The sequence below is a fragment of the Apodemus sylvaticus genome, chromosome 4 (genome assembly GCF_947179515.1).
Source record: "Apodemus sylvaticus chromosome 4, mApoSyl1.1, whole genome shotgun sequence".
Taxonomy (NCBI): Eukaryota; Metazoa; Chordata; class Mammalia; order Rodentia; family Muridae; genus Apodemus; species Apodemus sylvaticus.
In genome coordinates, this window is record NC_067475.1 from 84,524,938 (window position 1) to 84,595,957 (window position 71,020).

A 71,020-nucleotide genomic window follows, 5' to 3' on the forward strand; every position below is an offset into this window, starting at 1 on the left:
CCAGCCTGCTGTGGGTGGTGTCATGTCTAGGATGGCAGTCCTGAACACTGGCTGAGAACGCTGTGAGGAACCCGCCCATAGGCAGCACTCCTCCATGGCCTCTGATTCAGCTTCCACCTCCAGGTTCCTGCTGTGAAATGGGCACTGAGATGGAGGTGCAAGCAAATAAACCCCTTCCTCCCAAGGGGTTGTCTTTTTTTTTTTTGTCATGATGTTTCATCACAGCATTGGAACCCTAACACAGAGACTAGGTATCACCTGTTTTTGCTTTCTTCTGTGAAGATATGTTCATCTCTCCAGGATACTGTTTTTCTTCCTAGTATTGGTTTGTAATACATGGGTAAAAAAGTTGAAAGTAGAAATGCATAAAGCAAACTAAACATTCTCACATAATTCTACTACCTCAGCTCACAAATTCACTGTTATCAACGTAACTTCACTGAGTAAACATTCATTTACAAAGCTGCTTGTACACTTTTACATAAGCAGTATTTGGTAACCTTGCCCTGATAATCCCATGTTTCCTTTCAGAGAGTACTAGGAAATGTTGACATGTCACAATCCACTAAACAAACGAGTCCTGCATGGATAGGACATGAGTTAGCTTTAAGGATTAGAGAGTAAATGTGCTGTGCACTGGCTGAGTGTGTGTCAGGTTATTCCCAGAAAACAGTTTCCTAGAAATGTAACAGGAGGAAGGATTCTGTTTCAATCAGCTGGAGACAACTGTTCTTTGAAAGGCTGTAAGGATTACACCCCAAATGCAGCATGCAGGATGGGACTCGATCTTAATGCGGCTTAACTGGGAATCACCTCCTGACCAGTGGTGAACCCTGGAGTCTTGACTGGTGGGGAGCTGGGATCTAAAACTCATCTGCCAAGAGGCATAGGCATCAGAACCCTTTTCTAGAGAATCCTCCCAAACCTGCAGACTTTGCTACAAATCCCAACAGCACTAATCCCACCAGTTGCCTTCCCCTTCCCCTCCCCCAGACTATCACAGACCACAAACCAAACAACACTCGACCTTCCGACACAGCAGCCTCTGCTAGAGATTCCTGGGAAACCCATCACCCGTGTTCGCACACATGGAGTCCTCCGGTCTCAGAAAGCACCTTGCTAGGGACTTGCAGAGCCTTGGCTCAGCTCTTGAGACCCTGGTTTGATCTGCACTATGGCAAACCAACCAACCTAACCAAATTTAAGGTCAGCTCAAATGCTTCTTGCTAGAAAACATCCTCAAGCCTCCCAAGAATTAGAAACAATCATGACTCTGAGCTACCCCAGAACCACTGACCTGGTGACAGCATTCCCACAGCAAGCTAAGACTGCAAGTCTCAGTGGATGCATATTTCTATCCTTTCTGAGCCAGAACACATTGCAACACTTGGCAGAAGAGGAAAACCTGCCTTTGGAATAAATCAGATTAAAAGCTCAGTCACCACCACTACCACCAGCAACAGAGTCTAGGTAGCCCAGGCTAACCTGGAACTCACTACAAAGACGAGGCTATCTAGAACTAACTGAGAACCACCTGCTTCTGCTTCATTAGCACTGGGATTAAAAGCATGCACCTATCACCATGCCCAGAAAGAACTTCAATCTTTTAATTGTCAGCCACTGTCTTAAATCTTCAAAGTACCGTTTAAAAAACTTCCTCTCAAAACATCCATTAGGGCTTTTCTAACAAAACAGAGGTTTCAAAAATGGTAAAGGGTATTGGCTGCTCTTCCAGAGGACCCAGGTTCCATTCCCAGCACCTATGTGGTGGCTCACAATAATCTATAACTGCATTTTCAGGGGTCTGACACCTTCTGGTTTTCATGGGCACCAGGCACATGTGGTGTATAGAAATGTACATCTAGGCAAAACACCTACACACATAAAACAAAAAACCCTGTCAGAATAGTGTTAGGAATGGCCATGCTCAATAAGCCTGAATTCTCTATATTTACATTTTACTTCTAAAACTATACAAGCTGTTTATTTCAGAAATAAAACACAGGTGTGGGACACTGGGAGCAGTTTATTGTAAAGTACAAAGCAGCAATGTTCTCTGCAGTGAGCTCTCGAGAATGACCAGATAACCTCAGCAACACCGCGCATGAGCAGGCCAACTGTGAAGAAACTAGAATCTCTTTCTCTTGATAATCTCTGGTTTCCAGCTGACTGGGTGAGTTTCTTCTGTCTAAAAACAGAACAGTAAACAAAGTTATTTTACTAGTTTGTTTGCTTTCAAAGAAAAGACCAGTCTTTTCTTCTGGCATTATCCAAGTTTAACAAGGAATAAATGGGTTTACCCCACGTTTGGATTTTCACCTAACATAGAATTTAAATATTACAGCAACACCAGCACTGTAACTCTACATTTCCTTTCCACAGCAGTCTACTGTTTGTCGGATCAGTGTAACTGTACTGAGAAGAACTGGATTTAAAAAGTAATGATTCTTTGTTGATGTTTCTGCATCAATGAAATCACACAAAAGCCCCAAGCAGTCAGATCGCTATCCAGACGACGAATCCCACAGTACTACAGTGAGTCTGTTTCTTTTTGTGATCAGACGAGCAGTCCTGGCCAAATTGGCATGTAGTTCTTTTACTTTACGATGCATGTCAGAGCTGGGCATCATGGCTCACGCCCATAATCTCAGCATCTGGGAGGCAGAGGCAGGAAAACTGATTCAAGTTTAAAGTCAACTTAAACTACAAAGTGGGTTCCAGGACAGCCATAGATAGATACCATGTGATACCTTGTTCCAAATATAAAATATAAAATTAAACTAAAAAGGAAGGAAGATAGGAAGTTAGGTAGACAGACAGACAGACCGGGAAACTAAGAACTTACCGCGGTCTCATCCTCTCTGTAAACTTTAATGGTTTTATCAGCTTCAGCTGTTAGTAACCGACTTTCTGACCGATCAAAAGCACAAGCGAATATTCCTGATTCACTGTCCAAAGACCCAGGTTGTACAGCTGCATGAACACGCTGAAAATTATATCCAGTTCTCCAGTCCCAAAGGTGCATAGTGCCATTGTCAGCTGTGAAGGAAACATGTCACTCTATTTCTATCCCTTCAACAGCTCAGATGATCCAGGAGCTAAACATCACATCAGTAACACAAAGATGTAGAACACACACACACACACACACTCAAATTCCTTAATATGGTTTTGTCTACTTTCATTTGTGTCTAATTCAGAATTATAGACCTTAAAGGCACCATAACATTTAAAACAACCAACCATCAGGCAGTTTACTAGCATAAATCCCTACCTTTATCACATGGGAACGCAAAGATGTCTAAACTATGCAACAGGCTACATGGATTATCAACAAGTAAGACAGCACATGACAGACAGGCACAGACAGCCTAGTCAGGAGTACCACTAGAACATAGTGTGATGCTGTAAAACTACACTCACTCAGGTCAACAGAAGGGCAAACTAGACACACCGTAAGAAGCTTGTGTTACCTCCAGATACAAGTACTCCATCAGTATTGACGGCCAGCGTGTTAATAATTGCGTTGTGACCAGAGAGATTCTGAATGAAGCCTCCGTCAGGGAATTTCCACTGCTTTATATTATCTGGAGAACCAGACGCAAATGTGTAACTGGAACAAAGATTGACAGGAATTAATGCATAAAAGAAACTCGCAGCTTTGAAAAAGCCCTTTGTGCTCTTTGGTCCCCGACAGCCTCAATAAAATGTTACTGTTCATCACGGTGCAAAATCATCGTATCTTTATACCAAGTTCCACCAGCTTGTCCAACTGCTGAAATACATTTTAAATCCCAGAGCAACATTTTTATTTCTTCAGTGTACTACACTAAATTAGCACAACAAATGTACACATATACTGGACCAAAAAATCTTGAAGAAAGGGAAAGAAGGAAAGAGAGGGATGATGAGAGAAAGAGAAAAGGAAGGACCAGAAGGAAAGAGGATGAGAAAGGGAGGGAACAGGGAGCGGCAGGGAGAGCTGAGCCGCAGGAGCGGCCCGGCCTCCTCTGGGCATCGACGTGCTGCTGGCTCTTCTTCCATTTCCTGCACATTAACTTCTTCCTTAGGAATCTAACTCTTCTCTGTCTGTCTCTGACAGGACAACATATGTGAAACAATCTATGACAGGTCAAAGGAGGTCCAATACCCTGTATGTCCAGACACTATTACCACCTATTCTGACAGGCAACCTGCACCACGATTTGGCCTTATCTGTCACTTTGTAGATTTGTCATTCCATACAAAACTTGAGGCAAAAGGGCAACAGGTGGGAACTGAAAGGCTGCCCACAGCAGCACGGGCTGCAGGTGTAAAGGCAATCCCTCCTGATTAGAGTTTGACTAAGACAAAGAAAAGCTAATCAGCAAAGCACACTTACAGTAGTGGGTGTAAGACCACAGCCCTCACTGATTTCTTATGATTTGTCAATGTCACTCTTGTCTTTCCAGCCACCAGATCCCATAACCGTATTGTGGTATCATGACTTCCTGTAATGAAAAGACAGAGACCAGACAGAATTCACAAGTTAAAACACAATAAAACACAAAGTAATCATCTAAATACATGTATATACTAAATGAAAGTCCTAGCACTGTGAATGATTTCCTTAAAAGTTCTAAACTGTAGTTATTTTATATTTAGCTCTTAACTTTTTGCCTGAGGCAGGAGAGAGTGGCTAGGAGCCCTGCCTTCTCTCCCTGCAGACCTAGGTTCCATTCCAGCACCCACAGTGAGGCACAACCATCTGTAACTCCAGCTCCAGGGCATCTGACCCTTCTGTCTGACCTCTGTAGGCTCCAGGTACAGATACACAGACATATATGCAAGCGAAACACACAAATAAAAAGAAAATACTAGAAACTGCAAATAAAAACAAGTATGTAATTTTAAACATTAGTGGCAGGGAAGGGAAAACAATGAATCTTTTTATCTTAATATCTGTAGTTAACAAAACAAGCCAAGTGAAATAATTAACTTCCAGTCACAGTAAAGATCCATTGTCATTCACCTAAGATTCATACTAGAAAGACAGTCACGAGATTCTAGAATGACACTTGACTGTATTTTTATAGCAGTTTTCTGAACAATGCTTAACACATTCTATGATATATAAAAAGCACAACATAAAAATATAAACAACAAAAAAAACCCTAGAAAACATCTTGCAATGCTAAATTTCAAATGCCCATGATTAAAATACAAAGAGAAGCTAGAACACAGGTGGGGGTGGGGGAGCTCACGGCGGCTGCAGAATGGCGACGCTGCTGGGATGGCGGGAGGTGGAGAAGCAGATCGTACCAGTAATAATCTGGGGCTCTGCAGCCTGGCACCTCACAGTAGCAACTGCATTTGTGTGTCCGGACAAAGTGTGTGCACTGGCTTTAGTTCTCACATCCCAGATCTAAAAAAGTAAAATTAACATGATATGAACAAGGACGGCTATTAGTATCTCGAAGTTGTAAATTTGCCAAACCAACTTGTGTGAACATCGTGAAGGGAATGCGCCAATGGAGGACAATGACCCATGTGCAATGGGGAGACAGTGGCCAAGGAAGAAACTTTAAAGATCAGGACAATGATCTGTCAGCTTGACATGATGGGACTAGAGAATTAAACAGCCTATGGGCAACCACTGTGACAGGCCAGACCAGTGGTTCTCAGCCTTCTAATACTACAATCCTTTAATACAGTTCCTCAGGGTGTAGAGACCCAACCACAACGTTATTTTCATTGATACTTCATACTGCAATTGTGCTACTGTTATGAATCATAACATATATATCTGTGTTTTCTGATGGTCTTAGGCAACCCCTGAAAGGGTTGTTCTATCCCCAAAGGGGTCACGCCCCTCAGGGTGAGAACCACTGGCTGAGAAGCTGTCATTATGTCAACATGATTTAGGACATTAACAACAGCAAACACAGAACTGAAGAGTGACAGCAAACACAGAAATCTCGAATCCTGAGGGTTCAGGTTAATGACAGATCTGTTCTGCTATATGAAAAAGACAACCCCCACTAATACCAAGTTTGCATATGAGAAGAAACAGAATGCCAAAAAGACCACACAGTCACATTTCATTTACCCGAGCAGTGGAATCTCGACTACAAGTCACCAGGACATCAATTGTTGGATGCAAATCCAGACCATACACTGCACTTAGATGGCCATGATAGTGCCGTATAACCTAAAGATAAAAGCAGAAAGGTTACACTTTCTAACATCAGAAAGATCCACAGTGGGGCCTGGGGATGAAGCTCCCAGTCAGAGAGAGCTAGTATTTTCCGCAAACGGGCCAGCAGTGAGTTAAACAAGCAAAGACCGTGGGTGGCTCAGCTGGGCTCACTGGCTCCACGCTTACCTTGTTATATTCAAGATCCCAGCACTTCACTTGTTTGTCTTCTCCACAAGAGAACAAGTAAGGGCTCCTTGAGCTCACGATCACACCACGCACTGTACTGATGTGGCCAGTCAATGACAGCTTTAATTTGCCACTAGCCAAGTCCCAAATCTGTAATCAAGTAATTGTTCGCTTTATCCTGTTTACTTGTTCCACCAAAACTATTTTAGAACACTGACATAACAATAAATGTACACACAGGGGAAATCTAAGACTCCTTAAAATGATTCCTCTCCATATAAAAGCAGGGGGAAAGGCACATGGAAGCTGGGTAAGTATTTGCAGACAAGGTTAATGTTCCAAACTCATAAAAGGATTTACGATGATGAAAATACCAAGAGCACACCATTAACTGTACCAGAGAGAGTGGCAACTTAATACAGAAAAGTACCAAGGATGAAAACATCCAGCCTCATTGCGTGTCTGCATGTCTGTTTACAATCAGACATCTATCTCTTTCCAGTGGTCACATCCCTGCACTTATCTCAAAAGCTACATGGTCAGCACAATGAACCCAGCATAGCTCGCTAATGTTGGAAAGAAGGCTGCGTTTTCTGTACCAGCTCAAAGACTTTTGTCCTAACACTTGTAGTTATGAGGATCTATCAAAACAAACTACAATACACAAAAAGCCATCTGTGTAAAACCTATGCAGGCTGCCACAATGAAAAAACATCAAACTAAAAACTTTAATGTTGAACAATAAGGAAACAAGTTATAGAATTATCTGCACATTCTACTCATGTAAAATACTGACGTTTTCATACTACATGATGCTATGTGAAAAAAACAAGATTCAAAATAAAAACTAGGGATTTCTCCCAGGCATGGTGGTACACAACGCCTTTAGTCCCGGCATTCCAGAGGCAGGTGGGTCTCTGTGATTTTAGAACTAGCCTGGTCTATAGAGCAAGTTCAGTCCAGCTACTGGTACAGTGAGACCTTGTCTCTTTTGAAGTTACTAGAGATGTAGCTCAGTAGAGGAACACCTGCAGGCATGTGGAAAGCAATTTAAAAGCTGACTCTTAAATAATACATCCCTGTACACAGAGAAGGATTAGCAGTAGATACACTGGCACATCCACACAGACCTTCTAAACCAAAACGGAGTCCAGTGAAGCTCTAACTGCAGTGGGACTGTGCACCAGTCTAGCTCTTAGACAACTTTCTACTTCGCCTCTACAGAGAACTATACTTCTATCCTGCAACCACAGAATGAAAACTTCCTTCAGTAAGTTACACAGAACAGTAGGCAATTAACGCAGTTACAGGTTTGAATGCCACTTTTCAAACAGGCACTGTTACTACTTTCGATGGTAAATTTTGCTGCATCAACAATACCTCCCTAGGGAGTAACTTAGGGAAGACACCCAACATTCTCCTTATTACCTTTATGGTTCTGTCAGCCGATCCAGTAACAAACCACTGATTGCCAGGTTCCACAGCGATGCATCGAACCCAGCCAAGATGCCCACTGATAACCTGTTCAACAAAAAGTGAGGTGACTAGATTGATCCATGCATTATTTAACATGCACTCAATTCTAACCACAACCCAGATTTGAGCCGTATCATCTTTAAAACCAGTTGTAGTTTCACAATTATATTTTAGAGTGAGAAACATTAGCTTATCTTCAATGAGTGAATGAATACTGAAAGTGAGGTACATCTATATAATGGACTACTACTAACCAAGAAAAAGGAATGCACTTTATCTCAAAATCAGTAAGTGAAGGCCACCACTCTCAAGAAACATCTACTATCCACTCTGCATGTCATGGCAAAGTGAAGACAGAAAACATGCAAGTATCCTAACGGAACTCAGATGAGCGGCTGCCAGGAGGGAAGAGAGCACCACTAAAGTAGCCCAGGGATGAAATCACATCATGATCACACAGCGGGTGATTAAAACCCATCAGCCCCACAGAGCAGGTATAGTCGGCACAGGGTCTTACTGTACTATCACATGGAAAACAATTATGCAGGCTCTCCATTTCCTATTAATTTTTAATCTGATGTATTTTGACTTGTCTTATAATTTATTACAGCTGGAAGGATCACAGACTAAAGAAACATCTAAGAAATGCTTTCCTTCACCACCATGACGAAGAACTTTCTTAGTTACCTGCTCTCCATATGCACGCCTTCCACTGTGTCCTGCATTTTATTTAAAGCCAAGACGCCATGCAGCTGCACTTGGAAAGCTCTCCTGACACCCACCCCAGCACAGCGCTGAGCCCACTCACCTCAGGTCACCCCTAAGTTCTCAACCCCACCCCTGGCTGACAGGAAGCCATCATGCACCTCGAGGCAGAAGGAAACACAGATCCACTCACCCTGTAGAGTTTCCATGGTGGGTGCCACTGGGGTTTGGGCATTGTAGGGGCTTTTTTAGCCATTAACGCGGAATTCTTGGTATTGCCAGTCTCCATAATCATCTAGACACGGGAGAGATAAACAACCATTACAGCTATCATATTGAAGGATCCAAGCCATTAATTAAAAAATACAAATTGAAAGAGGATTTATGAAAGCTTTCCCCCCCCCATTAACTAAAGAGGACAGCTGAAATACCTTTTAACTTAAAAAAAAAAAAGTAATGCTTCATGAGAACTCTATGTTCTTAGAGAATTCCCAACAGAGGAATCTCAAAGGGCTGCGAAGCACTTAAAAGAAATGTTCAACATCCTTAGTCATCAGGGAAATGCAAATTAAAATGACCCTGAGATTCCACCTTACACCAGTCAGAATGACTAAGATCAAAACCTCAGGTGACAGCACAGGCTGGAGAGGATGTGGGGAAAGAGGAGCGCTCCTCCATGTTGGTGGGATTGCAAACTGGTACAACCACTCTGGAGATCAATTGGAGGTTGTGCAGAAAAATGGAAATAGTTCTACCTGAAAACCTAGCTATACCCAACTCCTGGGAATATATCCAAAAGATGCTCCACCATACCACAAGGACACATGCTCCACTATGTGCATAGCATATGTTCATAGCAGCTTTATTTGTAAGAGCCAGAAGCTGGAAAGAACCCAGGCGTTCCCTCAACCAAAGAATGGATACAGAAAATATGGCTCATTACACAATGGAATACCATTCAGCTATTAAAAACGAGGACATCCTGAGTTTTACAGGCAAATGGATGGAACTAGAAAATATCATCCTAATGTGAGGTAACCCAGACCCAAACGGACATGCAAGGTATGTACTCATGATTAGTGGATATTAGCCAAAATGTTCAGAGTACTCATGAAACAACTCACAAGACACAGGAAGCTTAATAAGAAGGAGGGCCCCAGTGAGGATACCTTAAACCCACTTAGAAGGGGAACAAAGTAATCATGAGGGAAGGAGAGGGACCTGGGTGGGAAAGGGAAGAGGAAGGAGAGAAGGGAAGTCAGGATCAGGTGTGGGGGGAGACAGAAGAGAAGCCCAGAGGGCCAGGAGAATGAATTGAAACACGTGGGAAGAACCATGCAAGAGGCTACCAGGACCCAATGGGGATGAGATGGCTGAAACGTCCAGGAGGGGGAGATGGAGCTAAGGAGACCACCACTAGCAGAGAGACGTGGCCCTCAGTGAAGGCAGTGGGCCACGCACCCATCTTCAAATTGTTAACCCAGAATTGTCCCTGTCTAAAAAAAAATGCAGGGACAAAAATGGAGCAGAGACTGAAAGAAAGGCTACCCAGAGACTGGTCCAACTTGGGTTCTATCCCATGAATGTACCCTAAATCCTGACACTATTGTTGCGGCCATGTTGTTCTTGCAGACAGGAGCCTGGCATGGCTCTCCTCTGGGAGGCTGTCCTGGCAGCTGACTGAGGCAGATACAGGTACTCACAGCTAACCACTGGACTGAGGCTGGGGACCCATATGGAGTAGTAGAGGAAGGACTGAAGGGTCTGAAGGAGAGGGCAACCCCATAGAAGAACAACAGTATCAACTAACATGGACCCCCTCAAAGCTCCAACACTAGGTCAGAACCCAAGGAGCACAAGGAGCATACGGGGGCTATCTGTGGCGCCAGGCACATGGAGGCCTGGTTTGGCCTCAGTGGGAGAGGATGCACTTAATCCTGTGGAAACGTGATGCCCCAGGGAGGAGGGATGCTGGTGGAGGAGAGCACCTGCTCAGAAGTGTGAGGGAGGGGAGGAGGGGTGAAGAACTTGGGGGGGGGGGCGGGAAAAGGGACAACTTTTGGAATGTAAATAAATGTTATAAAAAAATTAAAAATAAAAAGAAATTCAAAAACCCCGAGGCAGAGAGGGTACTGCACTCTGAGCAGATATCACTCAGGAGTTCAAAACCCAACTAAAGCTGGGCGGTGGTGGCGCACGCCAGTAATCCCAGCACTCTGGGAGGCAGAGGCAGGTGGATTTCTGAGTTCAAGGTCTACAGAGTGGGTTCCAGGACAGCCAGGGCTACATAGAGAAACCCTGTCTCGAAAAAACCAAAACACAAAAAAACAAAAAAGAAAACCCCACTGAGCCAACCACTAGCTGACCACCTTTAGGCAACAACTTGGCAACCTCCCTTTCTCTCATTCTTCTAATAAAATAATTAAACACTATTTTTAAAATATCTACTAGCTGATATAGGCTGAGCATCCTTAACCCAAAAATTTAAACTTCTAAATGCTCCAACAGTCAAGCCTAATCTAGATTTCAGACTAATAGTGCACAACAGTGAATATATGAGCTAGTATAATACCTACCAGAACTAGATGTTAAGACCCTATTGCTGAAGACACCACACACCTGGGTTATAAGATACAGAGAAAGAGAGCTGGAAGAGAAATGGAAGCTCTCTGTCTGTTGGCCGCTCTCACAGAGCTGGAGGGTGCTGCACAGGCTCTCGATGGAGAAAGGCATCAGAAGGCCTACCCAGCTCCAACCTCTACGACCTTCATTACCAATCAGTTAGGCAAGATGTGCCCATTTGTACAATAGTGGTATTACTGTCATAGGAGCAATCAACTGCTCTGTGCTTGGATCTGAGGCCTACTCCACAGGAGGGAAGCCATACAGGATACTATGAACCTGGTCAAAAACACATGGCTACAAGTCTTCTAAATATCTATCTTTATACCCATAGACAAATGCTACTCCTGGACTTATTGATGGATTTCTCTTTGGAGATCACAGTCATAAATGCAGAGACCCATGGCTGTCTATGGTGCTGAAAACAAGCAACAGTTGAGTGCTCAGCACAAAATGTTTACAGCAGCTCCTCTAAGGCTCAGTGAGCACAGCAGAAGAGGAAGTGGAAGGAGGAAGGACGGACCGATGCCATTTTTGAGCCTACCACAAGTGTAACCTTGAACCCACAGCTGCTGCAGGAACCTGCACTGGGCCTACACAAGACTAACCCCATCAACTAAGGTGTGGATGGGGGCAAGGGGTATGTGGGGCTGACCTCTACCTGCACAACTACTGACTCCTAAGATTTTTGGAGAGAAGGGGTCATTGTCTTCTGGTGTGTGCTTCTGAGCCCACCAAGCTCGAATGGCTAGTCCTAAACCCACTGTCTATACACAACCTGGTTAAACCAAATGGGCCACTAAACAAAACCAAAAAAGACCTAGAAATGGAAAATAGATGTGTACAAAGGAGGGAAGGTAAGAGTAATCAGAATGCATTTTTTTTACATGTATGAAATGTCAAAGAAGATATGTAATTAATTTAAAAACACATATGTCAATATTCCATGCAAAAAAATCTAATCTAAAACACTTGTAGTCCTAAACACTTTATATAGAATGCTCAACTAAAGAATCTACCACTGACATCATTTCATTAATCCAAAACTATATCAAAACCTATGAAATCCTACCCTTAGTAAGTGCTACATGGGCCAGAGGGCCAGGGCATGGAGCTTAGCTGGTAGAGTGCTTGCCTAGCATTGATGAAGAGCTGGGTTTATCTCCAGCCTGCGATTTAAGCAATCAGGAGGTGGAGGCAGCAGGATCAGAAGTTCAAGGTTAGCTCAGATACAGAGTTCAAGGTTACATGAGAGCCTATCCTGAAGAAACTCGGATTATATCCTAGGGAAGCAGAAAGCCTAAACAGAGAGCTGCTCTGAAATGCGGCGTGGGTACCGAAGGCCAACTGAGCACCATCCCTGTACCCTCCCACTCATCAAGGGGCTGCCAGCACATCGACCAGCACACCAAACCAGCAGCATACTGCAACCATACACCAACCCACAACCCCAGACAACATCAGTACATGTCCAAAATAACATAAACCCACACCCACCCAAGGTAAAATTCCTTGCAATGTGTATGTGTGTATGTGTGTGTGTGTGTGTGTGTGTGTGTGTGTGTCCCACACCCACCCAAGGTAACTAATATTCCTTGCAGTGTGTGTGTGTGTGTGTGTGTGTGTGCACACGCGCATGCGCCTGCTTCTGTGTGTGATGGATGCTATTACTAGTGTAGCATTTTCCTAGTAACTGTAGTAAGGAAAAGTAGCTTAAAGAAATAAACTGATTCACTGACAGCAATAAAAGCAATATAAGAACCTAGGGACAGGTCCTGCTCCAGATGAAAAACTCCTTAGTACTATAAAGATGATTTCCTTAAAATTATTTTGTGTGTGCATCACATTCATGTGGCAAATGCATGTATGTGTGTGTATATGTGAAGGCCAGAAAATGTCAGGTTTTCTGTTCTATCACCACTCTTGATTCTTTGAAAAAGGGACTCTCACTGAACCTGAAGCTAAGGATTGATTTCACTTTCAGGCTAGGCTACCTGGCCACTGAGCTCCAGAGCCCCTCTGCCACCCCTACGTTGACTGGCCCGCCCCATCAAATGCTGTTGTCATACACAGCTTTTCTGAGGTGCTGGGGATTGACCTCTGGTCCTTGTGTTTGCACAGCATGTGCTCTTAACTGAATCAACTATCTCCAGGCCCCATTCCTTGTTCTTCTGAGAGTGAGGAGCAACTATCATGATCACAGTATAGTCATTTATAAACCCACTATGTATATTGTGGGAGTCTTAAAAAAAAAAAAAGCAACTTACCAAAACCATCTGTTTAGGGCTATGAAATGCTAAGGATTAACCCAGGCTGCTATATTTATTAACAGATCCCAGGATAGTATTGACTTCAGTATCCATGTAAGACTTCAAGATAAAAGAGGAATCATGTTTCAAGAGCTAGCTAGAAATCTGCAGCTATCTGGCCCAGTAGACTTACAGGATTCAGTGCTGTGGGCTGGGAACGGTCAGAAGCCCCTGGGTGACGGTACTCACTTCCAGCAGGTGCAGTACGATTTGCATCAACTCTGCAGAATAGAGAGATCAAGAATAATCACTCAGCCCATCCCTAGTTATATATTCTGCACAAACTTTCTTTTACAAATTCTGTGAGCCAGCTGGGAGACAGCTCAGCAGGTAGAGCGCTTGCTGTTCCAAGCATGAGGAGTTCAATTCCAGATGCTTGGTTTAAAAAAAAAAGATGGAAAAAGGAAAAGGGCATGGCGGCACATGCTGGTGATCCTAGTCCTGGAGACAAAACAGCCCATCCCCATGGCCTGCTAGCAGAGCCTACCTGCCGAGTTCCAGGCCAGTAAGAGTCTCTAAGTAGGTAGGAATGTTGAAATGGCACAGTGTGGGTAAAGGTTTTGTCTTAGTTAGGTTAGGGTTTTACTGCTGTGAACAGATACCATGACCAATGCCAGTTTTATAAAAGACAACATTTAATTGGGGCTGGCTTATAGGCTCAGAGGTTCCATTATCATCAAGGCAGGAACATGGCAGCATCCAGGCAGGCGTGGTGCAGGAGGAGCTGAGAGTTCTACATCTTCATCTAAAGGCTGCTAGTGGAAGACTGGCTTCCAGGCAGCAAGGATGGGGGTCTTAAAGCCCACGCCCACAGTGACACACCTACTCCAACAAAACCACACCTCCTACTAGTGCCACTCCTTGGCCCAAGCACATACATACCACCACAGGTATGTGCTATATATTCCTGAGTTCAATCCCTGAACTTATAACAGAATGAGAACCAATTCTCAAAAGCTGTCTTTTTATTTATATGTGAACACTATAAGGTACACACACACAGGTTTTTTTAAGGTGTATAGGTAGCATCTGGATTCCACATTTTACATGTTAACAAGAAAAATATGAAACGAAAACAAAAACAAAAACCTGCGAATGCTGAAAACCGATGTAAGTCGAGTGTCAGTCATACCTGCTCTGAGACGGCAGTGCCACAGCTAAGGACTGCGCAGCTGACTCACTTGGCATTCTTTGGATCTTAGTATCAGCAGTCAGGGCAACACCTGTTTAGAACAGCCTTCGTTACATTCAGCTCAACTTTGCTTTTTAATTCCTTATAATAAAAATAGGCTAATGCACAGATCAAATTTGACTGAACACAAGCTGCTTGGTATTAAGAGTAACCCAAGACAATTAAGTTAATTTCCTATTGATTCAGATGGTACATTCATAAGCAAATAATAATCAAATAATAGCAGAATACTTCAATTAAGTTACTAAAAGAGTACTCAATGCCCATGTGTTCTACAAATATAAGGCTTTTCGTCCTCTGTCTATACACACACACACATGCACATCTCAGTCAGGCATACTCATCTATTTAAATATAGGTACCTGCACAATTGTCTAAGCAAACAGATAATGCATTTGTGTAGACATATTATTTACACATCTATGCAGCCTTACTGTCACCTACCAGGTCCTGGTGGATATGGATGTGTACCTGTCACCAAATATTCAACATCTTGTCCTAAAAAAAAAAGTTCATTGTCAGTGAATTTACTTTTATTCAAGTACTGCCTTTTAAAAGGTATTATAAATATTAACTCAAGTTCTCCTTTCCAACTCTACAGAAGCCTCAGAAAGGCAGGGAGCTGATGGTTCTGCCTATAAGCTGTTAACTAGTCAAGAAAGATTATGTGCTTCTATGGAGCCATGCTGGGAACAGAGGCACCTTCTCACTGACAACCTACTCTACCTGTTCTTCACAGTAAATAGTTTCACATGGAATACCAGATTCTTATTATAATTTCATCTTTCCAAATAAAAACCTCACAGATGGTGTCCCCACAGGATAGGAATCAACTTCAGTTTTTCCCTGTAGACTCCACCGTAATCTTGTCTACCTCCTAAGAATCATACATTCTATTTTCTAGTAAAAGTCACCACCTAAGCATCTTAATTATTACTCTAATGAGATCATCAAAACTTCCACCTAACAGCAACAAATAATCAGTCCCCCCACAGTGAGGCACTAAGGAAATATTTTCTTCCATTTTAAAAATCCACTTGTAACCCTGATAGTTTCACCTTGACTGGCAGGGCATTGCTTCTGAGGGTATGAGTCTGCCGCGGTCTGCGGGCCCTTCTCCTTAAGGTTTTCTTTTGAAGCAGGCATATGCAGCACAGGACCATACTCATTACGAAGCTTGATTGCCATTTTCCGCTTGTGACTATTTAAAAGTCATAAACATGAAATGCATCCTTAAACACACATTCACCAATGAAAATATTCAGTTAGGCAGAAAACAAGTATAGAAACAGATACTGTACTATATCTCACAGATCCAGGATGTTTTCCAAGTTAAACAGTATTTTAACAAATACAAAATTTCAAAATGCATTTCCATACCATACATATTTACTTTATCTCACAATCTATCATACAGTATTCATTTAAACCAAAGTAGGACCTTAGTTTGCAGCCCAACAAACACAAAATCCTTTTTGATGAGACCTCAAGGCTCCAAATGAATTAAATACATATACAAACCAATATATCTTTAAAGAAAAAAAAAATTTTAAATGTTTGAATCTGGGGGCTGGAGAGATGGCTCAGCAGGTTAAGAGCACTGACTGCTCTACCTGAGGTCCTGAGTTCAATTCCCAGCAACCACATGGTGGCTCACAACCATCTGTAATGGGATCTGACGCGCTCTTCTGGTGTGTCTGAAGACAGCTACAGTGTAGAGTATAGATAAAATAAATAAATAAATCTAAAAAAAAAGTCTGAATCTGAATATAGTAAAATTTTTATACACCTTTACTAGTAATCTAAAAAGTCAGACCCAATAAAAGCACTAAATTAGCTCAGCATTTTAAAGAGATCTGTACTTATATTACTTACTTAAAATGAGGGTAATTAAGTAGATTATAAAGAAAACTCAAAGGACAAAGAAGGGCACTGCATACAACACAATCCCACACTGGGGCTGCTGAGAACCAAAAACAGGCCTCTCGAAAGTCTTCACTATACCAAGGCGCAAGGATGGGAGCAGAGCTCCTGGCCGAGGATGGGAAACAAGGATGGGTCCAAGGATGGGAGCAGAGGTGCTGGCCAAGTACAACTTTAGCACAAGAGTCTGAGAGCAGGGAGCTAAAAGCCCGCAAAGTGAGTCACTAGAAATAAGATGACTTAGCAGGGATGCCCCTCATTACTGGAAATAGTTACTGGATTCTAGTTTCTTTTCTATTGCTATGGCAAACACCATCATCGAGGCAACTTAGAAAATAAAGTATTTAATTTGGGAGTCATAGTTCAAGAGGCTAGTCCATCAGAGTAGGAAGCATGAGAGCAGGCAGGCAAGCAGGATGCTGGAGCAGAAGCTGAGAGCTTCCGTCTGATTCACAGCATGATGTGTGTGGGGAGGGGCTGGACCAGAGGGAGGGAGTAAGCAATAGGGGAGCTAACTGGGAATGGTGTAGGCCATTGAAAGCTCGCAGCTTGTCCCCAAGGCCACACCTCCAATTCCTTCCAAAACAGTTCCACCAACCAGAGACCAAACATTTAAATGCATGAGCCTATGGAAACCATTCTCTTTCAAATCATCACACTGGGTATCTGTAAACTATAATTAGCGAATGATGTTTTTACTGCAAAAGACAAGAAAATAGAAAAATTAACTTCAATAGAAAAATGAGTCAATGCTACTTATGATAGAAAGCCACTTGCTATTGCCCAAGTATCCCGTGAGTGTGTGCTTTTAAGACCTTTCAAAGTCCCCTCCTCTCTGCCTCTCTGCACTCTTCTATCAATATTAAATACTTTAGCAACTGAAAAGGAATAAAAGCTTACCTCTCTTCATCCAAAGGCACGGGTTTTCCATTATCAGCCACAAACATGTCATGGGTCCTCTTCAATGACCTGAACACCAGTGTGTGTACAGAATGCTTCTGTACCTCCTAGAAAAAGACAACCAAAATCCCACATCTATCTACAAGAGCCCCACACACCCTAATCAACATTAGATTCATCATGCACTTTACATGCTAAATATGAAGATAAATATATACTCCTCAATAACTATAACAAACTACAGCAGTCAACAACAAAGATGAGAAAGCGCCTGTCTAGCCTGAGCTCTTAGTAAAGTAACTGAATAATGCCTAGGATTTGTTCAATAGGTATTTACTGAGCTAGTACTGTATTCATCATGCAGTGTACTCGAGAGACAACAGACAAAAATAAGCAAAATAATTCCACATTTTGGAGGGTGTGAAAATAGGCAATGACTCAGAGGGGGGAAAAGAATTAGTTGATATAATCAAGAAAGGTTTCTCTTAGGTGATAGTTAAGCAGAGAGAGAGAGAGACAACCTTACACAGAATAGAGGTACAAACAATGCAAGCTGTGAGAAATGCCACTGCAAAGACGTTCAGATAATTCAGAACTGCAGTAGCTGTGAATGATGCAGGAGTGTGGGTTTCGAGGACTTCTGCCACCACTAACATTTTTACTCTACAACACTGGGACAGAAAGCAGCACTGAACTATATCCCTGCAATGTGTTCGTTAATCGTAAGCACTTAAGACCAGCAGGAAGCTTAAATCAGTCCGGGCAAAAAATGTTGGGCTAGATTAGGAGGACTGCAGTGGATCTGGAATGCAGTGGGTAGGGTTAAATAACGTTTGGGATACGCAAGAACAAATACAAACAAAATCAAGAACGGCAAGCTTTACTAGGGTAAAGATGAAATAACAGTGGAACTAACAAGACAGCACGGACCAGCATCCCAGCCACCGTGGGAGCATCAGAAACCCCGCCTCCGAGGAGAACGCCAGATACCAACGACAACACACGGGCTGCAAGATTCCCTCAGGCTTCCCGCCGGCTGAACCTCGGGTTCGGCATGTCATCGGCCTTCCTCCCATCGAGACATCCCGAGACCACCAGCTTGGTTTCAGTTCTTTTTCCCAGATTCCCAGCACTTTCATCCTACACTTCCGTGGGCAAAGCTCCAGAGACAAACGACTCCCGAGTGCCCGAGCGTTACTTTACCTCCACCATGTCGCCGCCGTTTAGTTTACTCCTCCAGCAGGGAAGAAACTCACATAAACGACGCAGAAATCGCCGCCACTATTCTGCAGCTCTTTCCGGAGACTGGGGCCTGTCGCCGGACGTGACGCCAACCGCACATGCGTATTGGCAACCCGACGCGCAGGGGTCGAGGGGCGGAGTCTAGCGGTGGAAGCGGAAGCTAGGCGGAGTTGCGCGGATCCTCTTGGCGGAGAGTGGGATCTCGGCAGCCGCTGGGCGGGACTGGGGCGGGATTTGGGCGGGGATGGACGAAGTTTTCCGTGAGAGGGGCGGGTCTCGGCTGAGCTGGGCGGAGTCCCTTGGCTGGGGGCGGAGCTTCCATCCGGAGCTAAGGGAGCGCGCCAGTCTTAAAGCCCTGTTAAGGGGCGGTACCTGCTTCCAGAGGACCAATGCTCCTTACTTTCAGGAAAGGCTGGGAACTTAAGTTGTTTTTATTTTATTCGGCCTGATGCTGAAGTGTTGACGTTCTGTGCTTTACCCAGGCAAAATCTGTGGCTTATGATCGATCGTTTTCAAATGTTTTCTATACTGATGTAATTGCTCTTTGCGATCTTAATCATTGATAATGCATATTCCCGAACTGTAATTAAGTTCACTGATCCCGCCCTCAGAGAACACTGCGAATACTTTGAGAAGGGTCAAAATGTAGCGCAAATATAGCAATGTGAATCAGTGCTCTCACCCAGTTTATGTCTTAATTCATAAAAACATGAAGGTCGCGTTTTTAACCTGTAAATAATCGTTTCTAGTTTTTCTAGTTTTGAGCCTTAATGCCTGAGCCGTCTTTATAGACCGCAAGTAGGCATTTCTAAATTTAAATGTGAGTTTAGCCAAGGGATCTTATTTTCTGTAAAAGTGGCTAATGTTTGTACACTGAGATAGTGAGTTAGTAATGTTTTACTTTGCAAGAAAATAGTAATAACCATAGAAAAGAACATTTTAAATCACAAAACACTAAGGAAATGTAAGAAAGACTTTAATATATCTATGTTAAGATGACTACTAGACAGCTCTCATTAAACTTGTCAGATACTGCGGGGAGGTGGTGGCACTCGCCTTTAATCCCAGCACTTGGGAGGCAGAGGCAGGCGGATTTCTTGAGTTCAAGGCCAGCCTGATCTACAGAGTGAGTTCCAGGATAGCCAGCGCTACACAGAGAAACCCTGTCTCGAAAAAACAAAACAAAACAAAAAACAAACAAAAACTTGTCAGATACTTAGTCATCCTGAACACAACCTATCTACAAGGCTTATAACAGCAACTATTACTAGTGAGGTAAACCACACTAGGTTTTGCCCTTCTTACAGCTCTTGAATGTCACCCATATGAAAATTACCTTCTTAGATTAATAGAGAGTTTAGGTGACCTTAGTATCTAGTTATGAGATCTGTAAATCACATATATCATAGGCAGATTTCTTGTTCATATGAAACCTGGGTTTTTCTGTTTGCTATGGCCTTCCTTCTAGTTTCTTGTTTTTGAAGGAATCCGGGATCTTTGGCTGGTTACGAATCCCAGTCCAGAGGTGTTGGCACATGCCTTTAATCCCAGTACTGGGGAGCAGAGGCAGTCGGATCTCTGAGTTCCAGGATAGCCAGGGCCATAGAGTAAAAACTCAGAATAAGATGTCCATTCCTTAAAAAATAAATGAAAACCTGCTCTGGCGAACATTGCGAGCTGCCTTACATGGACAGTAGATGTCGCTATGGCTCTTTATAAGTATGAAGAGTATTTTTTTTTCTTTAAGCAAAAGACAAATTATTAATAGAAATATGAATGCTGCATTTGTATGTGTGAAAAGAATCGTGCAGATTTTAGGGAAAGCCTTTCTTCATCAACCAAGCTGCTTTCTTCATTCAGCAATACAAATCTGTTCAGTCTCCTTCAGTTAGTGTACCCTTTCCTGTTGAGCACTGACAGGTGACGCCGTGTGGGGCAGGTACCACTAGGACAAGCAGAGAGCCTGGCTGTTTTACCTGAAAGAATCAAAAGTCTAAGCAGAGAAATATGATTGCTGCCGAACTGTAGCAGCTGAGTCTTCTCTCTGCGATGCTGCTGTGACCTGATTCTCTATTTACTTCCTTTACAGATTCTAACCGGCCAAAGAGACTCTGAGAGGGCTAGAATGAAGTAGGGCTAGCATGGGGTAGGGTTAGCATGGGGTAGGGGTAGCATACCCACTCTTGGTCACCTGTAGTGTCCAGCATACTGACAGGACCACCGTAATCCCACTCCTGAACCCCCAAAGACGGTCCCTAAACCTTTGTGGGTTTTAGCCTCAAGAGAAGCTGAGAAGCAGCGTGTCCTGCTGTTGCTCCTATGGTCTGTATCTAGTGAGATAAGAGAAAGCCCTCTTCTCCCTGCTCCCCAGGCTCCTTATCAGCTACACAGAAAGATCAACAGGGGGGGTCAACAAAGGAAGCTGTCAGCAGAGATAGTGACCTCCTGCTCTTTCTCCCTGACACAGGCCTTCTCCTACTGCAGTTCTCCAAGCCACGCTGTCCTGATGTTTGTGCCAGAAGTTCAGCATGGCCTTCAACTCTTAGTCTTAAGTTGTAGTAAGGGAAGCCTGCTAAAAAGACTAGTAACTGTAACATTTGCAATCACGTGCCCCATAGACAAGCAGAGTCACTGATCTGCCTTATCTACTTATTCATGCATACACTCATAAACTCCCTCAACTGACAGATCTGAAGTAAGCCAGGTGTAAGGTGTGTGATGCAAGCACGCATTGCTACCCAGGCCCTAGTTGCAAGTTCAAAAGCCCTTTTCATTTTAATGTCCATTTTCCCGCCAAAGGTCGGTACCCAAGTCACTGTGCAAAAGCCTCCTCTCACTCTGTATGGTTCAACACAGGTTGTTGTGGCTGACCTCTGTTTCCTGCCTTTCCTCATAAACTCATGGCCCTTGTCTCCTTTGTTCACCGAACTACCCCACCTGCCACATAGGAGGAGCTCAAAATGGCTGCTTAGTCTTAATGGTTTTGTGCTGTGTAGTATGCCCCTCACATGAACTGAAAAAAGTCTCAAGAAGAAGTGTCTTGATAATTGGGGGTCGCAAGCCTTTGTCTTTGGTGCCGGGAAGCAGCTGGGCAGGATGGGTCATCTGTTTTCTCTGTCACTGATTGACTGCCCTTGACTTACAAAACAAGATCAACTAATGTGAGGGACAGCGCATTATTGGCTTAGCAAACAGCACTCCCTTCCCTCTCCACCAATGAGAGCAGCGTGCAAAAGCACTTCAGCATTTCAGTATGTTTCTTCTCTTTGAATGGAATCGTCTGTGTGGGACCGTTAGACAACCCAGAGCGCTGTTTAACTGGCTGTAACTCTAGAGATTAAAAAAAAAATTACAAGATATCACCCACATCTGTCACATGGGTACGAACATCCACGCACACCCTGTATGCCAGGCTGAAAACTATGAATGAAAGAAAGAGGCAAGAATGAGTGTGCCCACCAGAGACACTGTAATAACCATAGATGAGCTAGTCCCAAACAGCTGCAACAGCAAACAGAAGGCACAGGTAAAACTCTATAGCTTGCACATACGTTCCATTGGGCACCATGGTTTAGTGGGCACAAAACACGGCCCGTTGAGTTAGACTTGGTCAAGTCTGGTACCAGCATTTGCCACCTCTGTGCCTGTAGGCAGTTAACCTCTGATCCTCAATTTTATCATCCATACAAAGTAGTTGTTTTAATAGGATCAATGGACACTGGCTAGGCACGTATCGATGAAGCTCAGTTCACGTGTTTATTCCGTGATTAATGATTTGAGTGCTCTGCTGCTCAGTGTATTCCCAGCCCCTCCCACAGTGCCTGTCCCTTTGGAGGCCCGCGGGCACTGTGAGGGAGGGGAATGACTGTTACAGATCAGAATGGCATTCTAAGCAGCATGAAGAGGTGGCTCAAGGGACTTTCATGTTGAACAAAGTCTGCCTTATATATGCAGAGACACTAAAAATGCACGGACTGGCACAATGGCTCACACCATCACTGGGAGCTGACCTGTCAGAGACTGGACATATAGTAAAACCATGCATCTCATCTCAAAAAACCATGATTGATCTTCTTCAAGATCCAGCTCCTTCTTGAACCACCCAACTCTTTTCCCTCTGCTTGTTAACCCATGAAGTTCAATTTGTGTAGCTCTTAGATTCGTGGGTGCGTTGCCATTCATTGAGCTACATACCAGGGGCCACACCTTCCCCGCCCCCCAAGCCACCAACCCTGGCCAGGCAGGCTGCAGGGCTACTTAGGTGGGTGAGTGGGGAGACAGAACTTGTCTGTTGATGGGACATATTGCCTGAGCACTGGATGAAGTGAGGATTGTGGACCTTTGAAGTTCCTCATGAAGATTTCTCCTTTCCAAAGACGGCAAAGGCAGAGCATTTAACATCGGCAACAATATAAATGTCATAGTGATGAAATCCTGCCCAGATCATTAGGATGAGGGTTTTTTTAATTATATTTTGAAGCTATATCCTCATATTTTACTTACTTTTATTGTCAGATTATACATTTCTCTAAGAAAAAGTAAAGAAACCCCGTGTATGCTTACTCTTACTAACAAATGAAGCACAGGTTTGGAAAGAAATCACTGTTTTCCTGTATCTAAAGTCAGACTTTGTTTCAACAGTCTAAGTTAAAAGGATTTGATATACTGTACTATCAAGAGAAGAAACTCAGTGACTCTGTTTTATAACTTTGTTTAAAATGCTCTCATGATCCAACCTCAGATCGTTGGCTTTCTTTCTTATAAAAACATTTTGTACAGTTTTTGAGAATGTTTACTTTCCATACAAAGCCCAGAAATATTTTTGAGCAAACGCACTTGCCGGAATGTGAGTTGTTGACTTTGGATCTTCTCTTGATTGTGTAGGTGGAGGAGGGCTTGACTCTTACTACTGCAGAGAAATGAACGGATGAGACAGAAGCTGTGGCTTATGAGAAGTGATGAGAGAAAGCAGGCCACATTTACTGTACGTCACACTAACCGAAAGAGACATGTGGAGACTGCACATACGTTAAATTATATCATCTCATGCAAATATAAGACAAAATAAACCATATAAAATAATAATAAAATGAAGTATTATCTGTGTATTCCATTATTATAATAATAATAATCTTGATTTGGGAATCTATAATTTATTGATATCACAATAGTGTTTAAAATTTATTGAAAATTTTAACCACTGAATAAAGGGCAAAGTACAAAAGCCAGTCAGGGCAGAAATAGAGAACACTGGGAATTTTTTTTTTCCTTTCTAGGATGTTTGTTTATCACAGCAGAGAAAGATGGCTATTTGATAATCCTGATTAACATCTACAAAAAAGGATAGACCATGATGAAACCCTAACTCTTCAACGGCCTCTTTCAAAAGTGCACATGTAGCTCTACCTCAAAGCCTGAGCCTGTGTGGCTCTCTTTACTGAGGTCATAGTTTCACAGAGCCCCTTCTGAGTAGAACAGTTTTGTTTGAATTAAACCTTTTCCTTACACATCCTTTGCGAACTCCTATAGCGTTTACAATACAAACACGGGGCTCGATTCAGAATGTCCCTGTTTCCCATCATTTGCTCTGACTCAATGATTCGAAGAAGCCCACTGTGTCCTCATTAGGCCAGCAGTGAGGAAGAGCCGTCTGATAGGTAAATAAGGCTTGCTGGGAAGATGTTGCTCAAATGATAAAGTAGTCAGCCAACAAGTGAACCAAAATGTCAAATATTAACCAAAGGGAGGTAACCCTTCCTGAAGTCATGCCTAGGAGAGGACCCATTATATAGAGGACCGACAGTCTCTCAGCTACGTCTGCAGGCAAAGGGCAACTGCTTGGAATTTCGGAGACTCTGAAACCATGAGGCATCTATGGCTGCTACTGCTGTGTGTTTTCTCAGTTCAAACTCAAGCTGCCGATGATGACTATGACGATCTGGTGATTTTTTTTGTTGTTTTTACGGATATCATAGTGCTACCAATATAATTAATGTAAAATTGTACATTGTATGTATTAGATATACAGGTCCATTGACCTGTATGTACGAAAGCAAAGTCATATGCTATTTTCTGGTTGATTCACCTTCATTTCTCCAGGGTGAAGATCACTTAGCTAATGTGAGATGTGTTTTTTTCTGTCTCGTTATTCTAATTCTATCAACTTTCATTTAGTTCTTATAGTAAGTTATTGCAATTATAATGATAATTTTTTAATCTATAGGTTCTATAATGGTAATAGGTTAGTATTTTGCAAGACAAAAGCTGCTGTAGATTGTTTGCCCTTTGCTGAGTAAGATAATATATAACTGCTAAGATTATTTAATATGGGTAATAATTATAATATTAAAATCAGAAAATGAAATGTGGGTGTTTGCAGATTAAAAAATTATAACAGAGGCAATGTTTGTTGTTCCTATATAGCATAACTTTCTCATGTGTACAAGTAATTTTCTTCATGTTCTTTTTCTTTTCTTTTTCTTTTTTTCTTTCTTTCTTTCTTTCTTTTTTTCTTTTTTCTTTTTTCTTTTTTTTTTTTTTTTTTTTTTGAGACAGGGTTTCATTTTGTAGCTCCGATTGGCCTCAAATTTGTGCCAACCCTCTTGCCTCAACTTGTTTGTTTGTTTGTTTGTTTGTTTGTTTGTTTGTTTGAGACAGGGTCTCACTGTGTAGCTCTGGCTGTCCTGAAACTGTCTATGTAAGGCCAGGGTGGCCTCCAACTCACAGTGATCTGCCTGACTTTAACTCCCTAGTGCTGGGATTAAAGTCATGGGCTACCCGTCTGGTCTCAGCCTTGTCCATGCTCCTATTACAGACCTGAGCAGTCATACTCAGTCGAAGTGTTATTTTCACCAACTTATTGTCAGCATTATTTTGATGTCATAAAAAATTAGAAGTACATTTAAAAAATAGTTCAGATTCTATTACTGAATGTATCTGGATGAAACTGTAGTGTATTATGTACAGTAGAAATTGGAATACGCATCAGTATTGCCATGAACTGATTTACTGTGGACCATTTACCCTGAAGGGCATGTAAGCATTCAGATTATTTGATCACACAAATAAGAACAGTATCTGGGTTTGGTAAGAAAAGTGTAAAAGATGTGTTTAGGTACATTTTCATAAATTACTTCAAAAGTGCTTTCAGATTCTTACTAATTAATCCTTTAGATTAAGCTCCTACATGGACTGTCTGGTTTTAATTATTTCTGTAAGTGCTCTGTCCTGTTTGTCCCCATTGTTTTTTTTCATATTTGTCATTTATTTTCTCTAGTGAAGCCAGGCAACCTCAACAGAATTCTAAAGCAAGCAAGCCAGTCGTTTTCTTTTGTATTTGCTGTGAACAAAATCACATTTCATTAAGTTTGAGTTAGAGCAGACAAGCTCTGATGCAGACCATGGCTTTAATATGAATTTACTTACCCAGGTGGCATGAGAATATTTATTATTTCTGATCATCCAGATTCCTGACAGCCCTGTGTGTTCCAAAGCTTAAATGTCCCAATCTAGAGTAGATTTGTCTTAGCCCCAGGCCCACCCCTTCCTTATAAAACTTCATTAGCTTTATGTAGTAGCTTGGTGTGTCTCCCACCCTCCATCTGCTTGAAGAGACACAAATAACCTGATGGAGCCAGTGGAGAGCGCTGTGGCGAACAGTCAGGCTTGTGTTACCTCAGCTACAAGGCGAGAGCGCGGAATGGTTACCTCTTGCAGCTCCGTTAACCTTGCATTGTGGTCCTGCCCGATTCCAGCCGGATAAATTCCAGCCGGATAACTTGAATGCCCGCGGTCATCGACCTGTCGACAGAAGAAGGGAGGAGCCTCCTAGCCTAAGACCTGCCCCTCCTCCTATCAGCGGAGGGGGCTATCGACCCCGTCCACCCAAGGTTGCTGCCAGCCAGAAGAAAGTAGAGCGAAGACCCCCTGATGCAGGAGGCTGTCTTCATGCTGACGCAGACATGGTAGGAGCATTTGTGGTTTTTGTAAGCTGGGTCTCCAGTGCAGAAAAAAAAAAAAAAAAAAAAAAAACCTTAATATTTCATGGACCAACATCTCTATCTTGCTGTTTTGCATATTTAAGAATTAAAATTTAAAATATGAACTCCTAGAGTCCGGTCTAGACTCAAGATAACGAACTAGGGTATTTGGGCATCACCTTGACTTTTGCAGTTTTCCTACTTCCTTCATTGGGGTAGGTAAAATTTTCATAGCCTGATTCCATCCCCCCTTCTCTCCCTGTAGTAAAGACCATTTTTGTTCTTTATAAGAATTCACTGACAATTCTAAAGTTTTGACCTCCCATGAAGAAAGCAAAATATCAAGTTTTTTAACTGACTCACAAAATCACAAAAGTCTCCCTAACGTACATTTTAAACAAATATCTACCGCTCCAATGCCTGCTGTTTTCTTTGTTGACAGGGAGTGCTGTGTCCTACAGGATGTACATTGCAACAAACTTTGATAAACCACGAAAGGCCAATCAAGAGCAGTATTGCCGAGTTAAACAATAACATACAGTCTGTTTCCGAGACCTCCTCAGTCACCTTTCAGTACCTGACTCTGCTAAAAGACATGTGGAAAAAGAAGCAGGCACAAGTTAAAGGTAGCCATCCTGGGGGCGGGGCCGGGTTCTACCTAACTGATTTATAAAATTGAAACTGATAACTGCACATATATAGTCTTGTGCAGTTAAACCATCCAAGGTTGACCAGCTCTTGAAATCTGTCCCTGCGTACCCTGGGTCCTCCCTAGGGCACAGTCCTGTGCACTTTGCCCTATAAGTACTCCTCAATGATTAGTCTTGGTACCACTTTCACTACAAGGCTTTTCTTTGAGAAATGTCACTGTAGGTCATTTTTAGCCTATTAGACATTTGTCTTGTGACTCAGAAGATAATATGCATGGGAGAAAAACTTAGGATTTGTAAGTGTAACCCCCGAGGGCATTGTATATGAGAATGGTCAGCCTGACATTAATCTGCAAGTAATGACATCTGGCATGCAGATCTTGAGGGCTGCGGACCTGGTGGGTGGGAATCAGTTGGGGTGTCACATGGCACAGGCTTTTCAGAGAGCAGCTCACCCAGGGGTAGGCCTTTAGGAATCAAAATAATTCAGAAGTGTTCATGCAAATCCCAAGGCTTTGCAGTACTCCTGGAGTGTGGGAGTGCCAACTGCCTCTGCTTTGCAATGCTATATATTGAGATGGAGCCTCAGTACCCCAAAGTAAGACATGACTTGTGTTTCTTACCATATACAATCTTTAGCTTGTACCTAGGGCAAATCTCTGGAGTAATAGTTGGGCTGCATGACAATTTATCCATGCCGTGAAACAAACAAACAAAGAAACTAACAAAAATATTAAGTCCAAAGCCTCTGAAGTTCAGTAGTCACCATTGTTTAATACTGCCCCCAAATATTTTAGTTTATTCTCAGAAAATCAAAATCATGTTTATTTAGTGTGATATCCTTTTATAGGCAAAAATTGCTGACCATTCCTCCTATCATTGTGGCTTTCCAGATAATGAAAATGTCATAAATGAGTATTCCTCCATTCTGGAAGACCAGAGATTATATATTGATGAGACCGTGAATGATAATATCCCCCTTAATCTTCGTGTGCTCCGCTCAATCCTGGAGGACCTGAGAAGCAAAATACAAAAATTGGAATCTGACATCTCAGCCCAAATGGAATACTGCCGCACTCCATGCACCGTCAGCTGCAACATTCCGGTGGTGTCTGGGAAAGGTAACTAGCTAGCAAACACATTTCCATAGAGCTCCGGAAGATCCAACCTTCTTTAAACATAGAGACTAAAAAGTGAGCAGAGTAGCTTTTCCCCAACAGAATGTAATGATATCCTATCATATCATGGCTATATCGTGGGCGTGTTGTATTCTACCTTGACTGACAGCTCCACAAGGTTCTGCTGAGCAGATTAGCATATAATGAGAGTGGGCATTCCAGGGGTCTCTAATGTGTCTATGCATATGCTTGTGTGAACAGATGGCCAGGTTGTAGAAAGATGAAGAAGCTTCTTCATCCTGTGTGCTCTAATTGTAGGATCAGGAGATAAAAGGAGCTCTGTAGTTCACCTGACAGAATTCCTCAAAGCTTAGTTTGGTTTTCAGTAAAAAGAAGGTCCAACTCCTAGACCATTATGCTCAGATCTTTGTGATAAAATGGTCCTCTGTACCCAGAGGAACAATCAGTTCTGTTCAAGAATGAGTAGCCACAGGCTCTGTTACTGCCCCTGAACATAATGCATCATCATCTTCTTGCAGAGTGTGAGGAGATCATTAGGAAGGGAGGTGAGACATCCGAAATGTACCTCATCCAGCCTGACACCTCCATCAAGCCGTACAGAGTATACTGCGACATGAAAACAGAAAACGGAGGTAAGCAGTGCACAGAGACTGACCCGCCGTTCTGTAAGCATCCCGGATGCTGGGGAACAAGGCTGAGCTCCAACACACATGGCAAGGATCCACTTGATTGGAAAGAACCTTGATGCGTGCATTAAGGTGCCACGCAGTGCTTGATATTTCCAAATATTTTAAGAGTTCTCCCTTCATGCATATTTCCTTATCACATCTACTTGGAGAACGGACCATAAGGAGGCCCATAAGATAAAACAAACTGGCAATAAGTTCAGACTTTCCTTTCAGAGTAACGGTATTACCTTAGGCTAATTTTATTTCTTTCGACTAAAGGATGGACAGTCATACAGAACCGTCAGGATGGCAGTGTCGACTTTGGCAGGAAATGGGACCCATACAAAAAGGGATTTGGAAATATTGCGACCAACGAAGACACAAAGAAGTACTGTGGCTTGCCAGGTAAAGATTGCAAGTGAAAGATCAAATCCTTTTTTCGTGAGCTTTTCCCCTCAGTCAAAACATCAAGGGCAGGGAGTCTGGTTTTAGATTTTTTAGGATGCTAACAGGAATTTTAACCACACACATGCGCACACACATGCACAACTAAATAAATGTAAAAGCGTTTAAATGTGGCAGCTAAAGGTCTGGGGGAAGCAGTGGCTGCTGCCGAGGCTTCCCTTTGGCTGATGTTCTATATCCATTCCTGCTAGGTGAATATTGGCTTGGGAATGACAGGATTAGTCAGCTCACCAAGATGGGACCCACAGAACTTCTGATCGAAATGGAGGACTGGAAAGGAGACAAGGTGAAGGCACACTATGGAGGCTTCACGGTGCAGAACGAGGCCAGCAAGTACCAAGTCTCAGTGGACAAATACAAAGGGACAGCGGGCAACGCCCTCATGGACGGGGCCTCTCAGCTGGTGGGAGAGAACAGAACCATGACCATCCACAACGGCATGTTCTTCAGCACGTACGACAGGGACAACGACGGCTGGTAAGCATCAAGGCCTTTGCTGCTGTCTTTAAAGTCCCCACGAAAGCCATTGCCTAACACTGTGGGCGTACCGAATGTTCTAAACAACTGCCCAGGCCTGGACACTTAAGGTGTATCAGGACACGCCCGTCCTGAACTCCTTACACGTCAATGGAAGGCATCCTAGCTATAAGGCAGACATCATCAGTTTCATCTTTCAGATGAAGTTTAGAGATATGAATTTACCCTAAGGCAGACAGCCACCCAAAGATAGATCTGGATCTAGAACACAACTCTGAGTTTTGTGTCTCTATATGAACACCTGTGTTTTCATTCACTAATACATCTACTGAAGCTCTCATTTCATATCTCAGCCTTTCTCATACTGCAGTATCAGAAAAGTTATTGCAGAGTAAAAGAACTCAGAGCCTTCATGATTAGGCCCGATAGGCCCAGCTGTTCCCCTTTCACGCTGGGGGTGGGGGTGGGGGGCAGTGAGAACTTTGCTGTATTTGGGCTTTCCATACAGGACTCAAGGGAAAGAGTTCCATACACAGTTGAGCACAGCACTTTCACGTGGGTCCTCCCCAGAGATCTGAATTGATGGCTGTACTTGTATGGATCATAACTGAAACTCATCTCCTTTCAGGGTCACTACTGATTCAAGAAAGCAGTGTTCCAAAGAAGACGGTGGTGGCTGGTGGTATAACAGATGCCATGCAGCCAATCCCAATGGCAGATACTACTGGGGTGGCCTTTACAGCTGGGACATGTCCAAGCATGGCACAGACGATGGTGTGGTGTGGATGAACTGGAAGGGATCGTGGTACTCAATGAGGAGGATATCTATGAAGATCAGGCCCTTCTTCCCACAGCAATAGTCCCTCAAGCATAGACTTTCATTCTTCTATGTCTGACACTTTTTTTTACATTATGTTATTGGAATTTTCTTTGATACATTATACCCACTAAAGCTCAAAACAATGGTTGAGTGTATCTTTTTTTTTTTTTTTTGGAATGATATAGGATAAAGACATTGAAAACAGCACACGGATTTCCTTCGTATTCTTTTCATTTCAAAATTTTATTTTTATTATGTTTAATTATATGACTGTGTGTGGCTACATGCATACAAGTGCAGGAGCCTGCAGACAGCAGAGGGGTCAGATCTTCCCAGAGCAGCAGTTACAGTGGCGGCGAGCCTCCTGATGCAGTTGTGGAGAACTGAAGTCAGGTTTCATTTCTGAGCATCTCTTTAGACCTACCACATTTGGATTCTTCATTTACCTTTCCTGCAGAGAGCTAATAAAAAAGGATGCTAATAAATAGTCAGTTGATTCCATCTGATTGTGGAACATTTCAGGCTAAGCACCCCCTCTCCATCCTGTCATACAAAAGAGTTACACAAATGAAAGTTGATGTTTATAAGTCTGGTTTCAAAAGCCTACTTATTCATGCAAGGTGTCTCATTGAAAGTCTTTCGGAACAGACTTATTACATAAACCAGTCTCTGCCATCGTAAATTCATGTTTTCTTATTTTGTGATCTATACTGTCAGGATTTGAATGTGTGGGGCAGGAAGGTGTTTACAATTCCAAAGGTCTAGTGAGCTATTTGAAGTGTCAAATGTCCTGCTGTTCCACGGGAAAACAACTGAAAGCAACTGAAAGAAGACCACAAGGCCAGAGTCCAAACATCCTTTGGACTCGGATGAAGTCCTTGTCATGTGCTTCCTGGGGAAATGGTAGACTGACCAGGAGGCCAGGCTTGCCCGGCACGTTCAGATAGACTGTTTTTTAGGTAGTTACACAGGAGCTAACGCTAACATGGAAGTAGGCTTTTCCATCCTTTATACCTCTTCCCACGGCACCCACTGCCACCCTTACTCCTTCAGTGATCCCCAGCTGTGTGTTCCTGCCCTGCTGCTGTCATGGCTGCCCGTGTACACGGCACTAAGTGTCCTGAGTCGCAGCTCCTCGATGCTCACTTTACTGAAGATTAATTTGTTTCTTGGAAATGCTTTCTCTTACCGCCTTGCTCCTTTATTTTTCCCTGTCCTTGTTGCCATGGATTCTGTCTCTCGGTCTATACCACACATGCCGATATCTTACATTGTCCAAAAGTCAGCCAATTCTGCCAAGCTTACCTGCCTGCTTAAAGTTCTCTACCATAAACAACTGAATAGTGCCTTGCCCCCAAATCCCATAGTTAGAGCCGAAACTGATGACGAGTGGCTCCCGTTACTGTCTTCTGCTCCTTTCATTACACACCTAGATTTTTGGCACTAGGCTTTCCATCATTCCAATATAAACTGGCCCCTTAAATCTTATTTTTCAATGGATTTACTAAAGTATAATTTATATACAAAATATCAAGTTTGATTCCCAGTACTACAACACACACACAGATAACAAAGCAAACAAAAGAACTGTCTGCATGTGTCTATATATATGCACCTCACTCACATGGCATTATTATATCCATTGCCTCCTAAACACTCTAGCGCCCCCTTGTTCATTTATTTGTTTTCCTTAAGGTACCTACACTTGACATGAGGCCATTTATAAGTGCACAAGTCCTACACTCCTGTCTACAGGGATCACTAGAATTCCTTCACACACATCAACTTTCTCCTTCTCACCTACCCCATTCCATACTTGCTATCATCTTGTTGTTAGTGAAAACATAAAGAGAAGACTGTAAAAACCATAGCTTCCTTAAAAACTGAAGAACAGAATTGATTTGGTGAGCCAACAATCCCATCCTGAAAAACCACGCCCAAACACATTAAGTTAAGGAGCCATCTGCGTTCCTCTGTTCACCTTGATGGCCAAGCCAAGCAATGTGTTTCCCTCACACAATCTGACACAGCGCTGTCTATTTTGAACACCCCCAGCCCCCCACCCCCTTCAACTGTTCACTCCTAGAACTTTCTAAAAGCCTAAGGAAATTGCTCACATTTTGACAGTGAATACCGCATTTTTTTCAACTTTTATTCCAGCATGAAAAGCTTGTAACTTCTAAACATTGAATGAATAAACCCCAAGCCTTCAATATTTCCTTTTTTATATATCGTTTTTCGATACATGCTTTATATGTCATTTTCTAATAAAGGCACACACACACACACACACACACACTAGAGTCTAAAGTAAAGCCACAGTTATCTCACTAAAGCAGACACCTGATCTGATGGTCAGTTCTTAGTGCTCAAATAGCAGCAGTAGGTGGATCCTGGGTAATCTGTCATGTGTTAATCTAACAAGCAGTGCTGAGATTAAAGGCCCGTGCCACCATGCCCACCTTAATCAACAGGCGTTTTAAAAACAGAAATTTCTGGGTGCAAACTTGGATTTATTATAAAGATCTTCTGCTTTACAAGAAACACCCTCAAGAGTTTCTGCTCCCTGACTAGATTTTGGAATTCCTGGTGTTTGTATTTATTAAAGACTCTTTCCACCCTTCCGATCCCGGCAGCTGTGACACAGATGGTGACCAAGAAGCACCGTGCTGCTCACAGACATTCTTGAAGTTGCCATAAGGGGGAACTTGGACCTAACATGTCCTACAGGTTAAAATCAGGTAAAATTCACGTTACCTGCCAGGCTCATGCGTTTCTCTCATTCCGAATTTTAGTTCCTTTGAAAAGTACCCATCAGTTATCTATACATCTAAAACAACCACAGCCTTCCTCTCCTCAGGCTAATGTGATCCATGGGTGGCATGTAGCTGTTTTTTACCCAGTTGCTGTTTTGATGTCCATATTCTATTTTTTCTTGCCTTATCATTTTATTTTGAAAGGTTCAGACATAAAACCGATTTCAGGAACAGTTTAATGAGTACCCCTGTGTCCTTCACCCATACCTAGCAACTGTTTGCTATGTTTGCTGAATCTCCCCAAAGGAGACACCTAACACAATTTTGCAACCACTTGTGTAGGCGTGCAACCTTGAGGTCAGGGGCCTCTGTGGCGGAGTCAAAGGTGAGCTTAGCAAATGTTTTCCAGACTCTTCTGTTGTAATCACAGTCACCCCCCTTCAGCAATGAGCTGACAGGGAGAGCTCTGCTCAGCTGTTAGCACTGGAAACCTGGTAGTTCTTCTACACTCACTGGCCTTTACCACATGGGAGAGAAAGCCACAGTGCCCAGCTTTCCTGTAAGAAACTGACTTCCTAGATGCAAATGTAGATGTGGACATCCTACATCTGTGATATTTAAGACCCTCTCTGTTCTTGTCTTCTGTTGCTGCCCACAGCTACAGCGAACTCGGTCCCTGGAAGAGAAGCTGGGGATAGATGGAGGGCATTGAGAAAGAAATGACATCAGGACAACCGTTGCTGTTCAAGATGTAAAGTTTATATGGCGATTTGATGATATATGGGCTGTGGGGTGAATCCCTTGAGACTGGCTCTGCGTGTGTTGGCCCCACCTTTCCACATTGCTCAGCGGGTGGCCTGCTTGATTCAGGAAACTGTAGGTCTGGCAGATCAGAGGACTTGGGTGCTCCACCCCAGGCTAGCTCTAGGTGCTGGTTAGCCGAGGCTCCCAGGTGATAAACAGGAGGCTGTACTGTTCTATGGAGAACAAAGGGCCAGGAACTTCAAGGGCTGAGAACTAGTGATTAGCTCGGAGGTTTGAAAATCCAGCTCAAATGCTGGGGGAGGATACAGTCTTCGATTAATTTCGGATATTTATATGTGAGATTTATAAAAGATCCAGTAAAAAACAAGCCATCAAACTGGGTGTGATAGTCCATGCCTTTAGTCCCAGCAACTCCAGAGGCAGACAAAGGTGAACCTGTGAGTTCCAGGCCAAGCAGGCTTATGTAGTGAGTTTCAGGACATTCAGAAGCACTACAAGATTCTGTCTTAAAACAAACAAACAAACAAACAAACACAATCCTCAGTCATCAGTGAGGTAGCTTGCAGCTGTGCAGCAGCCATGGGTGAATCTGAAAGGGGGCCTGGAAATGAAAAAGGACAGGGCTGGGTGGGAGGGGTGGCAGCGGCGAGAGGATGAAGCCAAGACAAAAGTTTCTGATTGTCTTAGGGTTTCTATTCCTGTAAAACATCGTGACCAAGAAGCAAGTTGGGGAGGAAAGGGTTTATTCAGCTTACACTTCCACGCTGCTGTTCATCACCAAAAGAAGTCAGGACTGGAACTCAAGCAGGTCAGGAAGCAGGAGCTGATGCAGAGGCCATGGAGGGATGTTTCTTACTGGCTTGCTTCCCCTGGCTTGCTCAGCTAGACTCCCAGGGACTGAACCATCAGCCAAGTGGTACACATGGTTCCAGCCAAAAATGTGGCAGAGGTGGGAGGAGTGGTCTTTGGTTAGGTAAAGGCTCAAAAGAGGCCCCAACAAAGGGAAACGGACAGGGGTGGAGGGTGAGGGGGAGGTGGGAGTGTGTCAAGTAGAGGGGCATATACATGGGGTCAGGGGGTGGGAGGAGGGGTAGGGAATCTTTGGGGCGGGGGGGCTTTTGGGAGGCGGGGAAATTGGGAAAGGTTTTAACATTGGCAATGTAAATGAAGAAGATACTCAATGAAAAAAAAAAAATAAGAACCCAAGACTACCAGCCCAGGGATGGCACCACCCACAAGAGGCCCTCCCCCCTTGATCACTAATTGAGAAAATGCCCCACAGCTGGATCTCATGGAGGCACTTCCCCAACTGAAGCCCCTTTCTCTGTGATAACTCCAGCCTGTGTCAAGTTGACACAAAAAAACAGCCAGCACACTGATCAAGGCTTGAAGTTTAATGTTCAGCACTGTGTTTATATAGGGAGAGCCCACAGACCCCCATCCTTTGCCTCAGCTGGATTATGTTGCAAAGCAAGCTCAGCAGGCAGTCTGCTCCGGTAGGAAATTGCAGGTGCAGCAAGGTGGAAGACTCCACCTGGGTTGTTAAGGTCCAACCGTGGCAAACACTTAAGGTCTATTTAGCCTACGCAAGTCTGGGGGAAGAGCACAGTAGCTGATGAATAAATAAACGAATAAATGAAGTCTATCTCAGAAACTGTTTTTGTGTAAAGTCTGTCACCTACAAAGAGCTTGTATTATTACTGTGGCTACCAAAACTTAGCCTCAATAATCCCAAGCAGTTTCTAAGTGCCTTAGTTTCTTTCTGTTTGCTGGGCTGATGAAATGCTATTTACAGGGTCCCCACAGTTTCTGGTTAAAAACCATCACAACAGGGGAGTCAAGGTGGCAGAAATTTTAAACAGTGACATCATAGCCACAGTCAAGAGCAGAAAAAGTTGCATGCTTCTAGGACTTAGCTCACTCCCTTCTCTCTCAGATAGTCCAGGACCCAAATCCAGGGAATGGCGCCACCCACTGTGGGCTCTGTCCTCTCACATCAGTTAGTGTAATAAAGACAACCCCATATAGACCTCTAGGCCAACACAATCTAGATAGAGGAGGATGCTGAGAGAATGGGGTTACCTGATTTGGTGGGAGTGTGGATTTTCTTTTTTATTTCATCACTTGTTACTTCAAAAAGATTCGTGGACAGTGATATGTTTATCTTTTTTTAAAAATTAAGCTTAATTTTTATTTATTGCTTATATTTTATTTCTGTTGAGAAAATTTGTATTTCTTTTCTTTTAAGTCTTCTTTAAATTTTCTTTTAAATTTTCTTTATTTACATTTCAAATGTTTTCCCCTTTCCAGGTCTCCCCTTTGGAAAGCCCCTGTCCCATTCCTAGTCCCCCTGCCTCTATGAGGGTGCTCCTCCACCCACCCACTCCCGTCCACCCACCCTGGCATTCCCCTACACTGGGGCATCAAACACCCTCAGGCCCAAGGGCCTCTCCTCCCACTGATGTCTAACAAGGCCATCCTCTGCCACAAATGCGGCCAGAGCCATGGATCCCTCACGTGTACTATTTGGTCGGTGCTCCAGGGGTGGGGGGTCTGGCCTGTTGACACTGTTGCTCCCTCCATGGGGCTGCAAACTCCCTCAGCTCCTTCAGTCGCTTCTCCAACTCCTCCTTCAGGGACTACTGAGCTCAGTCCAATGTTTGGCTACGAGCATCTGCCTCTGTTTGTCAGGCTCTGGCAGAGCCTCTCAGGAGACAGCCATATCAGGCTCCTGTCAGCATGCACTTCTTGATATCCACATAGTGTCTGGGTTTGCTGTCTGTATATGGGATGGATCCCCAGGTGGGCCAGTCTCTGGATGGCCTTTCCTTTAGTCTCTGCTCCACACTTTGTCTCCGTATTTCCTTCTGTGAGTATTTTGTTCACTCTTCTAAAAAAGCACTGAAGCCTTCACACTTTGGTCTTCTTTCTTCTTGGGCTTCACATAGTCTGTGAATTGAATCTTGGGAATTCTGAGCTTTTGGGCTAATATACACTTATTAGTGAGTATATACCGAGTGTGTTCTTTTGTGACTGGGTTACCTCACTCAGGATGATATTTTCAAGTTCCATCCATTTGCCAATTTCATGAAGTCATTTTTTGTCTGAGTAGTATTCCCCAGGAGATGCTCCAAAATGCAATAAGGACACATGCTCCACTATGTTCATAGCTGCCTTATTTATAATAGCCAGAAGCTGGAAACAACCCAGATGTCCCTCAAAAGAGGAATGGATACAGAAACGGTGGTTCATCTACACAATAGATATGTTTATATTGATCTATACATTTTAAGCAACTTAGAACAAATGAGGCCATCAAAACTTAATTTCATATTTTGTTTCCTATTGATTTGTGTATGCACAAAGGGCTGATATTTTCCTTTATGAAAATGGTACATTGAATTTTTTATGCTATAAATGTGCACTGAGATCTCACGTTATGTGTCGGACCATTTCTGTCTTCCCTACAGACACAATGAGGAGTGTCTGCCTTCCCACTGATACACAGAGTCTCACTACACAGCCTCCTAGACGCCCAGCAGCAGCCCACCTAGGAGACTATCTCCCTGCTGTGTTCTTCACTGACCACACCATGGAAAGGAAGCTACCTGCTGCTCTTGCTTCTTAGTTGGCCTGTCACACTGGGACTGCTCATTCTATCTAGAAGCAAGAGACAGAGACTTCAAGAAACTAAAGACACCATCTGCAGCAAAACAGTCCTGTGCAGTCCTTTCACAAGCCTTAGCAAAGCAGCTAATTAGATTTTATCCCCCACTTTGGATACCAAGAATTGAAGGGAACATTAAGAGCCTTATGACGCTAGTAAGAAAGCTTTATGATATTAATGAAATTTGACTTTTGTGATTTTCCTGCCTTTTAATCTAGATTTATTTTCTTAATACACCAAATATTATATATATAATATAATGTATAATGTGTAGTGTGTAATGTGTAATGTATAATGTATAAGTATAATATGATATATGATAGGTGATATATGATATATTATATATAATGTATAATAAATAATATATAATGTTTTTTCTCAAAGGAGTATTTAAGGACTAATACTTCTATGTTTTAAGACTTTTTGTACTCTGTGTGTGTGTGAGTGTGAGAGAGAGAGAGAGAGAGAGAGAGAGAGAGAAAGAGAGAAGGGAATAAGGGCACAAGCATACTATGGCCTGTGTGGAAAGTCTGAGGAAGCTCTTTCCATCTGCCTTGAGAGATCGGCAGGGTCTCTCTCGTTTCTGCCATGCTGCTTAGGCTAACGAGGCCAGGAGGATCTGAATGAGTCTCTTGATCTCACAGAAGAAGTTCTGGGATTACAAACTTGGGTTCCTGGGATCAAACTCAGGCCATCAGCTTGTTTATGTGGCAAGCTGTCACAGTCACTCAGGTTGTCTCTGACTTCTGTACGTGCACTCAGGTTTCTAAGACAATTTATAGAATGTTCTGTTTAAAAACTATTTTATACTTAGCTTACATCTGAGTGCACGTACAGAAGTCAGAGACAACCTGAGTGATCCCGGTCTCCCTTGTCACTTTAGCCCCCATTGCACTCGGATCTTCGGGCTCAGGAGCAAGCACCTTTACCTACTGAGCCATCTCATGGGCCTGATTAGGAGCATTAAAATCACATTAACTTTGATTTTATAGTAAAAAAAATCCGTTTCAGACAGTTATTTTACTGTTTCACTGTGTTTAAGAACCAATAAGGAGCTTTTGAATGATCAAAAATACAGGAGGCTCGTGGTTGGAATATTGCTAACATGGTTGGGTTCACATGTGTCAACTTGGGGACAGAATGGAGTACCAAGCAGTTCTCTGTCCCTTTTGTGAGCTCCCAGCCACCACCGACACCACCCAGAGCTGTGATCCTTGTGAAAGGCCTGTCAATGTCTCCAGGACTGCTGCCTTCAGGTGTTTAGAATATTAAGTTCCTTCAACACTGGGCTTTTCTGGGCCTGTGTTTCACAGAGATGGAGAGAAGGCTTTATTAGCTTTAATATGTGTGACTATTTAATATCAGTATACAATGCAATCTCTGGGGTGTTAACTACATACACATACACACACATATACACATGCACACACATATACACATATACACATACATATACATCATATACATATATATCAGAGTTGATTGTGTATTCTACTCCTCACATACATTTTGGGCTTCATGTCTGAGATCATCTTGGAGACAAATGCTTAGACTTAAGCACACATTCTTTGTTCCCAATAGGCGGGATGCCGCGTGTTTCTATGCTAAGTGAGCAAGGCTCTGAAACACTTTGGTTCTTGAACTTTTCATTCATTAAGTTCTCTCCTCCATCTATTGACATGGGATTCTGTGTGCAGACCAGGCTGGTCTGGAACTTGCACAGATTCTCCTGGGTGCATCCACTCACTCCCAGAGTGTGGAGGTTTTAAATTGCTCTAGTCTTGCTATCAGATCATGGAAATACTTATGACTCAGCCTGACTTGGGACTTATTGATCAGGCTTGGTATAATATCAGGATGCAGCATGGCTGTCGGTCTGTGCTGACTGACCAGTGGCACCATCTTTGAACAGATTTCTCCTGTGTGTCCAGTGTGCATTTACAGAAGTGGCAATAACATTCTAAGTCTCATTGTGTGTGTATGTGTGTGTGTGTATGTGTGTGTGTGTGTGTGTGGTGTGTGCGCGCTAGCTGTGCTAGGCCCCCTCTAGAACACAGGTTTCAGTGCTATGCTGGCTTGAATGATGTTGAAATTCATCAGTTGCCTTCCTCTCCCAGATGGGAATGGGTAGCTCTGTCTTCCTGTGTCGTCAGCTACACTCCGTCTCCATCAGATTAGAATCAGGCAAGGGGCCAGAGGATAATTTCTAACCTCTGTGTTGTGTTATCTTATTTCCTAAATCAATGTGCTACTTCAGGGGTCCATCTCCTATCAGTTCAAGGGAAGAATAATGGAGTCACCCTTAAGAAGTGATGAGCTGACCCAAGGCACAAATCACATAACAAATGACTCCTATGAAGAAGTATGGAGAGGGTCCTGATCCTGGAAAGGATTGATCTAGCATTGGAGGGGAATATAAGGACAGAGAAAAAGGAGGGAGGTGATTAGAGAATGAATGGAGAGAAGAAGGTTTTTGGGACATATGGGGAGGGGGGATCTGGGAAAGGGGAAATCATTTGGAATGTAATCAAAGAATATAGAAAATAAAAATATTAAAAAAAAAGAAGTGATGAGCTATATCCTGGAGTTCTAAAGAATAGTAGGTGAATTTTTAGAAGGGATTCAACAATGATTACTCCCTTCCTACCCCACCCTGCCTAGTTCAATCTCATACTTATTCTCTGTAAAGGTTAAAATAATTTCTTACAATTAGCAAGCCAAGAGTGGAATTTGGAATTATCATATCATAAAAAGATATTGATACTCATGAATATAATAAACTAAAATAAACCGATTTAAAAATTTAAATCCATAAACATTGAAGTGGGGGAGGATTTTAAGGTAGTGGGTCAGGGGAGGGATGGCGATTTTCTTCAAACAAACTCCTCCATGAGAGAGAGCACTGGGAGAGCATTTAATACCAAGAGCAATGGGAAGGCTTTATGGAGGGCCGGCGCTGCTGCTGCAGAAAGGAGTGGGCAGTGGTTTAAATGTGCTTTGTTTGCCTGGGTCACCACAACTACAGTGGGGAAACAAAGGAAAACAACAGCAAAAACTTCTGGGCCAGGTCTTTTCGCAGTCTAAAAAGCTTGCCCTCAGCCGGGTGGTGGTGGCTCACACCTTTAATCCTAGCACTTGGGAGGCAGAGGCAGGCAGATTTCTGAGTTTGAGGCCAGCCTGATCTACAGAGTGAGTTCCAGGACAGCCAGGACTATACAGAGAAACCCTGTTTTGGGAAAAATAAATAAATAAATAAATAATCAAAAAGCTTGCCTTGTGGAAACAGGGAGGACCTGATTCCAGCTCCCCAACGACAACACAACAAGCCAGGGGAAGTAACAATGGCCCTGGTAATGGCAGCAATCAGAGCATCTGTGGATCTCCCTGGCCAGCCAGTCTAGAGAATTGGGAAAATTCATTCCTGGTTCTGTGAGACTCTGTCTCAAAGCATAAGGTGGAGAGCAGAGCAGGCGGGCACAGGAGCAGTTAGTTTGGGCCCAGACCATCAGCTTAGAACCCACACTACCTCCTGAGTAAATTACTTCTGTACTTGCAATGAGTTTATGACTGGGGGGTAGGAGGTGGGAGAGGGGGTGTCTTTGAAAAGAAGTGGCCAGCTTTGAGATTGGCCAAGAAGAGCTCAAATCTGACTCCTTCTTCCTGATGGAATGCATATCCCTTGGCATCTCCTTGCAAATGCTTTAAAACTCATAGGGGTTTTAAAAAAGGATGAAAAAAATGTAAAACTTTATTTTTTTTTCAAAGCAGTAATGCATCTCAGTTACATTTAGCTACAGTACAAAGAACAATGGAATAGCACCTGGGAATTTTTTTTAAAAAAAGTTCACAAGACCAGTGACCCTTTCATCTTCCGTTTTGTCTTTCTTCTCAGCTAACCAAGCAAAGAAAACCGGACCCCACTTTCTACTCCTTCAGCCACTGTCCCGCCAGCGGTCTGATTTTCATCCGAACAGTCCTGAGGGAATAATCTGCTCCTCTGAAGGGAACCCAGACTACCCCGTTCTCTATCTCATAGGGACTGTTGTTCCTGGGGTCGTAGGTGCCCCCAGAGTAATAAATGCCATTGAGATTGGCAGCCTGACAGCTGTTGTACCACCAGCCTCCCCCATAGACCTCCGCACAGTTCTCTTCCCATTGGTCTGCATCTCTGTCAAAGGTACTGAACTGCATGTTGCTGTGTGAGGTGTATTCTGTCCCCTCCTCCACAGAGCCCTCCAGCAGAGCATCCCCAGCAGTACCCTGGTAGGAGGAGACCTGCAGCGCATAGCCCTCCGCCTCAGAGCCTACCCGGAAGTGGTACTCCGCATAAGCCTCTTGTCCAGCCCAGTCCTCTAATTCAACCCTGAGGACAGAGCCCCTCAGAGTGAGTAAGTGGAGGTAGTCATTGCCTAGCCAGAATTCCCCTTCCCCTTTGTCATTCAGGCTGCCGAAACCTCTCTTGTAGTCTTGCCAGGTCCGGTTAAAATTCAGTGATCCATCCGTCCTTTGCTGGATCAAAAGCCATCCTCCCAAACTGGTCTCTTGATCGCAATAAACAGAAAAAATCTTACTGGATCCAGGGAGCTTGATACTGAAAATGCCATTTTGGGCACCTGAAGGATGTGTTTGGAGGACATCATCACAGTCTAAAAAAAAAATTAAGCTGGTTGGAGGAAGTTACTCTCATTTAGATATACTAAAACAGGCATTGCCCAGGTTAAAGTAGATACTGCCTTCCTTCCCTCCCTCCCTCCTTCCTTCCTTTCTTCTTTCCTTTCTTCCTCTCTTTCTTTCCTTCCCTCCTCCCATCCTTCCTCCCATCCTTTCTCCCTTCCTTTCCTTCCCTCCTCCCATCCTTCTTCCCTCCCTTCCTTCCCTCCTCCTACAGGAAAAGGATGAACCTACATTGAGATATAATTTTTACCAAGTAAAGGATACTTATCCTTTAGCAAACTTTCTTCAAATGGATTTGAAATCTTACTTGCACAGGCTAATATCAAACGATAGTTAAAGATAGCTAACTAAGCATTTATCAATCAATACTAATATAACAAAATTTTTAACCTAATCTAAATGTCAACTGAGACATACACTAAATTTAAGGTTAGTGGGTTGGGTATTACAATCGCACACATTTTGAATGAATTCGGTTAAACAGACTCAGAATTGAGTTTCAGGAGAATTTGTTCATTTATTTAAAATGTATTTATTGAGAAATGACTGCACTGTTAGGCATTTGGGAATTACAGAAATAGACACATGGCAAAGTCCCTGCCCCCGAGGAACGTACAGTCTAGCATGAAAAACTGACAAAAAAATGAGATTCCAACAAAGCACTAGAGGAGGTTAGGAAAGAGGTGCCTGGAAAGCACTTTGCAGAAATGGTTAATTTTATCTAGGGGGTCAGGGGATCTCCCGAAAGTTAAGGGTCGATACCTCTCATTGTGCGAGCTTTGGCACGGCCCCTCTTGGTGGTCCGAGTTTCTCCTTCCTCGTGAACTTCACTTCCTGCCTCATCTGCCATTTTATAGCTCTTGATTACTTGTTTTCTGACAGTTGAGGTTTTACTACCGGAAGAAAACTCAGGTACATGGGAGCTGGGGTCCTCAATGTCTGTGAAGATGTCAGAATCAGAGCCTATAGCATGGGTCTTACTGCCAAATTCTTTGAAGTTAGGTGAGAGTGAACTAAAGCGGCTGCCAAAGAAAGCAGCATGGTCGGGATGCATTTGGGAAAGTTCATCAAGCCTGCCACTAAAACTGTGGCTCATGTCTAAGTCAATGGCATCACCACAGTCAGAACCGTCATCCGAGGTGACCACTTCTTTGACCACTTCCCGACGACCATCAGAACCGGTTACAGTCTTGGTAATGGTTTTAGAGCATGAACGACGTGTGGTGCTTGTGCCAGAAGAGGTGACCTTCTCGCTTCCAATCAGGAGCTCTTTATCTCCTTTAGAAGTGACCAGTTTATCTGTGTGATACTCTTTTCTTATTGCTGGGCGGCTACTCGCCCCAGACTCCGAAAAATCACCCCAGTCAGGGTTACTAGGCCTAGGGTTCCCAGAGCTGGAGCCAAATCTAGAGCTTCCGGTACTCCAGCCTCCAGCGCCATCAGACCCAGTGGTCCCAGGGCTCCGATTTCCATCACTTCCAGTCCTGGAGCTCCCTGGACGCCAGTCAGCTCCACCAGGTCTAGGGTTCGTGGGGTTTTCTGCCTTTGACCCTGGTCCACGTGTTGCAGAGTCCCCTGGAGAATCTCCGCGGGAGTCTGCTCGCCAACTTTCTCCTCGCGAATCTCCTCGCGAATCTCCTCGGGAACCAGAACCAGCATCCTTCCCGGGCCGCTCCAACTCCATTCTCATCTGCCGCATTTCTGTTAACGCCTTCCACTCTGGAGGGGCCTCCTGAAGCTGGCTCTTAAAACTTCCGGGAACCAGGTCGGGAACTGGAAACATTTTTATTGCTGGCAAGTACTGCCTGTCTCTCCCAGGAAGCAATTCTTTAGCAATGACCTGTTCAAGCTGCTTTTGCTGACCCTCATAGTCCTGTAGATTTATCTCGCGGTTTACAGCCCTGCTGCAGGACCCTTTGCAAGAGCGGATCTTGATATCAATGTCCACCTACAGAGAGGAAGACAGAGAAATGAATCATATTTATAGAAATAACTGAGTTCCTGGTAGTTGGTTTACATTTGGGGAATGGGTTTTATTTCTTTGACTATCAGAAAAATCAGCCCCACCCTTTGTCTTTTGCTACTCAGGCCGACCTCACCAGAAGCTGTGTAGGGCTGCGGAGGTTGTGCAAAGGGAGCTATTTGGGTCCGTTTTAGAATTTGAATGGGGAAGGTGAACGCACTAACCCTGTTAGCCCTAGCTAAAGAACATCCTCCTTGCAGAGGCCAAGGTCTCAGCCTGTGGTAGATAGGACAGAGCGTGTTTTTTTTCCGAACACGCTATCTATTCACCCTTCAAGAATTTCCTTCCAATTTCTGGACTGTTGCCTTCTTCTCTAGGGTGGAGACACTTCTATTTTGAGTGGATAATGGATTTAGTAGACACTGTGTAGATGGCTAGTGACTTTTCTTCTTTCTTAGTCAAAGACAGATTGGGGCCAGAGCCCCAGGCTTACCTCTAGGCGCTTCATGTCTATCAGCTGAGCCCTGACATTGTTCTGCAGAACTTGAATCTGCTGAGCTTTCTCTATGACTTTACGCTTCAGGATCTCAATTCTGCTCCTCAGGTCCTCTGACACTTGCCCAAAAGTGTTATCAAAGTCTGAAACAGAAAATGCAAAGTATTCAGGTACCTGCAGACTGATTTGTTCATAAAAATCTAAAAATAAATAAAATACATTTAAAAAAAGGAAAAAGGAAATTGCTTATAAGTATTTTTACACTTTATTATATTATAGTTTGTTCTCTGGATGTATAATCTGCAAGTTTTCAGTTTTATTAGATCGTTCCACACAAGAGTCATCCATGGGTAATAGTCACACAGTCCTAACATGACAAGGAACGCAAATAAACCCAGAAATTACTTGAGGGTTTGAAAACTGAGGTTAGGAGGTAAATAGTTTAATCACACCTGATTATTTGATTGTAACTTCATTTATGGGACCTGATGTCAATTGACTCAATAGAATGTAGAGCTGATCTCTGTTTTGTGTATTTGAGAAGTCCCTTGACCTCTGCGACTCTGTCTATAGGATAGAGGCAGAATAGCTACTTGAAAGATCCCCCTCTCTTTATTTAAAAAATATAGGACATTAAAAATCTAAGCTAAATCGTGAAAATGACGTCCGTCTCCTTAAGTTTCAGTGATTTCCACTCTGAGTGCTTTGAAGTAAAACCACAGTATCTCCGAGAGAGAAGACATTATCATTGGGGACTTTTGTTATCATCCTCGTTAGAAAGCCCAAGCACTGAATATGTCCCACTTACTGTTTGCATTAGCGAAGTCTCCTCTCAAATACTCCATGATATTCCTGGTCAGTGAATTAGAATCCTTGTTGTTCTTTTGAAAATCAAATAGTGAGTTTTTGAGCTTGTTGATTCTGTTTGTAAAATCCTGATTGACTTCATCAATCAACCCTTTCATCCTGCAGCCTGAAGGGCATTTGTGGTTCTGAAAATGGAGGAGAAGATTGGCTGAAAGGTTTGCCTTGCAGCTACCAGAAGTTTGGAATGTTATAGTCTTTTCTGCTCTTCTCCCCAGCTCTCCCAAGTAAACACAGACTCAAAAGTAGTGAACAGGCCATAGGGGAATTCTGAAATGAAAGTCCACTTAGTCTTGCATGATGCACTGGGAATTCTGTAGTCCCACTACTCAGGCATTCCACGTGTTTATCCCACCAGGGGCCCAATCTTACTAGACAATGTCTTTGGATTAGTTTTCTTTCCATTTTTCTCTCTAATTTGGCAAGTAAGGGGCTATATTACTGTTAGATAATCTCTGGTGAGGAAGGGTCTCCAGCAGGACCCATTGACTATATGAAAAAATATATGTGTGTGTGTATACATTTATATATATAAAACACATGTGTGTATGTGTGTGTGTGAGAGAGAGAGAGACAGAGAGACAGAGGCATAAGGAAGGCCCCTGTTCACCATGTTCTCTGCTTACCCAGTCTTCATCAGAGCAGAAGGGCCAGTCTGTCTCCTTGCATTGACTCTGATGTCGCTCCATAACTCTTGGCCCACGCACTCCTCCTCCTTCTGCTAAGAATTCACCTCCGGTGTCTGCAGTCTTTAAGGGTTTTCAAACATTCAAAAAGGAGCAGAGGCAACAATGTTAGCCCAAAGAAGAGACATTGTCATGTTTACAAACCCCAGGGCAGACATTAAAAGCCAACACTGCTGGCCAGCTTCTTACAGTCAAATGAAAATTCTACTTATCTTTTGTATGAGTCATTGTGAGAAGCAAAGACGGTAAAAGGTGTGAAATTCAAAACTGTATTTGATGCTGGATAAGCATCTGCTGGATGTTAGGGGTTTTAAAAGAAAAATGATGGGGATTAACAGCATCAGTTAAATTTCGTCTTTGTCTTTTGTTTCATGACCATAGACAAAAGATAGCTGAAAAATTCTAGTTTTTTTTTTCTCCCTAAAGTCCTCTTTCTGTATATGAAAACCTATGCCCTCTTGCACCCATGTTCCTTTCTCTTTCAGGTTTCTATGGTAACCTTTGGAGATGGTCCATGATCTAGACAAGCACTTATCAAGTACACAAATGTGCAAAGTTAACACTTGGCAATGTTTTATAGTACAATCATGCAATTGTAGATTTTCATTTGAATTGAAAATAACAAACAGTTGAAGCAGTAGTCAGTAACCAGCAATTTTTTTGAACACCTTATAATTAGAAACCCAGAGCTAAAAGTTCTCAGCTATAAACCAAGTGAAACACAAAACGTTTTGTCCCATAACACTTCTTCGTCTAACGGGTGAAGATGGCTTCCAGTGTGTATCGCCTCCGCTCACCACTGCCAACTTACAAGGATCTTCCTGTCACTATGTTAGTTTGGGGTAGTTTTTCCTTATAATTAGTCACCATGGTCTCATTCTCGTTTGTAAAAATTCAAATAATCCTAATTATCATAATTAAGGCAGTGAAGAACAATTCATTTAAAAGAACGAGTCCCTTTGTATAAGAAATATAATGGTAAATTCAATTGTATGAATAAAATAGCACAACAATAAAGCAGACAGACAGTGCACATAATAATAAGAGATAAAGAAGACAATAGAAGTATGAATTACCCAGAAATATCGCCTCAGCTGTCTTTTTTTCATTTAATGCCCTCCAAAATGTGTTATTCTGTACTCTCTGATATCAAGATGTTTGAATGATGAGCCAAAGAAAACAACAACAACAACAAAACAACTGAAATAATACACAGCCTGGGTAACTAGGATGCCACCTAGGTCCTTGGTCATAGTTGACACGTTTTTTATAAATTAGAATGTGTCAGAAACTCCATTGATTTAGGTTTCTTTCTTTTGTTTGTCTTTGGAGCTTGATTTTGGAAATAATGTAAGCATTTACAAGCCATCTAAAAAAGAACATACATCCTTCCAAAGAGCACACTGCCTCATGACTAATTTCTTTGGAATTTGCTATACATTTTCAAAGGCAATTAATTTGCCCTTTTCCTTTTATGTCTTCAAAAAGATATAAAAAGTTTTTCTTAGGGCTGCCGGTGTAGAGTGCTAGGTCAAAAAGTTCTGGTTCAGTCTTCAACATCACAAACAACACTAAAACATCACAAGCAAAACTAAAACATTGCAAATAAAAAAAAAAAAAGTAGAGGTGCACCACAGTAAGCCCAAAGCATTCTGCTTGTTATAGACACATCTGGAATTGTCAGCTGGAGAACAGTTCTGATCAAATGTTTTGTTCTGTTAGAATGATGTCTCCGGAGTTTAGAGGGACAAAGTTGTGGGGGGATGATTCACGAGGCTAGAAATCTGGCAGTATAACTCAATCATAGAGAGCTTGACTGGCATGCCCAGGGGTTCTCAACCTGTGGGTCATGACCCCTTTGGCAACTGTCCCTCTCCAAATATGTTTACGTTATGATTCATAAAAGTAACAAAATTAAAGTTAGAAAGTAGTAACAAAAATATTTATGGTTGCTGCGGGTCATCGCAACATGAGAAACTGCATTTAAGGCTCGCAGCATGAAGAATTCCATGCTTGATCAATCCCCAGCACGGCGAGCGTGTACTAACAAACACAACTACAGTGTTTAGACACTGAATCTGAATCAACCTGATTGACAGATGTCAAGATCCCTCGCTCCCCTAGGGCCTCCCTCTGGAAATCACTTTTCCCCACATACTTGTCAGGCTCACCTGGGAATTTGCCTCCCTGGCCCGGGCTTTATAGGGCAAAGAACAAAGGACTGGTAGACCCTGAAATCAAAACTCCCTTTGGAAGAAATGCCAGAGACAGAGAAAAGAAAGCACGTACCCAGACTGTGCTGGCCACGCTCAGGACGAGGCAGGCGACCCTCAGGGAAAGCATGGTTTCTTCCGTCAGAGATGGTGCATGAGGAGCACTGAGGCTGAAGGGAAGGAGGACTGACTGTGCTCACAGCTCCTACCCTACTTAAACCTGCAGGAGGCTGGGTTAATCATCACCCTTGGCCCACTCAAATAGCCAAAGCTCACAGTGTGTCCTTTGCTCTGACCATAATAATCACAGTATCCCAGAAATTCTTGCTCAATTCTCTGTAGCTTGTTTGTTTCCGATAAGTTGTTGCAAATGGCAGCATTTGATTGTGCAGCCAGCGGTTGGGGGGAAGATTCTACGTTCCAGGAAATGGGGGCCTTTGAAGCTACCAAGGCTAACAACTTCCACATCTGAAAGAAGTACAGAGCTGCCCGGGCATTCTGGTTCTCCTTCTGTGAAGCGGAGACATTTAACTATGTGTAGGACTCAGAGTTCATATGAATTTCAAAATGACTTGAACGCCTACAATAAGCTTATGTTAAATAGATTATTTTCTTCCACCCAAAAGGTCAAGACAGTAGCTGCAGACACCAAACACCAACATCCACCATCCTAGCTCCAGCTTCCTGACCCTGTGTGCTTATGAAGGTCACCTGCTCATCCTTGTGAATCGTCTCCTCATTTAAAGAACAGGGGCCAAGACAACATCCTATACATGCTAGTAAACAAGTGGTTAAATTATTTCAAGGCCTTTGGAGGAGTGATTATCACCACTGCCTGGGAGTAAGTGCTTCATGATTGGAGACACGCGTGGAAAATGTGCTTTCTCTCCTCCTTGTGCCTTTGGGCCTGATCTCTCTTCTTCTGCTCTTCATTTCCATGTACAAGTCTCCTGGACTTAGTGAAACTTCGGTGTGACCCACCCACCTACTTCTCTTCCCCCCCCAAAGCAACATCTGGATTTTGAACAGAATATCACTGTATTATTCACAATTCCACACTATCCTAATACAATGGATGAATGGATGAAGAAAAGGGGTAGATACAAAAGATTATTGCTCAGCCTGTGAAAAGAAGAAAATCCCGCATTTGGGGAAATATGTGTGAGCCTTGAGGACATCACACTAAACCACAGATGTGACTTCACTTCCATGTGGAACCTTAAATGTGCAATTCAAGACACTGTGACACAGTAGTGGCTGCCAGGAGATGAGAAATGAGAGAAACAGAAAGGAAGGAAAAAGAGGAAAAGGAAAAGACAATCAAATGAGGTGATACATATGCTAATCCTCAAAGGGGTGAATATTTTCACATCAAACATATATAACTTTTACATATCAGTCATGAGTCAATAAAATAAAAGAAGCCTTTGACTTAAGTATGCTATATTTAATAATAACAAATGAGGATTACCTGTTAAATTTGAATCTCAGACAGACAACCAATATATCTTAGTGTATGTATATTTTCTGTAATGTTTGGAATACACTTATACTAGAATGTTGTTGTACATGTGAAATTCAAACTTAACAGGGTATTCTGTTAGCTGGCAACAGGTCCTACTTTGCTTGAAATTCTGCTTCCTATGTGAAGCCACTCCTGGTACCAGCTGTCACTACGCTTTATTGAGTGCTTACTGAGCACCCAGATGTTTGCTGGACATTCTGCATGTTCCTGGTTTGATACCTGAAATAAATGTGGCCCCTTGTTCCTTTATCTTCTCTTAGATCAGGTATCTCCCGTGGCATTTATCATTTGTATGAGGCATTATCTATCTCTTCCACTAGATAAGAAAGTAAAAAAATGGAAATATTTTACTTGTTTTTATAGTCTGTCTAAAAGGTACAGCGCCTCATTGAGTGAGCTAGCATGAGTACCCTCCTCTGTTGCAAGCAGGGCAGCTCGGGCATTTGAAGCTTGCTGCAGACAGATCAAAGCTCTTATCAAGGCCAGGTTTCTCTCCTCTGAGGCCGGTTCCTCAGCTGTCTAAAGATAGCTCCAGAGTGAAGAGAAAACTCTAGAGTGCACTGAGATTCCAGAGAGCAGCGATTCCTGGGGAAGCTGGTAAATATTCACCCACAGATGCTATATCATCAAAATGCCAGGCATGGACAGGAAACCCCCTCAAATATTTTCCCAAGCCTGCAGAAAGTTCAGTTTAGGATGAGAACATGGTATAGCCAAGACATTGCCAAGACATTACCAGGTAGGCTTCAGGTCAAAGGACCTTTAATCTCCCTGAAAGTTACCTAACAGATCATTTAAAAGCCATCATTTTCAGGGATGTCTCCTGAGGACTGTGACCTTGCTGTTCCATTGTCCCCTGGAGTACCTTCTTATCTTCCTAACTCTATCTCAGCTTCTGTTCAAAAGGTACTTCCTCCCTTTCTCTTCCCCCTCTTTATCCTCCTCTTATCTTCCTTCTCCCCCTCTTCTTCCTCCTTATCCTATTCTTTCTCTTCCGGCTCCTTCTTTTCCTCTTTCTCCATGAGGCCTTCTCTGGCCACATCACCTAAGAGCAGCAGCCCTGAAATTCTTTCCCAGCAGTCTTGATTACTTTTCTTCATGGTTCTTTATCATACTAGACAACAGAGCAGCAGAGGGGCGAGTGACCCTGGACAGTTACAAAAGGATCCTCAGAAATGGCACCTTTTATTGTCCTAGATGACCCAATAGCCTATAAGCAAAAGCTCTCCATTTTCTCTCTAGTGCTAGGATTCCTCAAATAGGCACCTGGTTAGGTGTTCTTGACCTGGTTCTTTATTATGTACCAGGGGTGGTGTGTGTGTGTGTGTGTCCACCCTGTGACACTTTCTGTATGCTGTGAAACCCATGAAGCTTCATAGGCTACAAATAACATAATAAGCATCATTTTCTAAGTGTTTATGACAAAAAGGATGGTTTTCCAACCCCAAATAAATAAATCAATACAATTTTAAGAAAATTTTGGTGGCATAATTTATAACTTGCTAATTAATGGCTTTTCCCCCTAGAAATTTGTGCCTTTTCCTTAGCTCTGAAGGGGATATTTGACTTAGATGTCCTTTTGCAACTGACATCATTTTACAAGTTACAAATAATCACAACCAAGAATTCACACATTTGGCAGGTATTTATAGCCAGCCTTGAAAAATCTATATAAGCATGTGCAGTTACTTTTTCCTAATTATAAGAAGTACTGGCACTTCACCAGGAGATACTTGGTTAAAATGACAATCAAACACACACAACTGGGAAGTACAAAACACTTTCTAATTTTTGGACTAGCCATAAACAGGAGATTTTGGCTTTGTGACTAAGATTACAAGATTACCTTGGCCTGAGTTTTGCAAGAGCGGCCGGTCTCTAGTAAGGATTTACTTTAAATTTACTCTAGTAAGGATTTACCTTAAGGATTTATACTGTCAGCAGTGCCTAGCTTCATGTCTTTGTTTGACCTGCTGCCTCCTGTATTCCCCAGCTAGTACAGATGTTTGGGCTTTGCCTAGCTATTTACTAAGAAAGGCCCATGAGGTCACGGTGATGCACAAAGGAGAGATAGCCAGACATTTGTTTTAGAACCTGTCAGTGCTCTGGCCCCAGATGATTTTCTTGGAAGTTACAACTGTAATAAGAAAGTGGGGCTTTTCTTAACCACAGAGATAGTTATGAATCACACTTAGAAAAGTGAGAAGGGAACCTAATGGGTGGTTTTTGCTTGTTTGTCTTAATATTGCTTGATTCTCTTGCCCTACATTTGTTTTTTAATATTCTTAATTAGGAAATAACTCTACCATATTTTTAAAATGGAACTCTCTCTGGATTAATGGGCATTGGCATGAATAATATTCAGAGATTTTAGAGTTTAGTACTGTAATAAGAAGAAGGAAGGAGCTGCTATGGGTTGAATCTCAGCCTTTGGTTCACTTGGTTTTGCTGTTGTTTTGTTTGCTTTTGTGAGTCAGTGTCTATCTATGCAGCCCTGGTTGTCCTGGACTTCACTATGTAGACCAGGCTGGCCTCGAACTTATACTGATCCACTTTTCTGCCTTCTGGGAGCTGGGACCAAAGGTGTGTGTCACCACACCTGGTTGGCTGTGTCTGGCTCGGTATTTTGAGACAGTTTCTCACTCTGTAACCTTGAATTCAGGATCCTCCTGCCTTAACCTTCCTAAATGGGAAACTATGAGATTACAGATTTACATCACTGCTGGCTAAAGGTTATATTCATTCATATTCTCTGCCACCCACTCCACTCAGGTTAATGTCAATGGTCTTTTACATAAACTCTTTCAATAAAGTTTCCACTAAGTAGTTATGAATGTGTGTGTGTGTGTATGTGTGTGTGTATACACTTCAAGGGGTTGGAGGGGATATGCAAAAATGGAGGCATTGTTTTTTTGTTTAATTACATTATTAATGAAATATTTAACTATAATATGCTTTCTTCAGATTTATCACTTTTAAACCAGTGAGTGAATGAAAGCATAAATATAAGCACCTGGCTGGAGAGATGGCCCAGTGATTCAAAGCACTCACTGGTTGCTTCTCCGGAGGACCTGGGTTTGATTCTAAGCATGTACATGGTGGTTCACATGAGTTTTTAACTCTAGTCCCCTCGGATCTGACGCCCTCTTAAGGCCTCCATGGACACTGAAGCATGCAAAACACCATATACATAAACTAAAAATAAAGATAAAAAGTACGGCCATCCATATGAACATTGGCATATTTGTTCAGAAACATAGCTTCATTCTTAGCATTTATTCTGAGCGTCTGATAGTCAGCACAGTCTTCTGCTAGTTTCACAGGGATAAAGATGAATGCAGAAAGCCTGCCAGTAGTGAATATGTTTCATTGAAATTTGGAGAGTCACCATCTACAAGGTACTTAGCATTTTCCAAGCAAGGAATTACGTGCAAAGGGCAATGAGGTTAATTGTCAAGGTCTATTGCATTCTGTTTGTTTTGTGGAATTGGACACAGCCTAGAATACTCGAAATACAAGTTCTACTGTGAAGGTAAGGCCCCAGTCAGAGACCCAGTTTTAAAGGACATTTGACATGGCTTCACCAATTTGTAAAAATGATGCATTTAGATAAGTATTTAGCAGCAGCAACAAAAGTACTTAGAAAAACTTCAGCAAAATGCACATGGGAGCAAAATGCACAAAAATCTAGAGACTGAAGAACAAAAGTGAAGAAGAAAGCGTGCTGCCCTGTGGCATCCACAGCTATGGTGGCATACACAGGTGGGGTGGAGGCAGGAGGAGTAGGTTATCCTTGGCCACATTGTAAATTTGAAGCCAGCCTAGGCTACATGAAAATCATATGCAACATGACTGAAAAAAATTAATGTTTTGTTTTGTTTTGTTTTTGAGACAGGGTTTCTCTGTATAGCCCTGGCTGTCCTGGAACTCATTCTGTAGACCAGGCTGGCCTTGAACTCAGAAATCCGCCTGCCTCTGCCTCCCAGAGTGCTGGGATTACAGGCGTATGCCACCACTGCCCGGCAAAATTAATGTTTTAAATTCATACTTCCAGACTATCAGATTCAAAGTTATACAGGGATTATTCATCTTCGCAGCAAGAATCAACTCAATGTTGTAGTTGTTGTTGGAACAATTTCCTACATTCTTTCATGGCATGTGACCCTCACTACAGCTTTGCGATGTAAAGAAAACAAACATGAAGACAAATATCTCCAGACCAAAGTTTCCTCAATGTTAGCTCTCTTCTTTTTTTCTTGTAACAGTTTAACTATGTGTCCTAGATAATCCCAGAGTGGAATCTGCTCTGCCTTGTTTATTTAAGGAGAGTCAACACCAAGACTTACGAGGAGTCTCCTCCACTTGCCAGTAAGAGAAAATCTAGTGTTGACCTGCTGGGTAGGAGCCAGTCCCAAAGACCTGGTGTCTAGCTTTGAGAGACACAACTGTGACCCGATTAGATTTGAGTGAATGCCGTAAGCCTGAACTTAACCCATTCTCTGCCTTTGGTGTTTGCCAGTGAAATTGGGGTGAGCAAGTTTCACCCTGTGCCAGCAGCCTTCCCAGAAGGCTATCCTGCTGGCTCTGATGGGTGGGTCTGTGACATTCCACAACAATCCAACCATGGCTCATGGTTACAAAGCCAGTAAGTATTCATTTGTATTTGGCCGGTTCCCCCCTCCCTTCTTAGAGGAAATAACAATCAACAGGCCTCCACTATATAGATCACACTGGAGAGTGATTATGAGCTGTGTTCATTCTGTGGGATAGACTAATTCAGTGACAGTGCCCACACTGAAAAGAATTAGCCTATCCCCAAGGTGCAGAACTTAGCCTACCCCCAAGTCAAGATCATCAAGGCTATGTTCTCAGATCATACTGTGGCATTTATATACTAAGTTAAATTAAATTTAAAAAAAAAATTGAAAAACTGTAAGTTTGGAAATAGATAGCATTCACGTTATAACTCTTGGACTCAAAGAGGGAAATTATAAAGATTTCAAGTTGGAGAAGGGTCTTAAAGCAACAGCAAAGTTACTGGACCAGGGCTGTGGCTGAGGGGTTGAGTTCTTCTAGAATGGGCGAGGCCCTGGGCTGGATGTTCACACCACCAAATAGAAAAGGGGAAGGAGGAGGAAAGGGGAAAGTGTCAGAAAGGAAAATCTTGGAGACTCTCAAACTATTCCTGATGAAGAAGCATTTCTTATTAAAGTTCTATGTAGTTATAGATGTGTTATAACATACAGAGAAATAAATTACTAGATAAGTAAACTTAAAAACAAAACTACATAAAATAGCTGGGTATGGTGGGCAGAGGAAGGTGGCCCACCTGAATTTGAGGCCAGCCTGGTCTACAGAGTAAGTTCCAGGACATCCAGGGCTATACACACTGAGTAACTCTATCTGAACAAACAAACAAACAAACAAACAAACAAAAAATATAACACAAAACCAAACAAGCTACATAAAACACAGGTCCCAATTTTTGTTTGATTCAAAAGACAAAAATGTTTCACTTCAATAAACAGCAGCTAATCAAACATAATATAGACAGAAGTTTTAAAATGATAGTCCTCCATTTTTCCATTTAATGCAGACTAGTAACAGATAAGCTGAAGCCCAGTCTCGTCAGTACCACTGATGGGAAAATTTCATTAACTTAAAACAATATACATATGCAATCTATGATAAGAGAAAAATCAAATAAATAAAGTATCATTTGTTAAACTTATTATAAAGACTGCTCATTAAGGGGAAGGTCGAAAAGAGAATCCGAATAAGTAATAATCAGTAATTTTAGAGTTGAGCTCGTCATAGACCAAATGGAATGGTGTGCTAGGAACGCAAGTGTCTTCAGCTTCTGCCTAAAGTGGTAAACACATTCACAAGGAGGGGAAGGGAGGGGAGGGGAAGGGAGTCCTCTCAGTGCTCCTTGTTTACTTCAACCATCTTACTATCTTTACCAAGTCACCTCACTCTCCTCTATTTTTTAAATCCTGGGCTCCTCTGTTTCTCTCCTCCATCTGTCATCTGCCTGTCTGTCTGTCTGTCTGTCTGACTGTGTCTCTTTCCATCTGTGTCTGTCATCTGCCTGTCTGCCTCTGTTGTCTGTCTGCCTCTGTCTCTCATATATGCTCATATAAACGAGGGTAATGTACATATGCTGTGGTGCATGTATGGAGATCACAGGACAACCTCTGGTGCTCAGCCCCGCTTCCCACATCATTTGAGACAGAATCTCATCCTCCAGGCTGCCTGGCCAGTGAGCATCCGGAGATTTTTCTGTGTGTGCCTTTTACCTCTCCACAGCCCTCCAGCTATGTCCTGCTGAGTCCGGCAGAGCATTGGTTCTGGGGATGCAGACAGCAAGTGCTTTGCCCAGCCTGCCTACCTCATTCTTCTTGAACTTCATCACAGTAATGAGAAACTGTTAGCTAGACCTTCTACCTACAGTTTAATGTGCCCTTAAGTTTTTCACATTTAGCATCTGAGTAAACCAAAGTATTTACTACAAAAATACTTTTCTTAGCTCATGCTTATATGAGTCAGAGTGAAAGAATTTAAGGTCCTGTGAAGCTCTCAGATGATTTGTCTATGCTTACATTTCTCCCTCCTCTTATTTCTCTCCTCTCTCTCTCTCTCTCTCTCTCTCTCTCTCTCTCTCTCTCTCTCTCTCTCTCTCTCTCTCTCTCTCCCTCCATTCCCTTTTCCCTTGAGGTACTGTACTGTTTTATAGCCCCAGTTGGTCTTGAACTCATGATTTTCCTGTCTTAGAATGGAACCAGAACTTTCTTTTACTGCTTGTGTGTGTGTGTGTGTGTGTGTGTGTGTGTGTGTGTGTGTGCGTGCTGGGGACAGAGCCCAGGTTGTCATACATGCCACTGAGAGTTCAATCGATATACTATATGTAGTCACTTTCCTTTTCGGAAGCTTCCTGCTGTAGTAAGGGGCAGAACCTTGAACGCACACTTGGCATCTAGCTTCTCTATTTTGAAGCTTTCCAGTGTTCAGCACAATAAAGGAGAGAGGTGCACAGTAACTGTCAGTGCTTCTGAGCCATGGAAGGAACCTGCAGGGCTGTAGAAGGCCCCCAGCTCCGAGCATCACTTTGAAAGCTTCATTGTTGATCTATCAACAAACGTCTAATCTTGTCTATTAAGTGCAGAGACATGGCCTGACTGAGTCTAGAAGTATTTCTTATGCCTAGTTTCTAAAACTGTAACCTTCAAGATTTACCTGGAGATATTAATAATCAAACAAGTATAAATTTGAAGTTGAACCACTTTTTGTAGCTCGATGAGTTTCAAAATGAATGACAAAATTAATTTGAGCTCATTTTAGTGAGTCAGGCATTGCAGTGATGTCTCTACAGAAATTTTTATTTTTAAATGAGGGGTCATAAGAATCAGGAGATGAGGGAGTTTGAAAAGAAATTGTGGAAAATAAAGACATTCCAAACCCAAACTGATCTTTTTATTTTTATTTTTATTTTATTTTACATACCAACCACAGTTCCTCCTCCCCCTCTCCTCCAAGTTCCTCCCCACACTTCCTGTCCCCTACCCCATGCACTCTTCCTTCTTTTCTTGTTAGAAAAAGGCTGGCCTGATGGATATCAGCCAGTCATGCATCCCACGTCGCAGTTAGACTAGGCACCTCCTTTCTATTATAGCTGGACCCAAAGGCAGGCAGCCAGTCAGAGACAGCTTTGTTCCCACTGTCAGGTGTTCCAGCTGGTGGGCAACTAAGTTACACAACTATTACAGAGAGCAGAGGGCCTAGGTCAGACCCACGAAGACTCCCTGGTTCCTCCCTGGTTCGTGGTTCAGGCTCTGGGAGCCCCTATGAGCTGGGGTTAGTTGATTCTGTAGGGTTATTTTTGTGTGTGTGTGTGTCCTTGACCCCCCCTTGACCCCTATAATCCTTCCTTCCTTTCTTCAGTGGGATTCCCTAAGCTCCACCTAATGTTTAGCTGTGGGTCTCTGCATCTGATTCCATCATTTGCTGAGTGAAGCATCTCTGATGTCAATTGGGCTATGCACAAATCTAAGAGAATAGCAGAATATCATTAGGAATCATTCCATTGACTTTACTACTACTACTATGATGACTACGACTACAACTATTACGACTATGACGATGACTACTACTACGACTACAACTACCACTGTAGTAGTGGTAGTTGTAGTCGTAGTAGTAGTCATTCATGTTTGGTTCTATCCTAGGACTCTGGATATCCAGCCTGGGTGTCCTGGCTCTCCCGACAATTTGAGGAGTGACATCTTTCATGGCATGGGTTCAAGATGGACCAGTCATTGGATGGCCACTCTCACAGTTTCTGTACCACCTTTATCTCAGCTTATCTTGTAGGCTGGACAAATTGTAGGTTGAAGGTTTTGTGGCCAGGCTGTTTTCCCAGTTCTTCCACTAGAAGTCTTGCTTGGTTACAGGAGATGGTGGGTTCAATTCCTGGGAGTTTCCTTTGCCCTAGGTTTCTAGCTCATCCCAGAGATGCCCTGCCTTGATTCCTGAACACTGAAGGTGTTGATCTCAGTACTCTCTTCCCCTATTTTCCCAACACCCAATCCTTCCAATTCCCATCCCCATCACCCACCTTCCTCCAGTCTCCTCTCCCCATCTACCTGTGATGTGTAGTCTGTGTCCCCTTCTCAGTGAGATTCACATGGTCCTCTTTGAGCACTCCTTGTTACTTATCTTCTTAGGGTCTGTGGGTCAAGACCCAGCTATACCATTCCCAGGCATATACCCAAAGGATATTCCACCATACCACAAGGATACTTGGTAAGCTGTGCTCAGCAGCTTTTTATTTGTAATAGCCAGAAACTGGAAACAACCTAGATGTCCCTCAACCCAAGAATGGATTTTTTAAAAAAGTGTTTCATTCACACACTGGATTACTTAGCTATTAAGAACAATGACACCATAAAATTTGCTGGCAAATGGATGGAACTAGAAAAGATCATCCTGAGTGTGGTAGAAAGACAACATAGTATGTTTTATAAGTGGATTTTAGCATGAAGGATAAAGGATCTTTTCTTAATACAGTGAATCAAGTACTTAGCACAATAACTCAAGTTTTCCCGGACTTAGCTGATCCCTAAAAGTATGTGCTAGCTAAGTCACCCCCCCCCCCAGCATCTCAATAACTCCAACTTAGAGCAAATAATTGGCTTCTTCTGTTCACCTCCTGGCTCACCGGTGAGACGAGCAGATTGTTCCTCAGTTCCCTGCTCTGAATAACAGTGCTATGTGATATACAGCCACTATGTGGCTACAGGTACTTGGAGCTGAAGGTTCTTCTAAAAGAATCTCCCAATAGCTTACTCTAGCAGTATGTATCTAGTCTATAATGCACCTTGGGTATATGCTTGGGCTCTGCGGTTTGTGTTTATGTTCTTACTTCAAACATTAGTTTGTTGCATCTATCACCCTGAGCTACTGCATTCTGGGTGTTTCATACCCCTTGGAGGGTAAGAGTCCTGTCTTTTCTTTCCCTCCAACTAACTCCCTTTGGCCTGGATACTATGCAGCCATAACATGTGAACTCTGCTACTAACAGTAATTGAGGAAAAGCAATCCTTTCCAAGATTTTTCAAAAAAGTCACCGAATGTCTCATCTTAGGAAACAAAATGTTTATTGAAATGCATGTAGATAAATTATCGCCAGCATAAAACTGCTAATGGAGTTTGCCACATGGATTCCACTAACTCTGAAAATGAAGTGAGGTTCTGAAAGTCCATTGTCCCATAGGAAAAATATTATATTTCTCTGCTTGGATAAAGTCCTTTAAAAAGGCAAATCAGCTTTGAAATGTTCTTTAAACGTCTCCAGCCTATGAATATATAATAAAACAAAAGATACATTAAAAATATAACTGTTTTTGTTTAAAAAGAAGAATTAAATATTAATAATGTAGAGGTAACATACATGGGAAAAATATACAGGTGAAGTTCTAAAGTTTTCTCCTATTTTATTAGTACATACTAAAAATCCTCAAGAAATAATAAAAACAACAACAAAAATATTAATTATAACTGATCAGAAAATAAACAAAGTACAATAGCTTTACTCTTAATATTTAGAGGAAAGGTCAAACTAAATGTCTCTTCAAATAAACAATATTTAATAACTTTGATTCAAGTAACTTAGAAATATGGTTCAAATAGATTTTAATTTTCATTTATGGCTAGGTGTGATGTTAAGAAAGACAAAATGAATAAATAGAATATAAAGATGTAGAAGAGAATTTGAGGAAATTATTGGAACTTTATACAGGCTAATAGAAGTTAATCGATAATTCTTTATATCTATTTTTAAAACGTCCAGGCAGATGATTGATCAGTATTCAATTTCAACTTCATGCTCCACGCTGACCTGTTTGGATCCCCCCATGTGATGCTGCTGTCCTTCTCCAATGGAGAGTCTGTTGAAGGGAATTATCTTCATGGTGGTTTCCTTCATGGAATACCAGCGGGTTTTCCAGGTCGCCCAAATAATGCCATTGTCATAACCATTAGGAGTAGATGCCTTTGAGTAAGTTCCACCTGCAAGGAGTCAGAGATGCATGTGTGTGTCTTTTTTCCCCTTACATTTCCTTAGCTCATCAGAGTTCCATTAGAATTACTGTAAAGGCTACATTTCCTCCTAACTGAAAACATCCATAGAGATTCCAAAAGCCAATAAGCCATTTTGGTGATCATGTCAATACTTTACATTTATCCATTTTTTTTCAGAGTCGGAACACATCTCTCTGTCTCTGTGTCTCTGTCTCTGTCTGTGTCTCTGTCTGTCCGTCTGTCTGTCTGTCTGTCTGTCTGTCTCTCTCTCTCTCTCTCTTTCCCTGCCTCTAGAGGCAATCCTCTATCATTCAGCTTACTATGGTAGGAAATACAGATTCCTGATCAGGTGGTCTGACACTGCATGACAACACAGTCATCTGGCTAATGGAAGATGCTATCAAAGGCTTTAGAAAGTGTCTCTAGAAAGTCATTCACCATGAAGGTTCTCATCAGTAGATGGGGCTGCATTCTAAAACTTCTTAAACGATCCTTTAGTATCCCTGGAGTCTCTCCATACAGAACTGTTAGGTGGTCAGTGAAATCAGTGATCCAAACAACTTCAGCCTTTCAGAAACCATCACCTCCCCCATGCTAAAACAAGCATCTACAATCCCCAGGCTGGACCCTTCACCCAGGCTTCCATGACTTTTCGCTCTTATTAGTATGTCTGTGCCTCTCATGCCATTTCTCCTGACATCTATCTACTGCCCACTGCTTGTGTCTGACACAGACAGCTGAGTCAGGATAATGTATCCATTATAGTAATGATATAGTAATGCTAGTTCATCTACATCATATACATGGTAGGCCCACAGGAGACACCATGAATTCCAACTCAGATAAAGAGAATTTCTGTATAATATCAAAACACTGACGCTTCCTGGGAGTTGGAGGACCTATAGAGGTGACCACCATAGGCAAAAGCTTACTATTATTTAAGATAATGCCAGTTTGATAATGAGTGGTATCCAATTCCAATTTCAGAAGAAGAGTTATAAAATAAAAGACTTACTGTGCTTATTATAATGTTCCATCTCTCTGCTTCTATTACCTTCTGTAAAATATCTGTTACATAAATACTCGTAACTGAAGAAAAAAATACCTTGGTAATAAATTCCATTGAGGTGGCCAGCGTGACATTTGTTCATCCACCAGCCAGAGCCATCCTGCTCAGCACAGTTGCCTTCAAATTTATCGTTGTCATTGTCCCAGGTACTGAACTGCATGCCGTTGTGGGATGTGAAAAACTTGTCACTGGGATCATCACCGAAATCGTAGCCATCGAAGGCATCTCCGGCATCTCCACCAATGAAGTAGGCATAGGTCAGGCGGTATTTGTCGGACTCAGGAGCCACCCTGAACATGGCATAGTCCGCCGTGCTGGGAGGATGGAACAGAGGAGCTCACGTCACAGGGCCCAAAGACACGGATGCAATGATGTTTCCTGAAACTTTAGGCAATACCCGTGTGCTCCAGTCCAGAGCTCATCCCCACCACCCAGGATGGATCTAAAAGCCTTCAGCAAATCCCAGAAAACTAAAAGACACTTCCTGGCTTTTTAGTTCTAGAATCTTGAGATCAAGTGAAAACATATGGGAAAATCTAATTATTTCAGCTTTCATTTAACCTTAGTTAGCACTGCACGCACATTATCACAGGTCACAGAAATTATCTGCAATGAGTGAACCCATGCTCCGAATTGGAAGTAGAGGGGTTTCATTATCCATCCATGCCACTTAAAGCACAAGGGCATGAAAGGGTTTTCTTTTTCCAAAGCAATGGTATACTGAGAAAAAGAGCTTTCTGGAATACCACAGAAGCCATGAATCCTACATGATGCATGGAATTAGAGCCTCAAGTGTCAGAGAGACCTTCCCTGAGAAAATTAGTAAAGGAAACTTTTATAGTTTTGCAGAGCAGAGAGAAAAATGGCCTTTTATGACTACATAGAGATTTCCAGAAAATATTTAATCTCTTCCCCAATACCTTATCCTTGGGAAATGGAGGGTACTCACAGAGGAAAAGGCTGCTTGCTGACTGTGATGGGTTGGGGGTTAAAATAAAGTTTAAAAAAATGCATTTGGAAGTAGAGCACATTTCATTATTTCCTACTTAATAAGAAGGCTGTGTAAAATTCTTTCACTTACATCAGGGGTTTAAAACCCAAACTCCAGATCATCGCTCAGCCTGGCAGGGATGCAGATCCTCACAGGAGTTAGTTCATTTTAAGGCAGTCCATGATTGGACAGAATGAGCAGTCATTATCTGAACACTTGGATTTGACTGATTTAATTTCATGCTCAGTTTCTGGTTCGTATTGAATAGCAACACTGAATGCTTCTAAGGTGTGCAAATTGTCCATGTGAAGGCTCCAGCATCTGTGTCCACCCTGGAGGAGACCCAGCCTAGCTCTCCCTATGGATTGTCTGAGAACCAAATGTCCTAGGAAAGAGCCTGGATACGCTCTTCGCGTTTGTCAGGTTCTTTGCCGTTGGCCCATTGCCAGCTGCAAAGGTCCATGTAGCTGATAATATATCAATAGCTGATAAATGTGGTAGCTGATAGCTAGGGCAGAAGGGTACATTCCCTTCCGTACCATACCTGGTTCTGCCATTCCAGTCTTTGAGCTGTATTCTCAGTGCGTATGGGATTGCAGACTGCATGCTAATCAAATGAATCTTCTCATTACCCAGCCAAAACTCTGTGGTGCCAGTAGGCGACAGGTGTCCAAATCCTTCTTTATACTGAATCCAATTCTTCTTGAAATCCACACTGCCGTCAAGCCTCTGGTTGCAGAATAGTATGGGCAAGAGGAGAGGAAAGTTGATTGGTGCTTACAAAGAAACAGCATTCAGTGCATGGGAGGATTCAGTTTGGCCAGTTGCCAGCTGACTGAGCTCCTCTAAGCTGCCTCCATCTCACTAGCTGTCAAATGGAATGATGGTGCTCTGAGGAACACACACACATACACACTCACACACACCCCTGCTACATGTTTATTCCTACATTAATGGTAGGAGAATTTTTATTGTTGTTTTTTAGTTTTGTTTTTTGCTTTAGTCATAAGTTTTTTTAAAGACCTATGGAGGTCTTCGGAATTCACAAACTTACAAGGTAAAAAAGGCCAATTTTTTAGTGGGTACCAGGCAGGCAGATGCCCAAAAAGGCTTTGTCTTGAGCTGCCCTACTGTATCCTGGGAGAGGCTGTGGGTTGTTAATGGCCAGCCTTAGCTCTTGATCTGAGGAAAGAAGCTTCTGCCATGCCGTGTCACTAAAGGATATGGCTATGTGACCATAGAATGCCTGACAACAGAGCCAGCACCTTATTGCATCAGAGCACAGCGAAGCCAGGCTGCTGGATGTAAGTCCGGCCTGTGACTCATTACCTAGGTGGTCTCCTGCCTCAGAGTCTCTTCTGTGAGTTAAGGTGAGACTCGTCCTCATCTCAAAGAGACCACGGTGAGAGCTGTGCTCACAGGGTGCTTAGAGAAGCATCTGGAGCAATGTGGGCCATTTTTAAAAAATACATATGCAGTCAGAGGCCATTACCTTCTGCAAGACGGTCCAACCATTTCCAGATCCGTCGATTTCACAGTACACTAAGAACTGCTGCTTAGCTTTCAAAGGCCGAATGAAGTAAAGTCCACTTTCTTTGGCCCCCTTGTTGGCAATTTCCTGACAATCTGATGAAGAAAGAGCAAATAAAACCGCTGCAGTGGCTCAAACCCCAGGTGGGGCGTTAATGTGTTGACAGCTTCCCTAGCTGGCTACCACCATTCCTTCCAAATGATTGATAATACCCAAGGGAACTCTGTGTAGTCGGATCCTTTGATTTAAGGTCAGATTTGGCCATTTGCTTTGATGATTCTGATCCCAGGATGAACTGCTCGTGTACCTTTTCCAGTTATGTCGTGGATTTGCACGGAGTCCTTGCAAGGCTCCTGGCACTGAGCTTCAAGCTGGGCGACCTTCTGTTTCAGGTTTGTGATCTTTTGGTTATTTGAATTAAAGATTTCCTGTAAATACCTAGAAAAAAAAAAAGCAATGCAGTGAGGGGGATAAGCATTACTTTCAGAAAGACATGTTTTTATTCTTCCTGGTTAGAAATGCTGCCTTATTTTATGGAGAGCTCCTTTGTGATAAATGACTTCTTTCTTGGGAAATTGTAAAATTAAATTGGTGCTTTGGGGAAAAGAATTGAATGGGGGCAGGCAGGCAGGTCTCAACTTTAAACGCAAACAACAAAGTCCCTGTCAATAAACAAAGGTCACTGCAGGTGCCTTGGCTGACCCTTTTGCCTTCTCTGTAAGGGGGGTGAGGTAGTTGTGAGAGGTTAAGGGAAATCAGCAGTAGCTGCTCATGTATGCCATTTGGGAACTTCTGTTCATTCTACAACTTACACAGGAAAAGTACCTGGGACATTACTATATATAAAAGGGCAGATAATTTCCCTTTCTGGCTCCATATTTCTAGAAAACACCTAGGGAAAGAGAGAATTCTGCCTTGGTCATTCTTCACATGGTTGTTTATAATAAATACTGACAGGGCATGACAGATCAGTATGGCCGATGCACGGACCACCATGTCTGTCTCTGAAGTAAAGCAGAGGGGCACGCTATTGTGCCACCTTGTTTCTCTGTCTTAGACATTTCCTCACAATGGCTTTCTTGAACTTTAGTGATGAGCAAAAGCAATGGAAATGTTAATGATAACTAATCTAATGATACTGTATCATACTAATGATAATGTAGCCACAGTAAGCACTGCCTTCTGATAGCCGAAGGAGGAGATGCGCGTTGGAGGCCACTTCCCCCAGCTCCGTCTAGCTCGGTTTCCAATAGTGCTGAGAGTCCATTTTGGGGGAGAATTGGAAAGGGAGTTGAAACTATACCTTCGATGCCATGCCCCGAGTCCCTGGGAAGCTAGGACAGGGGACAAGGAGTAATTACAGGCCCATGTACTATGGTCAAGTGGCTCCAAGACACTTCCCTTCTAGTTCACAGTTGACACGTATTTCTATAGCAGTCAAGATCCTTCTTCTGTCTGTTCTCTGATTTATTAATGTTGATTTGGTGACAAATTTATGAAGAGGATTTCCACACCTCAGTTCCTGTGTATTTGACTTTATATTTTAAGGGGCTGGACAACATTCAAGTAAATAGAGCCAGAATGGCGTTCAAAGACATCTACAATAACCTTTCTCCAATGTGATCATTATTTAAAAATTACAAGCCAGTACAGCTCATTTTGTACTAAAATCTCTTATCTCCACTGGGAGATTTGATACTATACATGAAAACTAAATTCCAAGATCACCTTCTGTGAGATGTGGGATATTAAATAAAATTTCCAGGTGCCTTGAGGAGTACATTAAAACCCAGACACTTACCGAATACTTGACTCATGGGTTAATAACAGCGCTTCGTATTTCACAATTTCTTCTACCATCTTCTTAGACTTCTGAGTGGCACTCTCTATCATACCTGTAACAGGGTCAGAGACAGAAAAACCACTTAAGCAGATCGTACAACCAAAAGCAGAAGAGGAAACTCCTCAGTGGGTTTTCTCTCACCTGGCTTTGGGGGTTGGTCCGGGTTGTAGTAAACTTGGATTGCTTTGATCAGTTCTTTCGCTTCTGTGGTTCTGTTTTCAGCTCGGAGCAAGATGTCTTCCAGAGTTTGGAGGTCAGCATCCACCTCGGTTTGGTAAGAAGTCAGGAAGTCTGAGATGCCACAGGTGGTTGGGCAGTAACTACCCTGCAAGTCAACAAGGAGGCAATTAAACGCCTTAGGAGAGAAGTCTTAGATACTATCCATAAATATGAAACCATTTCCCAAAAGCTTAAGTTGTCAACTGATATGTGAAAGGACTGCCCTGGTCTCCCACCCTTCTCTAGTCCCAGAAACGGGCGACACAGAAACTACTTACGAATCTCTCATCTAGGATGCAACAGTTATCTCTGGTAGCAACATACTGTGGGAGAAAAACAAAGATACTTTGCTAGTGGTCCCAATCATCTTTTCTCTCTCCTCCCCGCCCCCCCCCCCCTCTCTCTCTCTCTCTCACACACACACACACACACACACACATTTAAAACAAGTAACACTTACTGCCAGGCCCGTTGGAGAGAACAGTAATAGTGTGCAGCAAAGAAGGACACTCCGGGACTTCAAGGACCAACTCATGGTGTCTTGGGTGACCCGGTGCTCCCAACCCCTTACAGCCAGCACTGTGACCTCTTGGGCTCTCCTTGGCCCTTTATGTGAGCTCCCAGTCTGGGCGGGACTAAGAGTGGCTGGAACTGGTCACGGGGCCTCTTTACCAGAAATGTGGGCTCTTTCTGCTCATTCTGGCTCTCCGCTGCGCTCTGAGGGATTCCCAGATTTTGCGCACTGGTTTAAGCTCCTCCTTTTGGGCTCAGCCCAACCTATCTCCTCAGACCCACAGGTATCTGCAACAGCCAGAAAAACGGGGGGGGGGGGGGGGGGGGGGGCTGCTGCTCTGAGTGCTGACAGGCTGCGTGTTGCAACTACTTCCAGTATGCCACCTCCAGAAGAACAAACACAGGGCTTTGACCTTCCGCAACAAGCCCAGCCTATCCCGAGGTCTGGCCTGTTGCAGCCACAGGCATTACTGAAAGACCTGTCTTAGGCCAGGGGCGGGAGAAGGGAACTGTCCTTTCATGCCTGGCTAAGGTCCGTATTCCCAAGCATGGATCATGCTGGAAATGGGTTCCTGTCCCTGCTCCTTGCTATCCTTTTTCTTAGGTCAGTTTTCACTGAGTTTTGGGCTCAACTTGTCTGATGACTGGAAGACAGGCTGCCTCCCATCTGCCGCCAAAGCGAAGGAGCCACTTCGCTGGTTTGTCCAGCGAATGTCTTCCATCTCCTTACAATATAAAGTCAAATACACAGGAACTGAGGTGTGGAAATCCTCTTCATAAATTTGTCACCAAATCAACATTAATATATCAGAGAACAAGCCGGGCGATGGTGGCACACGCCTGTAATCCCAGCACTCTGGGAGGCAGAGGCAGGTGGATTTCTCAGTTCGAGGCCAGCCTGGTCTACAGAGTGAGTTCCAGGACATCCAGGGCTACACAGAGAAACCCTGTCTCAAAAAAACCAAATCAAAAAGAAAAAAAAAAAAAAGAAAAGAAAATATATCAGAGAACAGACAGAAGAAGGATCTTGGCTGCTATAGAAAGACGTACCAACTGTGAAGTAGAGGGGAAGTGTCTTAGAGTCACTTGACCATAGTACATGAACCTGTAATCCATCTAGTTCCTGGAGGAAAAACCTGAACTCAGAGAAACGACCTCTCGCATACCTCCTTAGAAGCCTCTCTGAAGGAGAAGGGACACAGAGAGACACGGAGACATTTCATTATCTTTGTGGGGAAAAGCGTTGTCACCCCTCCTTGGAAATGGCAAGCAGCTGTGGCACTGTGACAGATGGGTGCAGTCACTCTCTTCCTCCTGTGACCAAGCTTGCTGAAAACTGTGAAGAACTATGTAATTGGGAGGAAAGCACTAATCTGAAAGAAGTGCTAACAAGATGATATTTGACTTGAAGTTTGGATAAAAGAAATGTTTGTGCTCTGTAGTTAGTCAGAAATCATTTTAACTAAGTGAACTCATCAAACTCATCAAACTCAGGAGCCATTTCCCATCCTGAGCAGATTGGCCTCCACTTCAGTCACTTCCTGCTGCAAGCCATTTGCTGATATCCTTACAGGATAGTTGGGACAGTGCCACCATTCACCCGCTTAAAGACCCCAGCCCTCACCACTTCCTATCTCCTGTTCGGCTGTCCTCCTATACTTGCTTTTCCTTTTTCCTTTTTTTTTCTTTTCTTTTCTTTTTTCTTTTTTCTTTTTTTTTTGTCTTGTTTGCCAACATGCATAGGAACTACTGTATCTCTGGTTGTCAAAACAAACAGAGCAAGCACAAATAAATAAAACCCCCAGATGTCCTGTTTATACATTACCCCATAGCCCCAGCTCCAGCTCCTTATGTTTTGTAGGACTTATAAGAACCTTGCATTATATAACCCATTAACCCAACAATGGAAAGTCAGTGTTTGGCCACAGCACCTAGTAGAGAGACTGACAGTTAATACTCAACAATTACTAAATGACTAGTTGAAAAGTAAACTGGAAAGAAGTTTACTTTTAATGCTAATACTCCAGCTACTCTTAATTTTCCAAATTTCAAAAGTAAGTGAGGTACCTTATGCGCTGTTAAATGAAAGAGAAAAACATGCCAACATTTGCCTTAAAAAAAGATAAAAATAAAAGCAAATAAAAACATGGAGGCACAAACCTTTGATGTTTGCAAGAGAACTCACTGTGATTATTGTTATTATTATTATTATTATTATTGCATTTTAAAGCCAGAAAATTTGTAGTTCTTATGAATGTTGGCAAGCCACAGCAAACTTTTTTTTTGTTGTTGTTGTTGTTGTTTTTTTTTTGTTTTTGTTTTTGTTTTGGTCTTTGTTTTTGAATTTGTTTTGTTTTTTTTTCTTCAAGACAGGGTTTCTCTGTGTTGCCCTGGCTGTCCTGGAACTCACTCTGTAGACGAGGCTGGCCTCGAACTCAGAAATCCACCAGCCTCTGCCTCCCAAGCGCTGGGATTACAGGCGTGCGCCACCACTGCCCTGCTCACAGCAAATGTTTTATGTAACTTGTATAAATAAGAATTTCCTTATTTCCATAGACTTTTAAGAGGGATTTTTACTTGTATGCTGTATTCATGAAAAATGAGCTTCGATGCAACTACAGAAAGTTCTCTTCTGGAAATGATCTGTTTTGATTAACTACCATCCAGAAGGCTTCACAGATGAGAGCTGTGGATCACCCAGGTGAGGTGTGGCTCCTCCTAAATGAAGCTTACCCCTCCCTCACAGATTAAGTCATGAAAAGCAGACTCTTGCCTTGAAAGAAGATGCCTGAAAGCATCACAGCCAAACGTAGATCACGCGCTTCTCCCCTGGGTCTTTGCACCAAAGGGTGGGAAATATAGACTTGAATTTCAGGCTACAATCATTGCCACAGGTGGGCTGGTAAGTACTCAATGTCATGAAGTTTTATTAGCTGTATCAATGTGCATAACATAAATAAAACCGATACACTGAAGAGTAAAGGAATGTATCTTATCCCATGATTTTAGAATTGGAACATTAAAAAAAGTGCCTATTTTGATTCCATGTGCACGAGTGTTTGTTTTCATATGTGCATAGTACCGTGTGTGTGCCAGGTGCTGGAAGAGTCCAGAAGAGTTCCCTGGAATTAGTTACAGCTGTCATGAGCCACCCTATGGCTAAGGAAGCGAACTTGGGTCCTCTGCAAGAGTGGCAAGTGCTTTGGATCAGTGAGCCATCGCTCCAGACTCTAAACTGCAACACTTTTATTTTCTTCTTTTTGCCAGATTGGATTGGAAGCTTACATGTGCTATCAGAATTTTAGAGAAAAGACATACCTTTTGCCAGTTTTGAGCCCTAGGTCTAGTGACCTACATTGGTCTTGCATTGTTTGGTAACACTTGGTTAATTACATTTTAACTAATGGCTCCCCTCTGTGCTTGTGCCGTGCTTTCCTTGGATACATGATGAATGATTAATGAATTCCTAGGGAAAAAGAGCATTTCTTTTTTCTTTTTTTTTTTTTTTTTTTGATTTTTTTGAGACAGGATTTCTCTGTGTAGCCCTGGCTGTCCTGGAACTCACTCTGTAGACCAGGCTGGCCTTGAGCTCAGAAATCTGCCTGCCTCTGCCTCCCAAGTGCTGGGATTAAAGGCATGTGCCACCACCGCCGGACTTAAAAGAATGTTTCTTAAATCAAAGTTCCTCTACTTCTAGGTTTGTTTGTACAGAAAACAGAAGATGTATCATGTGAGC

General features: G+C 42.7%; 4 protein-coding genes across 4 annotated transcripts; 1 reads left to right on the top strand and 3 right to left on the bottom strand.

Annotated features, from left to right (window-relative positions):
• Positions 1-2,008: 2,008 nt before the first annotated feature.
• Positions 2,009-18,827, bottom strand: Plrg1 (pleiotropic regulator 1). Its single transcript, XM_052180290.1, has 15 exons — positions 18,695-18,827; positions 17,492-17,598; positions 15,727-15,869; positions 15,113-15,166; positions 14,609-14,699; positions 13,610-13,697; positions 8,739-8,840; positions 7,793-7,885; positions 6,365-6,514; positions 6,089-6,190; positions 5,302-5,404; positions 4,382-4,490; positions 3,474-3,613; positions 2,846-3,039; positions 2,009-2,188 (listed from the first exon to the last, which is right to left on the bottom strand). Exons 1-15 carry the CDS (start codon positions 18,701-18,703, stop codon positions 2,129-2,131), a joined length of 1,545 nt encoding a protein of 514 aa, XP_052036250.1. The 5' UTR covers positions 18,704-18,827; the 3' UTR covers positions 2,009-2,128.
• Positions 18,828-24,568: 5,741 nt separating this feature from the next.
• Positions 24,569-31,011, top strand: Fgb (fibrinogen beta chain). Its single transcript, XM_052180293.1, has 8 exons — positions 24,569-24,674; positions 26,488-26,697; positions 27,155-27,338; positions 28,256-28,483; positions 29,020-29,133; positions 29,449-29,574; positions 29,826-30,111; positions 30,740-31,011. The coding sequence occupies exons 1-8, from the start codon at positions 24,597-24,599 to the stop codon at positions 30,969-30,971; spliced, it is 1,458 nt and encodes a 485-aa protein (XP_052036253.1). The 5' UTR covers positions 24,569-24,596; the 3' UTR covers positions 30,972-31,011.
• Positions 31,012-43,345: 12,334 nt separating this feature from the next.
• Fga (fibrinogen alpha chain) lies at positions 43,346-49,179 on the bottom strand. The gene is made up of 5 exons (XM_052180289.1): positions 49,092-49,179; positions 46,743-46,865; positions 46,061-46,244; positions 45,250-45,395; positions 43,346-44,741 (listed from the first exon to the last, which is right to left on the bottom strand). Exons 1-5 carry the CDS (start codon positions 49,143-49,145, stop codon positions 43,542-43,544), a joined length of 1,707 nt encoding a protein of 568 aa, XP_052036249.1. The 5' UTR covers positions 49,146-49,179; the 3' UTR covers positions 43,346-43,541.
• Positions 49,180-60,900: 11,721 nt separating this feature from the next.
• Fgg (fibrinogen gamma chain) lies at positions 60,901-67,332 on the bottom strand. The gene is made up of 9 exons (XM_052180299.1): positions 67,232-67,332; positions 67,050-67,094; positions 66,694-66,877; positions 66,511-66,604; positions 65,017-65,147; positions 64,671-64,804; positions 63,723-63,907; positions 62,224-62,501; positions 60,901-61,106 (listed from the first exon to the last, which is right to left on the bottom strand). The coding sequence occupies exons 1-9, from the start codon at positions 67,304-67,306 to the stop codon at positions 60,901-60,903; spliced, it is 1,332 nt and encodes a 443-aa protein (XP_052036259.1). The 5' UTR covers positions 67,307-67,332.
• Between the last annotated feature and the right edge of the window lie 3,688 nt (positions 67,333-71,020).

Coding starts and splice junctions, on each gene's coding strand:
- Plrg1 (XM_052180290.1), bottom strand. Junction 13,698..14,608: donor GCACTGCCGTCTCAGAGCAG/GTATGACTGACA, acceptor TCTATTCTGCAG/AGTTGATGCAAATCGTACTG. Junction 4,491..5,301: donor AGAGCCCCAGATTATTACTG/GTACGATCTGCT, acceptor TTTTCATTACAG/GAAGTCATGATACCACAATA.
- Fgb (XM_052180293.1), top strand. CDS start 24,597: ATGAGGCATCTATGGCTGCTACTGCTGTGTGTTTTCTCAGTTCAAACT. Junction 24,675..26,487: donor ATGATGACTATGACGATCTG/GTGATTTTTTTT, acceptor GCCCGATTCCAG/CCGGATAAATTCCAGCCGGA. Junction 30,112..30,739: donor GACAGGGACAACGACGGCTG/GTAAGCATCAAG, acceptor ATCTCCTTTCAG/GGTCACTACTGATTCAAGAA.
- Fga (XM_052180289.1), bottom strand. CDS start 49,145: ATGCTTTCCCTGAGGGTCGCCTGCCTCGTCCTGAGCGTGGCCAGCACA. Junction 46,866..49,091: donor GCGTGGCCAGCACAGTCTGG/GTACGTGCTTTC, acceptor AAACCCTTAAAG/ACTGCAGACACCGGAGGTGA. Junction 44,742..45,249: donor TAGACATGAAGCGCCTAGAG/GTAAGCCTGGGG, acceptor TCCTCTCTGTAG/GTGGACATTGATATCAAGAT.
- Fgg (XM_052180299.1), bottom strand. CDS start 67,306: ATGAGTTGGTCCTTGAAGTCCCGGAGTGTCCTTCTTTGCTGCACACTA. Junction 65,148..66,510: donor ACCCATGAGTCAAGTATTCG/GTAAGTGTCTGG, acceptor TTTTTTTTCTAG/GTATTTACAGGAAATCTTTA. Junction 62,502..63,722: donor GACTGGAATGGCAGAACCAG/GTATGGTACGGA, acceptor CCATCCTCCCAG/CACGGCGGACTATGCCATGT.